At 37.3% G+C, this 54,483-nt stretch overlaps 5 protein-coding genes and 1 long non-coding RNA gene across 7 annotated transcripts in view; 2 read left to right on the top strand and 4 right to left on the bottom strand.

Annotated features, from left to right (window-relative positions):
• Positions 1 to 14,855, top strand: part of elmo3 (engulfment and cell motility 3) — a 23,007-nt gene extending 8,152 nt beyond the window's left edge. Inside the window, exons 9-21 of the mRNA XM_065291761.2 lie at positions 1,510 to 1,588; positions 1,677 to 1,727; positions 2,001 to 2,123; positions 2,236 to 2,358; positions 2,495 to 2,599; positions 3,204 to 3,312; positions 3,541 to 3,677; positions 10,421 to 10,584; positions 11,787 to 11,899; positions 12,447 to 12,551; positions 12,661 to 12,740; positions 12,883 to 12,963; positions 13,290 to 14,855. Coding sequence (XP_065147833.1) covers positions 1,510 to 1,588; positions 1,677 to 1,727; positions 2,001 to 2,123; positions 2,236 to 2,358; positions 2,495 to 2,599; positions 3,204 to 3,312; positions 3,541 to 3,677; positions 10,421 to 10,584; positions 11,787 to 11,899; positions 12,447 to 12,551; positions 12,661 to 12,740; positions 12,883 to 12,963; positions 13,290 to 13,502 — 1,483 coding nt within the window. The 3' untranslated portion in view covers positions 13,503 to 14,855. The remainder of the gene's footprint in view (positions 1 to 1,509; positions 1,589 to 1,676; positions 1,728 to 2,000; positions 2,124 to 2,235; positions 2,359 to 2,494; positions 2,600 to 3,203; positions 3,313 to 3,540; positions 3,678 to 10,420; positions 10,585 to 11,786; positions 11,900 to 12,446; positions 12,552 to 12,660; positions 12,741 to 12,882; positions 12,964 to 13,289) is intronic.
• A 2,385-nt stretch (positions 14,856 to 17,240) lies between these two features.
• Positions 17,241 to 23,431, bottom strand: fbxl9 (F-box and leucine rich repeat protein). The gene is made up of 8 exons (XM_065291762.2): positions 23,067 to 23,431; positions 22,541 to 22,642; positions 22,138 to 22,452; positions 21,401 to 22,057; positions 21,107 to 21,325; positions 20,775 to 20,987; positions 20,467 to 20,684; positions 17,241 to 17,894 (listed from the first exon to the last, which is right to left on the bottom strand). Exons 1-8 carry the CDS (start codon positions 23,091 to 23,093, stop codon positions 17,726 to 17,728), a joined length of 1,920 nt encoding a protein of 639 aa, XP_065147834.1. The 5' UTR covers positions 23,094 to 23,431; the 3' UTR covers positions 17,241 to 17,725.
• A 2,128-nt stretch (positions 23,432 to 25,559) lies between these two features.
• On the bottom strand, positions 25,560 to 28,812 carry LOC135781816 (E3 ubiquitin-protein ligase TRIM35-like). Its single transcript, XM_065292385.1, has 6 exons — positions 28,353 to 28,812; positions 28,169 to 28,258; positions 27,231 to 27,461; positions 27,098 to 27,120; positions 26,706 to 26,824; positions 25,560 to 26,574 (listed from the first exon to the last, which is right to left on the bottom strand). Exons 1-6 carry the CDS (start codon positions 28,737 to 28,739, stop codon positions 26,018 to 26,020), a joined length of 1,407 nt encoding a protein of 468 aa, XP_065148457.1. The 5' UTR covers positions 28,740 to 28,812; the 3' UTR covers positions 25,560 to 26,017.
• Positions 28,813 to 29,550: 738 nt separating this feature from the next.
• LOC135781343 (uncharacterized) lies at positions 29,551 to 32,496 on the top strand. 2 transcript variants are annotated; one of them, XR_010545139.2, is made up of 4 exons: positions 29,551 to 29,742; positions 30,556 to 30,690; positions 30,926 to 30,983; positions 31,780 to 32,496. It is a non-coding gene; the product is annotated as an uncharacterized lncRNA (long non-coding RNA). The 2 variants fall into 2 exon arrangements; XR_010545140.2 differs by having other exon boundaries at positions 30,900 to 30,983.
• A 3,564-nt stretch (positions 32,497 to 36,060) lies between these two features.
• On the bottom strand, positions 36,061 to 40,466 carry LOC135764936 (E3 ubiquitin-protein ligase TRIM35-like). Its single transcript, XM_065275607.2, has 6 exons — positions 40,080 to 40,466; positions 39,910 to 39,999; positions 37,602 to 37,832; positions 37,497 to 37,519; positions 37,135 to 37,253; positions 36,061 to 36,942 (listed from the first exon to the last, which is right to left on the bottom strand). The coding sequence occupies exons 1-6, from the start codon at positions 40,464 to 40,466 to the stop codon at positions 36,386 to 36,388; spliced, it is 1,407 nt and encodes a 468-aa protein (XP_065131679.2). The 3' UTR covers positions 36,061 to 36,385.
• Positions 40,467 to 40,940: 474 nt separating this feature from the next.
• LOC135781344 (cyclic nucleotide-gated channel beta-1-like) lies at positions 40,941 to 52,615 on the bottom strand. Its single transcript, XM_065291763.2, has 21 exons — positions 52,361 to 52,615; positions 51,991 to 52,024; positions 51,012 to 51,720; positions 50,513 to 50,678; positions 50,309 to 50,341; positions 49,937 to 50,035; positions 49,517 to 49,671; positions 49,050 to 49,253; positions 46,171 to 46,379; positions 45,944 to 45,994; positions 45,760 to 45,846; positions 45,602 to 45,666; positions 44,582 to 44,704; positions 44,282 to 44,423; positions 44,041 to 44,200; positions 43,859 to 43,956; positions 43,697 to 43,780; positions 43,076 to 43,194; positions 42,841 to 42,987; positions 42,549 to 42,738; positions 40,941 to 42,466 (listed from the first exon to the last, which is right to left on the bottom strand). Exons 3-21 carry the CDS (start codon positions 51,244 to 51,246, stop codon positions 42,251 to 42,253), a joined length of 2,583 nt encoding a protein of 860 aa, XP_065147835.1. The 5' UTR covers positions 51,247 to 51,720; positions 51,991 to 52,024; positions 52,361 to 52,615; the 3' UTR covers positions 40,941 to 42,250.
• Positions 52,616 to 54,483: the final 1,868 nt, after the last annotated feature.

The raw sequence follows: 54,483 nt of genomic DNA, 5'->3' as shown, positions 1-54,483 counted from the left end.
ATTTGGTCAGGCCAATCACATCGTGTGTAGCGTCTGTGGGGCGGGCTTAACATGATGACGACAGAGCTGCAACGGTTCCTACTTGAAAACAGAGAATGGCTGCTGCTGCTGGCGAACAGCTATCTTTTGAAGCGGCTTTGGCCGCGACTCTGGAGGACTTAGACTTATGTTTTTCTTTGAGAGAAGAGCAAATAAACCCTACTGAAGTCCTTTTTAAGCAAGAAAGATGTGTTTGGAGTTTTGCCGACTGGTTACGGTAACTACGTCACCTTCTTCGTTGCTCTGATCCGTCATAGCGCTATCCTATTGCGTGCAGAGGCATTTTGAGGGACAACCTTATATCCCGCCCCTTGCACTGAGCCGTTTGTGTGAAGAGTTGCCAGACCTTACATCTTGATGTAGGTCTGGCTAACCAGGCTAGCATTCGACAGTGTCCGGCACATAATTGCCAAGTCCGCTTTCTCACAATGCCTACACTGCACTGCAAAAAAATATTTTCAAGAAAAAAATTCTTACTTTTTTTCTTGTTTTTCAGTAAAAATATCTAAAAATTCTTGAATTAAGATGCTTTTTTTGATGAGCAAAACGACCCAAGAAAATAAGTCAAATTTCAGTGATTTTGTGCATAAAACAAGCAAAAAAATCTGCCAATGGGGTAAGCAAAAAAATCTTGAAAATTTTTCTTAAACACTAAATTCAAGAAACATTAGCTTACCCCATTGGCAGATTTTTTTTTGCTTGTTTTATGCACAAAATCACTTTAATTTGATATTTTTGGTCTAAAAACTAGACTTGTATTCTTGGGTCGTTTCGCTAATCCAGAAAAAGCATCTTAATGTAAGAATTTTTTGATATTTTTACGACAAAAATACTAAGATTTTTTTTCTTGAAAATAATTTAGTGTAGTGAACTGCGCATTTGCATTTTCACCTTACCTCCTAAACTATATAGACACACAATCTCACAATGGCTCTGAAGTGACTACTGTGTCATTGCTGTAATATCAGCTTCAGAGTGCTTTTATCTAAATAACACAAAAATAAACCTGATACTTCCCTTACTAAGCAACAGAACATGTCTGCCTCATTTAAAACATATTTTAGTGTAGATAATCGTTATATTGTAGATGTTAAAGCAACACTAGGTAGTTTCCATGTAAAAATGACTTACAGCTCCCCCATGTGGTTAAAAAGCGCAACAGTGCCTGGTATCAGACACTCTTCTGCAGGCAGGGGGAGGGTCGGGGCTGTGTGCGCTACCCTCCACCGCCACTTTCAGAGTGTGCTTTTAGCAGCTATGAGGCTGCTCAGGTTGCAGCAACAGTACAATTTGTCCAGTTAAAAGTTGTTCTATCACTGAAATAATTTAGACATTATTAATAATTACAATAATAGAGACATTATTTAAAGGTAAAAAAACTACATAGTGTTGCTTTAAATGTTCAAAGTAAACGTGTGTTTTGCTTTCAAAGCAGAAATTAAATATAAATAAATTTTCCTTTGTTTCTAGAACAAATCAACAGCTGCAAACCAAGGCCATGGCTCTGCTGATGGCCATGTTACAGGCTGCTGGAGAAGCAGACAGACAGGTGAGAGTTAAACGGGGATCTGTTTACATCTGTTTCTCTACAATATTGGTTTTGCAACTAATGTTAAAATGATGTGAATTGATTTCAGGAGCTCTTTGAATTTCTTGAGAAGAAGCTCCTGCGACAGTATATTTACAAGGTGAGTCAATACAAATTCAAACATGTTCTGTTCCATATCTGTGATGATAATTCTCATTATCATACTATATATAACTCTCTGATATAAAAAAAACGAATGTATTACTTTACAACACAATTTATGTTTAAATGCTTATGTTATGCATTTGGCATCCCAAAATGCATAAATTATATTAGTGTTCCTGCGAATTGGAACCCATGGCCTTTGTGTTGCTTAAACTAGTTGTGCTACAGAAAGACAAAATTAATCCTGACTCTCTGCTTCTGTATTCAGAACATTATTCACAGCTCAAGTTCAATGGGTGATGAGATGGCCCACTACCTTTATGTACTACAGACTGTTCGTCTTAATCACCTAGAGCACCGTATGAGGACGCCACTCGATTCCTACAGCCAGGTTTTCTTTTTTGCTTTTTTGATAATTTTTTTGTTTAATAGCTTTCTATAAGTTCTATTTTTAAATGTTTTTTTCTGATTATTCTTCTCCGTTTCTGTTTTCCCTCCATTAGGAACAGAGGGAAATGCTTCATGGGTTGCGCCAGGCAGCTTTCGAGACCGAAAGCGAGAGCAACTTGAGCAACGAGAGGCGACGCTCGCTTTGCGCTAAAGAGTTTAAGAAGCTTGGATTCTCTGTGAGTGTAGAAAACGCTTTACAAAGTTTTCTTATTAAGAAAGTAAAATAGTGTGATTTGTTTTAATCAAAAACGACTCTAAAAATAAAATAACTGTGCTCAAATCCATAATATTAGAGTTTTTTGTGTGTGTCAGAATAACAGTAATCCTGGTCAGGACCTGAGCCGCTGTCCTCCGGGTCTCCTGGCGTTGGACACAATGGCGTATTTTGCCTCTCGTTACCCGGACGCATACAGCCGGGTCAGTGATCTCGTATAACTATACAATGACTCTGAAATCCGTGTTGCACTTACATTTTTTTAAGTGAATTTACAATTTATTTAAACTTTCTTGACTATTGAGGAGTTTGTGTAAATGATACAAAAATTATGTTGAATTAGCTTAAGTTATTTTGACAATTTTTAAAATTTATAGCAACTCCTCACTAGTCAAGAACGTTGAAATTAATTGTAATTTCTAGTAAATTTAAATTAAAAATGTAAGTGCAGTATATATTATATATTATAATGTCATTGCATAAATATATTTGTATGTATAAATAGGTTTATAGGGAGTGGATTTCAGGACAGGGTTAGATTAATCCAGGACTAGTTATATTGGGACATTTAAGTAATTTTCACAAACAAACCTTACCAAAAACAAAACTGGTGTGCATCTTAAGACAAAACAATGGCACTGATATTGGTTAAGATATGTCACTACAAGGTGTTTTTATTTAATTAAGGCATTAGTCTTGGACTAGGATAAGCCCTGTCCGGAAACCCCCCCCCCCTATATTTACTTTAAGTTTTGCTTAAGTGTCCAGTATGTGTTATGTATCCTGATCTTCACCTCACCGTCTCAGTTCGTGTTGGAGAACAGCAGCAGAGAAGACAAACATGAGTGTCCGTTTGCTCGCAGCAGCATCCAGCTCACCCTGATCCTGTGTGAGATCTTGCGCATCGGTGAACCACGTAAGTGATCAAATACAGCTCTGTTAGTGTAAATCATGCATGCTTACTGTTGTTTTTATCCAACAAAGCCTTGTTTTTCTTCAGAAACCTGGCCTGGTCTTTATATAGGGTGTAATGTAAAGGACATATTAACTTATTGGCAGGGTTTCTATAGCAAATACAGCCATCTGGTGGTCTCTTGCTTCTATTGTAACCTCATATATGTTTCTGTCTTTCTGTTTGTTGTAGCTTCTGAGACTGGGTCAGACTATCATCCCATCTTCTTCGCTCAGGACCGACTGCTGGAGGAACTTTTCTGCATCTGCATGCAGCTCCTCAACAAGACGTGGAAAGAGATGAGAGCCACACAGGAGGACTTTGATAAGGTATTAAAGGTGTATTTTCCCATAAGAACAACTTTGACCTGTTTAAGGGCTTTATTATAGGGGAACGTTTTTGTTGCATCTTATTTATCCACCAAGGTACATTTGTAATGTTAGGGTATGTTTACACAACACCATTTTCAACTAAAAAGTAAAACTTTTAATGAATTTTGGCCGTGCATTTATATGACAAAAGCATTCTGGGGTCTGAAAATGTAAACTTTTAAAACGGGTTTCAAAGTGCAAGTTTTATAAAAAGATGCCATTATTGTTTTAGTGTAAACTATAAAATGCAAATTTTTAAAAAACAGTGACGTCATATGCATATGCTTAGATGGCACATGACATCGCCATCTACTGGCCTGAAATGAATGATACACGGTTTTTAGTCAAATTTGTGGATCCGTGTCAACTGGGATTGTTTTAAAAATGTTGTCTTCTGCACGCAAAAGACAAACTTTTTCGTTTTTAGTGCATGGTTGTCAGTCAAGGCTTTTTTCACCAAGAACATCATCATTTTGTTTTAGTTGAGCTGAGCATTCTTTACCTTTTATCTCATAATGTAACCCTTATGGATATAGTTTACTTATTGTATACAGTCTGGTATTCTTGCATTTGTCTGTTGATTTATTATTAAATAAAGCTGTTGTTTGTTCTTGAAAGCTTTAGAGTCGCATTAAGAAAAATGCAAGCAGCTGTAGGATTGATTTATAGTTTACAATAAAACAAATGGATATTGATGGGTTCATCTGGACGTGTCTGAGAAATGTCAAGCCGTAGGAATGACAAACACGCAGCTTCTCTTTTAAAGAGACTGATTCCTTCTGTTTAACTGCTTTTGTACATATCAACATTCCCTAAATTGCTATGTCGTCTTTTCTGATGTTAAGTTGTCCTTCTTCTAGCCCGAACTATTCAGTTGGGCAACAAAACGGATCTCAGTTTAATAAATGTTTTCGGGCCGTAAACCTCGTGACCTTGTGACCTTTGCTATTGAATCGAGGGTCCGGCCGATTGGCCCCTCTTTGTTTTCGCTGAAAACCCCCCACCACCACCACACCAACCTCGTGGGCTGGGACAATAAGGCCTATCATTATAAAGGGGGTATTAGAACAACAAAAAGAAGCCCACTCCATAGCAGAAATACAGAGAGGGTAAAATCTGTGTCCCACACGGTGGTTACACCAACATTAAAGCAACTACTGAAAATAGTTTGTGTTTTAAAAATGTATGCTGTCTTGTAAGTTCTTTTTGGAAATCTTAAATCGACAATACGCCAAAAAAAAAAAGAATATTCTGTTGCCATTTACTCACCCCAAAAAAAGCTTAAAGGGACACTCCACTTTTTTTGAAAATATGCTAATTTTCCAGCTCCCCTAGAGTTAAATGTTAGATTTTTACCGTATTGAAATCCATTCAGCTGAACTCCGGGTCTGGCGCTAGCACTTTTAGCATAGCTTAGCACAATCCATTGAATCTGATTAGACCATTAGCATCGCGCTTAAAAATGACCAAAGAGTTTTAATAAGGGGAGCTGGAAAATGAGTGTCTTTTTAAAGGTGCAGTGTGTACATTTTAGCGGCATCTAGTGGTGAGGTTGCAAATTGTAACCAACAGCTCAGTTCACAGCTTACCCCTTGCTTTTGAAACGCATAGAGAAGATACGGTAGCCAACACAGGACAAACACGTCATCATTGGAGACAACTTAATAAAAAAGTTTGTCCATTAAGAGCTTCTGTAGAAACATGGTGGCCTAAAATGGAGACTTCCATGTAAGGGGACCCTCGGTGTAGATAAAAATTTCTCATTCTAAGGTAATAATAACTGTTCATCATGAAAGGTCTTTAAACACCCCTGATAATATAGTTTTGTATATTATTTTGTATTTCTGTCAAGAGATCCTTCTAAAAATTACACACTGCACCTTTAAGAACAGGCTATTTACTTATAATCGTAGTCTTATAATTAACGCTTTTTCTGTTTACTTTTAACAAACTTTTTTTATTACATGACAGATCAGGTCTGCTTAACTTGTGCTAAACTTTTTGTTTGTGGTTCATGTTAAACACATGCAATCACTTGTTTAAGCGTTGCGGGGTTCGATCCCACACATAAAACTGATCAAATGTACAGCTTGAATGCATTTTAAGCATCTGCCAGATGCATAAATGTAAAAAATGTTTGGAGCGACAGGATGGTGAGTTAATGATGACAGAATTTTACGTTAAGAAACTGATGGCATTTGCATCAAAGATAAATTATTCACACCATGTGTATGTTTTTCTTTATTCAATCTCACTCAGTTTTTTTCTCGAAATCTCCTGACTGTGCTGTTTCTTTTTAATGACTGTTAATCGCTGTTGGCATCATGGTTTTGCCAGCTGGTTTGCGGGGGTTATGTGACGTTTCTGTGTGTAGGATTTAGGCTTCAGAGGGATGTGTCCAGTATTGGGGATGTGTATCAGTATAATGGGGGATATCTAGAGGGAGGGACCACACATGCTTTAACACATAAACACCCAAACACTCTCTCACTGTTGTGTGGTTGTGACCAGAAACTGTGCTTGCACTATTGCTGAGGTAGGGTTTGCTTTTATTTTGTCACAGTCTTAGATATTTTGGATGTAGTAAGAAAAGAATGGTAGGGGGTTCAGATATTGTTGGGGGGTCTGACAGCGTATATATGTAACCATGTGTTCAAAGTTTGATTTCAAGTTGATTTCCATTTTTGACATGATCTTTCTCAGTCAATTTAAAAGATATCCAGGTTATATTTTCACAGATTCTTTTTAAAATTACTTTAGCTGGGGTTTTACAGACTGTGTTAAGAGCTGTGTTTATATGAGTTTCATGCTGGAAAACTCTGCTGGGACATTCAACGCTTTTTGACCAAGTCTTGCTTATTAGTTTCAGCAATTATTTTATCAGTGGTCATGAACAATACTAGAGAATAAGTCTAAATACTTCATTTTTCCTTTTCTATTTTTAATAACTATATGGATCTCACGAACGCCTGGAAACATCTTTTGTGACACCATATTTATAGGTTTCAAAGGTGTGGAAATTTGGTTACTGTTGGTTACTTGTTAAAATTTAATTTGAACTATGCATCAGATTTACACGTTTATTTAGTTGTAGGAGTGGTGCCCTGACCTGTTACATTGGGTATAATGTAGGATATGGTAAAATATAAGTGTTTGGCAGATGAGGATATCTAGAGAGCAGGGTGGCAGATGGCCAACAATGCAGATGCACTTATAGTCCAATAACAAATGACACTTACACAAAATTGCTGAAATTGAAAAAACACAATATTAACAAAAACAATATGTGACCCTGTCTGTGAAATCCAGGATAAAGTCTCCTACTTCTGTGAGGAGGAGCGTCAAAGTTTGATTTCAGACATTTATTTCACATTGATTTCAATCTTAGACATAACTTTACTCAGTCAATATTAACGATATCAAGTTAAAATTTTCACAGAAAAGACTTGAGCTGGGTTTTCACAAAAGGGGGGTCACATATACACATACTTCAAAACATCACAACGCAGCTGTCATTATATATGTGTACACACACACACACACAAAATGTTTGGCAAGTTGAGAAATTCAAAAATCTTTTTAAAAACTTGTTTTAAAAGCATGCATCAGGTTTATTTCAATGCACATAGTATATTTATGTTGATTTTATGCAATCAAAAATTTAATTTGCACCATTTTTATTAGAGTTAAGACTGAATGGACCTGAACATGTCAAATGGTGTAACCGCCAATTGCTTCATAGAAAACCTTGATGCATGTAAGCATAATCATTTAAAAAATCATTTTAAATTATCATTTTATTAGTTATTTCTGAATGTAAATTTTAATGTGTTTTTTGTGCTGAAATGTGCTGAAAACAGCTCTGTTTTCTAAATAATCTTTGACAAATGAGGTAAAAATGTATGTATGTTAAATTATATTACAATAAACTAGATGATTATATTTTATTCCACAGTTTTTAAGAATATCTTTTTATTTATATTTTCATTTTAAAAATTACTAGTTACACCAAGTAACACAGACTGGTTACACCACTTTGAATATTCTTTCAAAATAAAATAAAACCAGAAATGTTAGACTTGGTCCTCAAAAAAGAGAATGTATGCAAGTAATCTGCAAATTTATTTTGACATTTTATCCCTTCTACATTTAATTGACCATACGGACACAATAATTAACGTCACGTCATTGACCCATATGTGTATATGGGTGATTCTCACGAAAACTTGGTTTTAAAAATGTCTTATCATTTAACACTTTTTGTAACATAATTTAAAAAATTAGTCCTAAAAAATCTCATTACCGCAACAGTCAAAAAACATCAACACTGACATTTTTTTCAAAATGACATGACAAAACTGAAAGAACATAATTTGGAGATTCTGCACATGCATTTAAAATCAAAGTATTATGCTTCTATTAATTAAATTAACATTTAATAAGTATTTGTTGCGGTAATGATAATCAAAATGTTGTGTAAGCATTCTGACAAGACGATATTTCAAATTAACTGTAAAAAAATGATCTTACCTGGTAGCCATCTTGAAGTAACTGGTCCATGTGCTTGGTCACTCAAAATCAAACTTTATTAAAATTCTGTATGTGTGCTTAAACTGTTCTCAAAAAGTGTTGCGGCGGATGAGAACATCAGGCATGGACACATCATTTTCCTAGTTTTTCTTCATTATTATTATACATGAATATTCAGTAAATATTTTTTCTGTCATCTAAAGTAGTCTAGCAAAACATCAATTTATTTTTTTTAAATATTTTTGTGTTAATTTGATTAAATTACAACATAACGCATGTTCAAACACAGCCGGACACATTGGGGTAACGAGAATTTCAGCAGAAAATGAGATAAAATTGACAAATTATAAATTCTTATGTTGAAATCACACATTGTGCAAGGTAGAACACAGTATTGTGTTACTTCTGATGCTTTTTAATATTACTATATTACACATTTTATAGCTAAAATCATTAGTGCCGTGGTGTTTCAATGGTTTCGTGAGAATCACCCATATACAGACACACCAATATATATATAATTTTTTTTTTTTTTTTTAAATATATTTTATTTATTTATTATTTAACAAATTTATATATTTTATTTATATATTTTTTATTATTTTTAACATTTATTATTTATTTATTTATGTGTAGCAGTGGCGGCTCGTGACTGCTCATCCGAGGGGCGCTAATTCAAAATAAGTGTTTGGAGTGTCGTGTGTTGTTCGTGTTTTTAAAATATGTGTTTTTTGTGTCATGTGAACCATATGCATCACGTGTTTTGTCAAAATAAGTGCCTGCTGCACACGTGTCAAAACCATTTATGATAAAAGAGACGCTCACGTTTACAAAATAAACGCAAGACACTCCCTTAACAGTTAACTCTGATTACACATGAGATTATGCGATTTCTGGCAAATGCGAGCGTCTCTTTTATCATAAACCCTTTAGACCCCTCTGCAGCAGGCACTTATTTTGACAAGACACGTCATGCACACATGATCTCTCGATGTGCATAACACATATTTTGAAAAAAGGAACCACATACATGACGGGCTACATACACGTTGTGATGAACTTTAGCATCGAGCACCCTCGAAAAAGAAGTTACCGGCCGTCACTGATGTGTATATGTTTACATACAGTGCATGCATACATACATAAGTATACAAATATGGGGAAAATGGTTGAATGATAATTATAGGGCAGTGCTGTTGTCACGGATTTCATTTTCTTCCAGTTGAGTGGGCGTGTCACTGTGGTTCTGTCTGTCTGTCACAGCTGGACTTTTTTCCACTGGAAGAGTGACCCATATTGTCATTGTCTGTTTCGCCTCCCCTGTTGTTTTATTCTCCACTTTTCCATTCTCCTTCATCCCTTTAACTGAACCCCAGAGAGATGCTATTCATGGAGGAGTGAGGTCAAGCAGTGTGAATGGTCATCAGGGTTTACTGGAGGAGATGGGCACTCTATGGGGGAAAGGACATGAACTCGTCCTATTTTAATATTTATAGGGACTGTAATTAAATAATGCTTTTATTTTTACATTCATGCATTATGCTTTTATCCAATCTATACATTTTACCAGTACGTGGTCCCTTCAGAACCAAACCTATGACCCATGCTAACCAGTGGCGGCTGGTGACTGCTCATCCGATGGGCGCAAATTCAAAATAAGTGTTCGGAGTGTCATGTTTGTTGCTTGCATTTTCAAAATATGTTTGTTGCGTCATGTGAACCATGTGCATCACGTGTTTTGACAAAATAAGTTTATGATAAAAGAGATGCTCGCGTTCACAAAATACATGCAAGACACTCCCTTAACAGTAAACTCTGATTACGCATGAGATTATGCGAGTATCTGGCAAATGCGAGTGTCTCTTTTATCATAAACCCTTTAGACGCGTCTGCAGCAGGCACTTATTTTGACAAGACACGTGATGCACAAAGGATCTCTTGACGCGCAGAACACATATTTTGAAATAAGGAACCACACACATGATGGGCTACATACATGTTGTGACGAACTTCGCATCGAGGGCCCTCGAAAAAAGAAGTCACCGGCCACCACTGATGCTAACTCAATCCTCTACCTATTGAGTAACAGACCTTTAAAAGCCATTCTGAAACGCATGGACATTTCTAGGCAAACGGAGTAGCTTGTGAATAATCGGATTCTCTCTCGACAGGTGATGCAGGTTGTCCGTGAGCAGATCACAAGGACGCTGTCCAGCAAGCCCACATCTCTAGAGCTTTTTAAGAACAAGGTGAATGCTCTGAACTACAGCGAGATCCTCAAACTCAGACAGACAGAGAGGCTGCACCAGGAGGAGACCCTCGCCCCACCTGTGGTGTAAGTCCAGTTGCCCACCTGCTTTTTCTTGAGCATTTAAAGGGGACATATCATGAAAATCTGACTTTTCAGTGTGTTTTAGTGCTATAATTGGGTCCATATTGCTTCTATCAACCTACTAAATGTAAAAAAAGAACAACCCAGTAGCTTCATTCTCTGCAAGCATTTGAAAAAATAAGTAATTGAAATTTGGCTCCCCTTGTGATATCAAAAGGGGATCTTATTATAATAATACTGCCCCCTAATCATAAATTTTAACAAACCACCATCATGGTGATCAGTGTTTGCATTTCATTAGCTCATTTGCATTTTAAAGGTTTCACCCAAAATTACACATTTTTGATCACACCTACAAGTGGCAATTTTAACATGTTATTATAAACCTATATGATATTTTGAGCTAAAACTCAAAAGTTAAAGGGGACATATCATGATGTTTTGTGCTATAATTGGGTCCCCGTTGCTTTTATCAACTTAGAAAATGTGAAATAGATCAACCCAGTAACTTATGGTAAACCATTCTCTGCAAGCATGTGAAAAAATAGGTAATTAAAATTTGGCTCCGCTTGTGATGTCCGAAGGGGATAATACCGCCCCTTAATCTGCACTATCCAACCACGACAGTGCAATTTAGTGCAAAGATCAGCTCATTTGCATGTAAAAGGACACATCCCAAACGGCAACTTTTTGCTCACACCTACAAAGTGGCAATTTTAACATGATATAATAAATTATCTATGTTTTAGCTTAAATTTCACATATGTACTCTGGGGAAACCAACCATTTATTTGACATCTTAAAAAAGTCTTGTGAAATGACTCCATTTTAAAACTTGTTAGACCCTGGCACTTGTATCCCATTTCAGAAGACTTTGAATTGACAAACTAGTCTAAATTTAATACAGTGTAAATTTAACTCTAATCCAAGACTCTTAACTTGAGTTTTTGCTTGGTTCAGTGTTTGCGTAGTTAAATAATTTCTTGTCAAATGCATAGTAGATGCTCTTAATTTTACATTTACGCAATTGGCAAATGCTTTTATTTAAAGCGACTTTTAGTGCATTTTATCATTTTGTGTGTTCCTTGGGATTCAAACCCATGACCTTTGCACTGCTAACAAAATGCTCTACAAATTTTTTGTACAAAAGATGAGGATCCTCAAGAACAGTATTAAAGTAATGTGTGTGTTGTGTCTGTGTGTAGTGAGCTAAAGGAGCGTTTAAAGCCAGAACTCCTAGAGCTCATCAGACAGCAGAGACTGAACCGACTGTGTCATGGGACCCTCTTTCGGAAGATCAGCAGCCGAAGGAGGCAAGGTAAGAGATCACATTAAAGAAAAACACCACCGTTTTTTAATATTTTACTATGTTCTTAATGAATACATACCTATCTTTTTTCAACGCATGCACTTTTAATCTTTGTACAGCGCTTCTTGGATGTGTTAACATTTAGCCTAGCCCCATTCATTACTAATGGCTCCGAACCAAAGTTTTATTTTGTGCCACCATACTTACTCGTGTAACTACTCATGTAACAGTCTTTAAATAGGGAAAACATGGAAGTGTTTGGTGGCTTCTAAATTCATCCCTGTTTGGAGCCATAGGAATGAATGGAGCTAGGCTAAATGCTAACACATTCACAAGGCGCTGTACCAAGATTAAAAGTGCATGCATTGAATAAAGGTATGTATTAATTCATCTAAGTTGAGGTAAGAGCATAGTAAAATATTGAAAAACGGTGGTGTTTTCCTTTAGAGGTCAAAAACAGGCACCATAAATAGTATGACTATCATCAATTTTCCATATAGGATGTAAAGTTTTGCAGAAATATACTATCTGGAAAAAACTGTTGTTGGTCTTTCAGACAAGCTGTGGTATTGTCGATTATCCCCCAATCACAAAGTCCTGCATTATGGAGATGTGGAAGAGAATGCCGAGATGCCCTCCATCGAAGCCCTTCAGGAAAAGAGTGAGTAAACTAGTCTGGCTTATCTAAAATAAGCTTTTTCTCAGATTTGGCCTCTATGTGTGAGCCTTTTTGACAAAAACAAAATGTAATATCAGTGTCTTTCTCTCAGTTCCTGTCGCTGACATCAAAAATGTTCTGACTGGGAAAGACTGTCCTCACATGAAGGAAAACAAAGGAAAACAAACCAAGGTACGCTACTGATCTACTTCTAACTTTCCTAGTTTTGCATGCACATGGTCTCTGTAGTCTAGGTTTAAGTTTCAAATACATTGGTACCTAAAATGACCTGCAATTTGGTATCGGGTGGTGGTTGATTTTTTTTTTTTTGCAGGAGGTGTTGGACTTGGCCTTCAGCATTACATATGATGTTGAGGAGTATAGCTTAAACTTCATTGCCTCTTCCAGAACAGATGTAAGTACATGTTTTTTAGTCTCTGTCCTGCTTATTTGCATTCTTACCTTAATATTTTATGCATTTGATGAAACTGTACCCCCTAACATGGATGCCACTGTATCTGCAACGTAACAACAGACACTTGGGAACCTTTGTGTCCAAGTCTGGGTAACACACAGTGGGAAAATAATTTTGTGTTGGTTTTGATTTAAAAATCACGTTTCTCCCTTAATCAGCAATAATTCATATCTTATTGGCCAAAAAAAAAGAAAAAAAAAAATATATATATATATATACCTTGACATATAGTAGTGTTCATCTGCTGCTGTCCTTTGCTCTCTTAGTTCTGTCTGTGGACGGACGGACTCAATGTGCTGCTTGGTAAAGAGATGAGCAGCGAGAGCATGCGCAGCGAACTGGACATTCTCCTTTCAATGGAAATCAAGCTCCGCCTCCTGGATCTGGAAAACGTGCCTATACCGGACACCGCCCCACCCATTCCCAAACCGCCCAGCAACTTTAACTTCTGCTACGACTTCAGCCAGACCGAACAGTAATACGTAGGTGGATCGTAAATGTGAGATCTTGACTGTTTCCAAGATGGGAAACAACTTGATGCTGACAGTGGCCACTTGGTGGCGTCAAAGATGGGATGTTTGAAGATTGGGAGCGAAAATACATTGTTATTGTTTCAGATAGAGCACCTTGAACAATCATAGTGAGATGGCAGAACGTTTGATGGTGTCTGCGGTGAATACGACTGATTTGCATTAAATGTGCCTTTTCTGTCAACACATTTTTTTAAATGACTCATTTAGCTTCTACCAAACGTTTTGAAATCGTACTAAAACATGCTAAATGACACTGAGCAGCTTGTTGCATCTGTACTACAAGAATTGGTGATTATGTGACTGATTTGCTTCGTAAAGACCGATGATTCAGAATGATTCATTCTCAAAAGGTACAATGGCAGAATTAATATCACGGTTGATGCATCCGTTTTTTGTTTAATTATATATGTCATTTCACAGTGTGCAAGGTACATCTATACTTCTGCAGTTACGCACAAAATTAACGATTTTTGTTTGTAAGATTTGAAGCATGCGCTGTATATTTATCTAATATTTTTTCATAGGCAATCGTCTATTTGAATCACTCGATTGGTACACACAAGGTAAAAGTGTGATGAGATGTTCAGAGAGTTGCTTTTGATAAAGTTTGTACTAAAACTGAGTTTTGTTTGGATCTCTAATATCTTGCATGTTGTTATAGAGGAGTAGTTTGATCAAGTGTGGTTTGAAGACACAGCATGAATATATTGGTTTGTTACTTATACTTAAAACTGAATGCATTGAGATGTAAACTGAGAAAATCATTTATTTGATTTTTGGTCAAACTACTCGTCTTTTTTTTTATTATTGTAGAATTTGGCGTATTTTGTAGAGATGGTGTGCAATGATTTCTCAATTTTAAAAGATTGAATGCCATTTCATCAAGATTTCATCCACTGACTATTTTGGTAACATTTTGAACTGATGGTAGTGGCTTTAATACCACTTAACAAGCACTTCTTATTATGTCGACACATAATGCCTCGTTTCAAACTCAATTATGATTTAAAGGTGTTGTGGTTGCTCATAAACATTTGCATAACACAATAATGGAGATGATAAACTTTTTTGTGTTTTTGAAAAACCTGTGCCATAATCCAGTTGTGGTAGTCACAAATGCATTTCATCTAATAAAAATAAGATCCATGTACTGTATTTGTTATACTGTATATAGCTTTATATGTTTAACATCTATTCTGTAACAATATCAATGCAACCACTTTACCACCTGACATGGTACGTGATATTAGTGAGATTTTGTTTTCCTTTGTATGGAATTAAAAATATATTATTGTTATATTACCGTCTTGTTTCTTATGGTGACAAAAATTTATTTTTCAAATTGTTTTTCCAGTTATTAAGCTTTATGGGTCATGGATTCAATTCTTATGGCATATATAGTGGTGTGAAAAAGTGTTTTTTTATTTAAAGGTATTGCGGAGGATTTTCTTTTTCCGGGTGGATCATCAAGACTATTGGTCCTCCTAGTTGTCAATCAGTAGTGTTGCTCAATTGCATTTTTTTTAAAGTGGAGAAGGCAGTTCTTTTCTAAAATTCAAGAAAATCCTCCGCTACACCTTTAAGTAAACACATGCAGATTTTAAATGAAGGTTTTTATTATGAAAGAAAAAAAATCTAAACCTACATGGCCCTATGTGAAAAAGTGCTTGCTCCTCTCTTAAAATATAACTGTGGTTCATCACACCCGAGTTCAGTTTCAGCAACGACGCATCCAAGAGGTCACACAAGCCCCACAACATTCAAAGAACTGCAGGCCTCACTTGCCTCAGTTAAGGTCTGTGTTCATGACTCCACCATAAGGAAGAGATTGGGCATAAATGGTCCACTGCTGAGCAAAAACAACATAAAGACTGGTCTCAGTTTGAAAAAAACTGAAGGACCATCTGTTTGTGACCTTAAACTGAAACGAACTTGGTTTTTGCAGAAGAACAATGATCCAAAACACACCAGCAAGTCCACCTCTGAATGGCTAAAGAAAAACAAAATGAAGACTTTGAAGTGTCCAAGTCAAAGTCCTGACTTCAATTTTATTGAGATGACCTTAAAAAGATGGTTCATGCTCAAAAACCCTTCACTGTGGGTGAATTACAACAATTCTGCAAAGATGAGTGGGCCAATATTCCTTCACAGCGCTGTAACGGACTCATTGCAAGTTATCGCAAACGCTTGATTGCAGTTGTTGCTGCAAATGTGTTGCCCAACCAGTTATTTTTATTATTTATTAAGGGCATGTGTGTTTGGATTTTGTTTGTCCTTCATTTTTAAAAACTGCATGTTGTGTTATCTTTGATTAATAATTAAGTTTGTTTCATGATCTGAAATGTTAAAGTGTGACAAACATGCAAAAAAAAAGGAAGTGAACCTTGCAATAATGTTGAATATATTGTATTTCTACAACTGCAGGAAAAATTAAGAGATCACTCCAGTTTTGCCTTTAATATCGTCATCAACAAAAGCAAACCTCAGGCGTGACAAAGTCACCCTACAGGAATGTAAAAGACTGATAGCCTGCCAAGCCACATGAAATGTGTGATTAAAAATCAGGTTATCCCATCAAATATAAATTTTTGAACTATTCCTAAAAGACATGTAAAACAATAGTATTGTTGAAAAATGTCAACTTTTTGCCGTATTCAAGATCTGAAAACCCTTTTTTAAAGGTCCAGTGTGTAATTTTAAGAAGGATCTCTTGACAGAAATTCAAAATTCTATACAAAACTATATCATCATCAGGGGTGTGTAAAGACCTTTCATAATGAACCGTTATGTTTTTATTACCTTAGAATGAGACGTTTTCATCCACAGGGTCACCTTACATGGAAGTCGCAATTATGTGCCGCCATGTTTCTACAGAAGCCCTTAACGGATAAACTTTTTACTAAGTTGTCCCCGATGATGACATGTTTTCCCGGCAGACACTAACGTAGCTTCTCTATACGTTTTAAAAACGAGGGGTGAGCAGTGGACTGAGCGGTTGGTTGCAATTTGCAACCTCACCACTAGATGCCGCTAAAATTAACACACTCCACCTTTAACCATTTCCCCTATTTCAATTTCCAGTAAATAAATTTGCAGTAAAATAAATTTTTATTAGGAGTTTGGCAAAAATGCTGTTGTTTTGTACAAGGTAATCTTCAAAAATGAATGCAACTTTTATGAATATATTTGTGAAGATTACCTTGTTGGACAAAACTTGTAAGTGTCTTTACGTTTTGCTGAACACAAAGCTTATTTTTTGCAATCATGCAAAAGTCTATAGGAAAAATGAATGGGCTTTTTGCGAGAGACCCAGTGCCTCACCAACCTCTGGGTTGGTCTACAAAAATACGTCATCCCTGTGGCACTCTATATAGTAAATTGCTTTTATAAACTGTTTACGCAATGACAGAAAATGATTAGACCTTTAAGATATTTAATTTCTATTAAATATATAATTTTAAGGTTTTATGATGTCATTTTGAATACTTCTGTTGTAATTACAAAGGGTTGCATAGCAACTAATGATAGTATGAATCTGCATGCAGACCTTTGAACAGATAACTTATCACAAACAGCTCCTGACTTTTTACTAAGGCACTGGTGAAATGCTTACATTCATGTGCGTGTAACTCTATTAAAGACTTTGGACATTTAGATCCCGTAAAACAAAGACAAATACAAGGTATAAGATTTACAAGGACAATGTCAAATATGACATTTAATAAATTATATAAGAACTAGACTGATATAATACAGTCTGGAGGAAGTGCATTTTACATCAGTAATAAATCTACTAATCAATAGTAGATAATGTATATTGTACAGTACTAATGATCAGAAATATCTGAAAACGTTACATTCAGAAGCAGTGAATAAAATACTGTGGCTGTTCAGTTCTATGCAAAAAAATACAATATTTTCAAACTATTTTCTCTTTTATAACTGAACTCAAAGTACTTAAAATTTATATGAAAGCTATACATCATATTATCATATCATATATGTAAGGAATAACTGATGATAGGCTGTTGAATTATTTGAAAATAATGCACATTGGTATTCCATCAGTTTGCGTTATTTTCAAATAATTTCTCAACCAATCAAATAAAGCATTCAATAGCCCCCTTGTATAACTTTATATAATGGCTTTCAGTCCAGGACAGATATAATCAAAGTGCCATGGTGAAATCTGTCCCGTTGACAAAGCGACACTGAACTTTTTCAAGGAAGGGCAGGTAAGACTGAAGGTGGTCCACTTGGTGCACTGTTATATCCTTACACATGGAGACATCGAGGGTCCTCAGTCGATCACAGTGCAGGGCGATAATAGATATAGTTCTGCTGAAACATATTGATCATGTTAAGTAATGATCAAAAAGCACAACTCACTGGTTTCACAGACGAGGCTAAGGCTAGTTCTCAACGAAAACACATTTTTGAGCTCTCAATTGAAAATAAGATACAAACCAGTAGCATCTTTTTCTAAAGCATGTCTATTAAAAAAATGCTTAAACATCTAAACTCTTTCCACGCCATTGAGTTATCTCGTCAATTAAAGTGACACCATGTAATTTTTCAACCTTCATAATACATTTTCAAGACCCTTGTGATAGTACATCGACTTTAAATAGGTTGAATGACATGTCTACCATAGCCTGCCGGGGTCTGTATCACTTTTACTCGTATTTTAAAACTTAGGGTTTGTGGTAGTAACCAGAGCACAAAAAAAAACTACAAAATTCGACTGCTTTACGGCATACGTCACTTCCTCCACACAATTTGTTTTTAACGTGAATTTTGCTGGAGGCTACTTAAGGAGTGTAGAGAGCAGTTTCTAATATGTGACTCTGTGGCACAGTCTTTAGTGTCACGGACCTATGACACGGGCGACCCGGGTTCGATTCCCCTTTAAGGCAATTTTTTATATAAACTGTTGATTCATACATAAATGCGATGTTCTTTATAAATTACGGCGATTATATTGCATATAGTTCCCTGTATTCAGATGCTGTGTTCACGTATTTACCTTTCTTTTTACTGTGTCTATGATATTTACATTACAATCCAGGATGCTATAGCACTCAAACTTGCTCACAGTGTAAAACCAAACCCTATTCATTCACCAATCAGATCCGAGCGTTTCTCTCTTCTCTCTTCCTCATTTGCTGCGTTCCGCTGTCACTCGCGTGACGTATTACAAAGCGGCAGACCTAAACGCATCGGTTTACTTGGATTTGGAGCGATTTTCACACAAAAAAGAGGAATAACGAGCGCCATTGCGGAAAATCCTGGTGGCGAGGGAGAGAGAGAGGATGCAACAATATTTGTTTGGAAAAAGGCAAGGAAATACGTCTGGTCGTTTCTGAATTGGAAGGCTGCAGCCTCCGGAGGTCAAATATGCAGGCTGCACACGTCATCAAGCCTGGGTTATTAAGGTAAACTGAGCATTACATTCGCAAGTCATAAGCATACTGCAACAATTTACGATTAATTAAGTATAATAGTCAACTTTGTAATTGTTAATATTGTGAAATAAGACAGTCTTGATGACGTATTAGAAATACGACATCCGGAGGCTGCAACCTTCAGATTGAGAAATGGCTTCTGCCACGACGAGTTCCTCATCAGAAAGTTGTAACATGACTGCGTTTCTCCCTGTTGTCTCAAAATGTTGATCGTTTAGCATTTTAAATGTTTAGTTTTTAGTTTAGTTTTAAGGTTGGCCAGTTCCTTTCCTTTGCGACAGTGCTGCGGCGCTTGTGGGCTCTAGGGGCGCTAGAAGTGAAAAATACGTGTCTAGCACCCCCTAGTGGCCAAAAGTTTCATGGTGTCCCTTTAAGAGAAAACAGTTGCATAAAAAAGTGTTCCTGATGAAATGTTATGTTAATCTGCAATACTGCGATTATCCACTAGATTACCCAATTTATGAAAAAACTGAAGCCAAAAACTTTATTTACTAATTTTAAACTCTGTGTATGTATCTCTGTTTTGATAATCATTCTGATCCATAACAAAATTCCTTCACAAAAATGCAATTATTTCAGCTTTTTAAAAGAAAAATACCCATATTTAAGAGTTTATAAGCAGAGAAAAAATATAGATAGGATGAAAGTTTTTTCCCATGTTGTTTGTTTGTTTGAAAGCAGAGGGTCTGTTCTTTCATTTGTACTGAGCCCCTAAGGTACGGAGCCCCTAAGGGGACATTGGAGTAAAAAAAATCTAAAGTTTATTTTCGTGCGCACGCGAAACTAAACTTTATTTAATTTTTGCTCCATGTCCCCTTAGGGGCTCCGTACTAAGGTGACATTGGAGTAATAAAATCTAAAATTAAGTTTCATGTGCTCACGCGAAACCACCGCTTGCGCATGTGAAACGGAAAGTTTCACGTGCGCACGCAAAACTAAACACGATAGTTTTACATGCCACACGCGAAACTAAACTTTAAAAAAAAATTCTGCACAAGATGGACAATTTTTGCTCCATGTCCCCTTAGGGGCTCTGTACATTTTATATATTTGTATGTTTATATATTTTAGAAGAAAATTTTCCTGGAAGGCATTTTGTGAAAATCACAAAAAATGCTGGCGGGCAACTCTTCAAAAAAAAAAATGGCTGGTGGGGAATGAGTTATTTTAACAAAGGCCTAGTCCTGGCTTTAGCTAAGCCTTGTTTGCAAAACTGGCCCTAAAACTGGGAAGATTAAACTAAGATTTAAAGATTGTATGGATGATTTTGACCAAAGCACAAAAAGTGGCTTCGGCAACAAAGTGATGGGATAATGCAAATTTTCGTTGCTTTTTTCGTTGACATGGATACTTATTCCGGGACAAGTTTAGGTAGAGACTTAACAAATATAACAAACAATTTATTATATAGAGTATAATTATTAAAGTTGGTTGAAGTTACTAACTCATTTGTAATGGCATCGCAGCAGGCCAGGTCCAGATGCTGCAGTCTTTGAAGAAGTGGTAGGGCCCGTGCCATGCCCTGGTCACTGATCTGAGGACAGTGATTGAGGGACAGGCTGGTGAGGCTGCGACAGTGATAAGCTACAGACACCAAGCTTTCATCACTGATCTCTGGCAGCATGGAAAGCGAGAGACGGTGGAGGTCTGGGAAACGGAGTACCTGACATATCCAAAAATAAATAATTGTCATACTGCTAGAGTAATTTAAACGTTTATGAAAAACACACATACAAGTCTATTCCATACCGACCTGTGTAATGCTGATGTCAGTCAATTTAGAGCAGGCCGACAGGTCGAGTTCCTGAAGGCCCTTGAGGGTCAACAACGATGCCCTTTCCTGTTCATTAAACGCCCCCAGGTCCTCATCCGTCACCAGCTGTGGTTTATCCTGAAAAGGCAGACTGGGAGGCTGGAAAAATCCCATGTTTCCAAACGTCCTAGTAAAGCTTGGGCCTTTATACTCCTTAACGTTTGGGACATTTATAAGTAAGAGGTGTTAAAACTTACATTTCTGTTTAAGAAGCAGCATTGTATAACAATGTTAGTTAATGTACTTTTATTTCCCAGCACTGGGAATCTCACCAGTTTGTCTTCTTCCTCACAATCCTTGGTGGGCTCCACCATTCCCAGCAGCCCCCAGTCTGAGATCTCTTTACACCAGGCGAGTCGCAGCACTAACAGGGAGGGCAGGTAGTTTGCGATGGCTCGAATGCTCAAATCAGTGATGTTGACGCAGGATGAGAGGTCCAGGACTCTCAGGTTACTGCCTAGCATGCGACTCAGAGAGTATATGACTGCATCCTGAATAAGAAAAGAGGTGAATGATATAAAGAGGAATGGGAAATTAAGTTAAGTATTGCATTCGTACAAATTCACCTTTATATACGTGCAATTGCTAAGGCTAAGAGTCTCCAGTTGAGCTCTGGGCGGTTGAGAAGAAAGACCCTTCCTTACATGTGGACACTCGGACAGATCCAAAGTCCTCAAGCGAGGCAGCGCCATCAGCTCTGCCAGGCTTTTATCGGTTATCTTCCAGTCCTGAGACACAGAGAGTGACTGCAGTTCATTCAGCTTCGTCGCTACAGCCTGCACCGTCCTGCTTGTTAGCTCGGTACATGCGCTGAGGTCCAGCACCTTCAGATTATTTTGCCACTTGCAAAGGATTTCCACGGAGTAATCCGTCAGCTCTTTACAACCACGGAGGCTCAGCTCCTCCATATGGAGACCTGGCACCTGAGCTATGGCGCATAGGGAATTGGGAGTGATGCTTGTGCGACTCAGGTCCAAGCTGCGGAGCGTGCCGGCCTGCTTTGTTAAAAGACTCAACAGGTTACGGAGGGAGAGAAGAGCGGAGGAGCCAGAGCCAACCGGACAGCCTCGATACGGGTCGAATTCGAACGCAATGTGGCACCCGGCCAGTGCCAGTCTGCGTAACCTGGGCGTGCAGCAGGTCAGCCGGTTAAACGATAGATCTGAAAGGTAGCGGAGGCTGGACAGGTCCAGTTCCTGCAGGTTCCTCAATGCATGTTGGACCTAAAAATGTATAATACAATTATAGGATTAAACTTAAGCATTATAACAGATGTACTATAAAGCTAAACCGAAGGTGTAACCTGCTGCCGGTGCTCCTCTCTAGACAGAAAGGCTCCAGACATGAAGAGACTATCCAGGCCCTGAAGATCCAGCTTGTGAAGATTGGTCAGATGTGGTAGGAGACCCAGCAGCGAGGACTCTGTGATGCTGCTGCCCGGTAGTGCCAAACTGTTCAAACGGGGGCCGAGGTGAACCCCAACCTCCACAAGAACCTGCCGTGAGAGGCTGGATCCATCAAGGTGGCTGATGACTAAACCACAGCGAGGATATCGACCGAGAGCACGGATGAAGTCCAGTGAAGATGTGGAAACAGGGAATTTGAAGTTGACAATTTTCTGCGATAAATCAATCAGGGATTTGTGTCAATTATATGGAAACAGATAAAAAAACATAATGTTTTATATGGTTTTATATAAGAAAAACCTGAAACTGAAGGTCTTGGCTTGCTGCGTACCAACTCTTACACACCAGTGATGCCTCTTTTCGGTCTGATACATGAAGGAAACTTAAAATATACGAGATTACCTGGAGCAAATGAGAAGAATGGCAGGTTTACAGGGTAAAATACACACAATACAATACAAATGGTTTCTATTACAAATACCATTATAAACCATCAGCCATTAGAGAATTACTTTATGTTGTGTTTTGGTTCTTGTTCCAGTTCGATTTAATGGTTATTATTGGTTACCACCAGATATCATCCCACCCACAAAAGACCCAAACACATTACAAGTAAGACCCCAACAGACACCACTGCAGTTTAGTTTCCATTAAAACCAGTATAATTCCCAATATAACCATTAAACAATTTGAATTTCTATTATTTGTCAGCAGGGTGGTCTTTTTAACCTAAGATTACAGTGTCATCATTACTAAGGACTCTTGTAAATTAAGTTACCTTTGAAACAACTAACCACTCCAGCCTGTTGTTTTAGTGTAGACTCACCTCTATAGGTAGGTGCAGATCATCCATAGCTATGTGGTTTTATATATGATCATTCGTGGATGTCAGTATTAAATGTTTAACGCAGATGAAATCCCAGTCGCTTCAGAGACTCGCAGGTCTTGTGATTTTGGCGAACTTCTTGTGGAGTCATGACCAGAGGATCATCTGATAACAGCCTCTTGTTCTTCTTCTTTAAATCGCATTAAGCGATTGCATCACAACCAAAGCATTATTTAACTCACGCGTGTCTATTGTGTATATTTAAGCCTTAAGAGATGTTCGTTCACCCCCAACCTGAAAATCTAGATAAAGAGAAAAAATAACTAGACTGACACGGAATATCGGATTTCATTACGTCACGTGGACAAGCGCGCAAAGCTTGACGGGAAATGCAGTTTACTGAAAGAACGCTGGAGTTTAGGAACGGCAGATGGCGCACTAGTTAAACTAGTGATGATGAATAAAAATATACATTTATCATTGTAATAAATTGTAGTATACTTTAATTATATATACATACATTATATATATATAGTACAACGTAGTAAAACTATATTAAAATTATAAACTGTAAGTTATCATTGTAGTATAATCGTTGCGCGTGGTTCATTATGCTATTTTAAGGGCGCATGCTTGACCATAATGTATATGTATAAATTTTTACAATAATAAGATTTAAAACATTATTGGGCAGTTTCCCTGACAGGGATAGTCTAGTCCTAGACTAAAATAAATGAAAGAGCTGTCTGAAACGGAAAACTTGCACTGACATATCTTAAAATACATCAGTGCCCTTTGTTTTGCCCCAAAATGCACACAAGTAATGTTTTTAGTACGACATGTTTGTTAAAACTAGTTATATTTTATAATCAAACTAAGGCCTATTCCCGTCTTAAAATCTGACTTTTTCCATGTTTAAGTGCTATAATTGGGCCCCCAGTGCTTTTATCAACCTAGAAACTGTGAAAAAGATCAACCCAGTAACTTAGTTTTGGTAAACCATTCTCTGCAAGCAATGTGGGGAAAAAATAGGTAATTTAAATTTGGCTCCCCTTGTGATGTCATAAGGGGATAATATGACCCCTTAATCTGCACTATCCAACCACGGCACTGCCATTTAGTGCAAAGATCAGCTCATTTGCATTTAACAGGAGTCAGGACACACCCAAAACAGCAAATTTTGCTCACACCTACAAAGTGGCAATTTTTATATGATATTATAAATTATCTATATGGTATTTTGAGATAGAACTTCACATGCGTACTCTGGGGACACCAAAGATTTATTTGACTTTTTTTTAAAGTCTGGTGAAATTTTCCTTTTAAGATAATCCCTATCCAAGAAACCACCCCTATAGTACTTAGGAATTTTACTACAGTAAAGTTTTCTACAATATTTTTATGTAGGATGAAATAAAAAAAACAATGGTTAGTAGCATTAACTATATATAGGCTAAACATAAAAAAGTAATGTAGGTTTTTAAATGCACATAGGCATTTTAACCATTTGATTATTTTTAATAAAGCTCAGTCATATACAGGTAGATGTTTCCATTTTGGTACAGGAAAGCTTGTGCCACATAATACACAAGTCAGTGAACTTCCTGTAGATAAAAAAAAAAGATAAGAATAGCAGATGTGGTAACCCATTAACCTATAAGAGGACATACAGAAATGCAGAGCTCACATTAAAGGGGAAATAACTTTTTTGTCATTGTAAAATAATGCAAGGATTAAGTGATAGAGTTAGGTTGATACATTATTTGGTTGAACATTAGTAGAGCAACACAAAGGTCATGGGCTCGATTATTTAACATTATTTAATTATACATTAATGTACATTAAGGGTAACTTGCTGCCTAAAATGACATGTATATTAAAATGTCATAACAAAACCTTTGTTTGTTTTATTAGGAAGATCATTTTTATTTTTAATATTTTCATCACACCTCTCTATTTTTCTTATTTGTAGACATGCAATTGGGTGATTTGGCCACAGAGTTCGCCGATTCCTCTTGCATTCTATTTACTGTAGGTTAAAAAAATCCATAAACACAAAATATTCCAGGCAACACACATAGGGTAGGCACTAAGTCGCTTTGAATAGTTTCTGCCAAAATGCATACATTTAAGAAAGCAAATGTTTTGGTTGGCTTTCTGCATTAAGAAGATGGCTGCAGGGGTTGGGGCAAGGCAGCCTTATTTGTCACAGCTACATTTTTGATAATCAGAAACCAACAACCTCTCATTCCACTAGTTTATTATGCCAATCAACTTGAAATAGATATGACGTGAAATGACCACTAGATTGGAGACAAAATCAAAGCTTTTGACCCACTGCAAGGAAAAACTGTCGTATTATATTTGCTAAAGCAATCCTCTGAAATCTAAAGCAAATGATTCATAGAGACTATATTTTTGCATAAAATAAAAAGTGATATAATACATAATTTATATATACACACACACACACACACACACACACACAAAGTAGTTTTTACACAACACTATGCTTTATTTATTTAACATCTCATCTATGTATCAGTTGTGCACAATGAAAGTAGTGGCACATATATAGATTTAACCGAACATTTCCTGTAAACTTTGACTGTAAAAAAAAACAAAAACAAATTTGAAAACATTGCACATGTGAGGTAGTACACAGACCTTCCTAGCACAAGGAAAATAATGTATTAAACAATTGTGTTTTTATCAAACTTAATACTTGTTTTAGACATACTCACATATATTTAAAAGGATCAGGTAATTACTTAAACTTTCCAATATCCCAAAGCTATTACGGATAAAAATAAAGTTAAATAAATATAAAAAGATAATAAAACAGCAAATGGTTGCAAGGACCATGCCATCACAAGTGAATGTAGCACTATGGGACTGTATTTAAATTTAGACCCATTTTGTTAATGACTAAAGGAGGAAAACCCAAGTACTCATTTAATAAAAGGATTAACCCCAGGCAAAATTCGGAGAGGAGGCTTACAGCATTCAGTGTGGAAGTAAGGAAACACCTTCTCTGTGAAAATGGGGGTAAATGTGTGATAGTCTGCATCGCTTTGAGGGTCTAAGAATGACACCTGTCCTTCAATCAAATCAAGTTTCACCCGCACCTGCTTTGGTCTCTCATATTCACCCAAAATACGCTGTCCCAGCGGATCCTTCACCCTGAAGTATTCACCGTCAAATCCAATACACCAGACATCACTCGGCTCCCCGTACTTGCCTTTCCTCTGCACAGATTCTATGGCCACACCCACACTCCACAATGTATTGTCTTTCACCTCAACATCCCAGCTGTGTACGCCTGTAGAGAAGCCCACCGAGCCAAGCACACAGGGCCAATTTTGGAATCGTTCCAGGTTTGCAGGAACAGGAACGCAAATTGGGTATTCATCATCATCTAGGGCCTCATTAGGGTTCCACACCTCCGTCAGATCATCAGACAGTTGAAGTAAACTGTTTGCTGTATTAGGGTCCAACACAACAGGAGCTAGAAAAAAAGGGAGGGGTGAGCGTTGGACTGAGCCGTTACCTGCAATACGCAACTTTACCACTAGATGCCGCTAAAATCTACACAGTGCGCCTTTAAAATGTGGTTGCATATTATAAGGATTGACTCACTGTAGCTTATTGCTGCTCCAATTGTCTTCCAAACATTGAACTTGAGGTTGCCCAAGTATTTGGCACAATCTATAAGCTCCCCTGGAGTCACCACAGGATCTTTGGGTGTGTACTTGAGGCTGGAAAACATTGAGGGGTGATAACAGATCAAAGACTGCAGATAGTAAGTCAGGTTACTATGAATGAGAAACGGGCAACACTTAATAAGCTCGCTCTAGCAAATTTATGGCACAGTTGTGTAGGTTTGTTAGTCTGAAAATGTTGTTTTATTGCGAGCTTAGCAAGCAATTTAAAAATATCAGTCTCTCTATTTAAGGAGATATGACTTGGACTTGCATTGATGCTTGATTTCAAAACGTCATATGCAAAATGAGAAAAGAAATCCTGCTTACATCATTGCAGTCTCCTTGAGTGTCTATTGAAAATACAAGAATATGAAAAAGTCAATATAAAGCATTAAATCACATTAATAAATCCTTTAAAAAATGTATTTGAAACCGTAAACAAGACATTAAATAAACTAACCTGAAGTAATGTGATGTCCACACTATTTATTGTCTCTTCCAGGTCCTTAATAGTGCTAGAAAGAGAAATTGTGTCTTGATTTGTCTTTTTGACTTTGTCTTTCATAATCTGTAGTTTTTCTTTTTTCTCTTGAAGTAATTCTTCAATCAACAGACTTTCCTCATTATCCAAAAGTTGGCGAAGTTGCCTGAATTCATTCCGGATTAGATTCTCTCTAAAGTTGGCTGAGCGCTAAAATGTGTTAAATAAGAACAAAAATGTATGGCATCTAATAATCTTTAACATTATTTAATTATACATTAATTTAACATTAATGTACATTAAGGGTAACTTGCTGGCTAAAATGAAATGTATATTAAAATGGCATAACAAAATCTTTGTTTGTTATATTAGTAAGATAATCTTTATTTTTAATATTTTTCATCACACCTCTCCGATTCCTCTTACATTCTATTTACTATAGGTTAAAAACATGAAATCTCTTAAAGGGATAGTTCACTTAAAAATGAAAATTCTGTCCATCATTTACTCCTTCTCATGTTGTTCTAAACCTGTATGAATTTCTTTTTTCTGATGAACACAAAAGAAGATATTTTGAGAAATGATGGTAAACACACAGCAGATAGTGACCATTGACTTTAATAGTAGGAATAAAAAAATATGATGGAATTTAATGTGTACCTTTTACGTCATTTATCAACATATTTTCTTCATCATTTATCACAATACTTCTAAAATATTTGGAAATATCCTACTATGGAAGTCAATGGACACTATATTCTGTGTGTTTACCATCATTTCTCAAAACATCTTTTGTGTTCATCAGAAAAAAAGAAATTCATACAGATTTAAAACAACATGAGGATGAGAAAATTATGACACAATTTTCATTTTAAAGTGAACTATCCCTTTAACTGTGGAAAAAGATTCTCACTCACCTCTATGTCTTCAGCCTTTCCATAACAGTGACGTCTTTTTAAAAGTATTAATTTGGCCTTCAGAAGATTAAGCTGGCTCCGATAAACTCCCTAAAATTGGGAGACACTGAGTTTAATGAAATAAAAGTTATGATGACATATACAAAAGTTATGATGATGTACACGAATAGGGTGGCCCACTTACCCTGTGTTCCTCGGCGACCTCGCAGATCGGACGGCACGTGTGATTTTTGTACTCATCTGAATCTTTACACTTGTCGCAAACGAGCGTTTTATCGTCACAACAAAACCCACTAAATTTCTGCTGGTGAGCTTCACACATCTCCTCCAAATCGCGCTTGTAGTCCAAGAAAGATTGGCACAGGTTTCTGAGAGCCAGGTTTAGAGGAGGGTTGTTGACAGACACTTTTCTGCATATTGGACAGTGTCTGGACGCTCGAGTCGCCCAGTACTTTCTGATACACTCTTTACAGCCACTGTGACCGCAGGGAAGCAACACAGGATCACTGTAAACACTGCGGCACACGGAACAACAAAAATCTTCCTCGACAAAATGACGTTTGGTTGCCATTTCTCGCAACAACTTCTTTAGTGGGTTTACTGTTGGGTTGCAGACCGTAGTGATGTTACCAGTGACTGATCAAACTGACAGGTGTCATGAGCAATCCAGTCCCCCCGAGCAATTCTGCCCCCCTAGGACCCCGCGTAATTCCATTGGCTGAAAAAACTCCTCATGGGTAGCCTTTGTAGCGCCTTATTACAATTCCTTCAAAATTTCGTGATGATTTATATCGTTAGAATGTTGTTAAAATTACAATTGGTCTATTTTAAATTATCCGTTTAATATAGTAGTATATAACTGATGCTCTAGGTGGTGAGATCTACCAAATCTCGTTCTTAGATTTTTTTTAATTAGCTTAACGTGACGTACCAGCTTAGCATACAGCTATCAGGTAAAATAGCTTAACACAAACACCAGTTGCACTCACCGTAATAACGTAATGTCATTTTTTTTAATCCTGAGGTTTAAAAAATATGTTTCACGTTCAGATAACTTAGTAATCAATAACATAAAATTGAAATGTGTTTTTGTTGTGTAAGGCAATTAATTGGGTTTTTAGGCGATTACGTGTGTCATTACGTGCTGCTCACGTGTTTGCAACATGAATATTAGTTCATTAATTATATTATTTTTGTAAGCTTTTATTTTAAAAATATTTTGTATGCTTCTATTTTGTAAAAAGTACCTAGCTTGCTACACCACTAACGCAGCTTCGATTAGCCATTAGCATCAAGATATCGCGATGACAAGTTTTTGACCAGGCATTACTGCTAGGTACCAATTGGGGTCCTAGGGGGGCAGAATTGCTCGGGGGGTGTCAGTACCCGATCCGTGCCGCCTGCCCGAACTGTTTTGAGCATGCGCATAATTATGCGCATGCGCAGAAGCTCTACGTGTTTTACGACAGTTTACGACCCTACCTGATCTGTTCTACGCATGCGCGACAACCGGAGTTTAAAAATAGTGAAGAAATGCGTCATATAACAACACCGGCGAACATATGGAGGCTAAGGTAAGTGACGGAAATGTTCGTTCAAAAGTTTTTAATGCAGATATACAGGCTTCTTTATGCATAAACAAGAAGGTCACTAAGACATAATATTATATATACAGTATTTCATATCAGCATGTAGTTAGCTAAGCTAGCCTAGGTGGCTGGTTAGGCTTACAATGAAATGCAGTGTGTCCGGTTACCTGAAAACTTCGAGTGTTTAAACTTACATTTATTTGATGGTGTATTGGCCCTGACTAGATTCATGTGACATGTAAACCACAATCCTTGTTGATACCAGAGGTGGACACTACTTAAGTATTTTACTTTCTACATAAAAGTATTCCTTTTTTAATAAGTGTTTTACTTTGGAAAACATACATTCCAAAGCATATTATCATATTTTTACTCCACTACATTTCATAATTTCAAGTTTTTGGTTTCCCTACTGAAAATCCAGCTAAAACCAGCATAAGCTGGTAGCTGTTTTTGCTGGTTTAAGCTGGTCAGGCTGTTAGACAGCTGACCCACCAGCTTTGCCAGGCTGGGAGGACCAGCTTAAACCAGCTACTGCCACCTTAAAGCTTATGCTGGTTTTAGCTGGATTTTCCAGTAGGGTTGTGTTTTAATCTCTATCTTTTTATGTTTATCTAATTTATTTTTATTGTTTCGTCATGTCATCTTTGTTTTAATACCTTTCATTGTCTGTGCATGTCACATTAAAAATGTACAATGTAAATAAAGTTGATTTAATTTGATTTAGTCTTTCATCATTATATCTATGTGTTAACATTGTAGCAGCATATGGTGAGTCAAGATATCTTTTTTTTTTAGTAATTTGTATAAAGGACCAACATGGACCAGTATTTATTTCATGCTGCCCTTCGGCAGTACCTACTAAGTGGGATGTCGATGTCGCGGTTGACTGGAAGAGAGTCATGCAGGTGGCCAACCACTTCGTTGTAGATGGTAAGTTAGTTGAGATAACATTGGACAGACAGACAAACAGACCAGTAAATCAATAAATTAATCAATCATCTCTTTTTCAGACAATCATCTTTTGTATACTATTATTTTCTTTTCAGTGTTTTACATCTGCTCTTGGTTGTTTCCATTTAATGAATCTCGCACTGCATACTACTGTTTGCTTTGTGACAAATTAAATGTTGTGTTTGTAGATTTGTCCATACTGATGGCCATGCAGCATAGTTGAAGCAGACCTGTCAGAAAACATCTCTAAGGTGCTATGAATCCAATGACTAGTAAGTAGAACCTCAAACTAATACATTGCTATTCAAAGGTTTATGGTTGTGGTTTTATTTATTTAAAATGCACCCATTTCATTGCTGAAAACAACGTTATCTTGTGTATATGGTATAATATAATGTGTTTGCGTGGTTTCTGGTAAAAAAAAAACATTATTTTCCACATTCCGTACATTTTTGTAGGTTTAGATTTACCTCCTTCCTCAAACGCATTGATTTTGTACAGAACTCAGTGATTTAAAAAGCTCTGTGTCCCTAATTGACCAGCTAATCTGTACATTGTGACGCTCCTTACCATGTTTAAAAGATTCGCTCACAATGCAATGCTAACAGGAGTAAACTTACAGGCCAAAGTGGGAGGAATTATGATATTGTCAGTCTTGTCTACATCACCAATCCCAGGAAGTAAACTGTTGCCTACAATCCGTGTGTTTGTTGTTGTCCAAGAAAAGAGATTTACATTGGAGACGATAACTTGTGTCATCTTTTACTTTGGGGTTTGTACCTTTCGCATATCGTTAACACTTACTAATACACACTTACACACCAGGAAATGCAAAAAAGTGAATCAGACCATAGTTGTACTTTACATAAACAGTTAAACTCTACCTTAACCTTACTGTCTTAATCAAGAAAAACACCTCTTCTAAGCCAAGCATTCGCATACACATCTTATGACCTTGTTCTCCAGTGATGAAATGATAAGAAGTGCACATAAACTTTTGCTTGAAATAATATGAACCGCAGCAATCCTAATCCTTCTAATTTTGCTTTCCTGTTTTTTTCCCATCAGGATACGCATCCTTAAATTACTAGAGGTTACGGAAGCTCCTTTTTGGATCCAGCTTCATTTGTGAAGACTTCAGATGATGCCAACACTCACAGAGACTTAAGACGATGGCAACAATAGATGAAGCAACACTCACAAAGACTTTAGATGATGGCAACTATAGATGGACATACAAAATTGCCAAATATAATATTGTAATTACTGCCCCAAAGCGCAAGTTTGCAGATTTTTAACCCACTTTATATTGTTACAAATACAATAGATGCTAACATTTGAACAGAAAATGTTTCCTCTTTATTCTTGAGTTAATTGTGCTGATTTATTCCCTTTTTTTTTAATCCACAGTACTTTGCCAAAATTATGTTTTGCATCATCCAAATGGTTCATTTACAAATTACAGACATTGTAACAACACAAAGTGGGTTGAAATTCTGCCAACTTACCCTATAATAATAATAATTGTCTTTTAACTGAACATGACTTTAAACACATGACTTGTATTATCTTAGAGCTATTGTGATATTAATATTGTTTTGTTTCCAGAATATTCTCCTCAGTGAGTCACTGTTACCTCGGACTGATTAAGGGATTTTTTGTAACCTTGAAACATGCATTGGTTTTACAATGGTCAAACTGCAGATCTTATTTCAAGGTTTTGTTACCATGGTTCTACTACAGTAACAATATTGAAATGCTGGAATGAAACTGTGGTAACCATATTATTTTTACTGCAAATTATGGTAAAAAATTATAGAAAACTTTTGCATGGAGACAGAAAAAAAGTGTAAACTGAATGTTTCTATTCGTAAGTCACGTTGGTTAAATGCATCTGATAAATGTAAATGGATTTGTATATTTATTCTGTTTACTGAAACTAATAAATTTGCAGTTGCTATTGTTTATTATTGTGTTGAAAGACATTTAGGTTAGAGTGATTAAACGATTATGAACCATGAGCCGCTGTGTATTAGCTGGGACGCGGTTTTGGATAATTGCCAATAAGTCTTCATTTAAATATGTTTAAAAAGAGTCTTTATTAACTACACAAAAGTGTAGCCTACAAAAATACGCTGCCAGTTGTTATGCTTAGCCGTAAAGTGTTTCACACATGCGTGGTACCAATCGCACAGTGAAATGGTGACGTTCTCTACTACGCAATTATGCGCATGCGCAATACAGATCGGGCAGGCGGCACGCATCGGGTACTGACAGGGGGACTGGATTGCTCACGACACCGCCAAGGAAGGAAGGTGACGTCTTCTTCTTTTGGTTTTATGGCGCGTCGCTGTATACGGTCAGATGGTGCGACACCTATCGGCCAGGAGTCTATATCGCAAACCATAATATTAGTATATACAAAATTTACAAATAATTATTACTCGCTTCAGGACAAACGCGGAAGTGAGGGACAGCTGCAAAAACATAACAGCATGGCGTTCTTTTTGTGGTGCAGAAATATTTACTTATTTAATGTGTAGTTGAAATTCTAAAAAAAATAAAGTGTATAAAAATTATGCTCTGAATCAATGTTAATTTTGTAACAAATACTTAAAGTAGATAATGATGGTAAATTTAATTTCTTTATATCAAATGAAAAAGTATTTGGTGACATGACTTAATATCTACATTAAAATTTATGTTAATAAGAAATATTTATATTTGGCAATATATTTTAGTGAATTTTCATGTATTGTTTTTAAGTATCATACATATGATTCAAATGTTCAGTATTTATATCAAAATCCATGAGAAAATTAATAATTACGCAAAGAAATGTTGGTTTTCGTGACTTTAGTAAGACCGGTTCCGCCAAACCATATATGGTCGACTTCCGCCCTGAAACGGAGCGCCCTAGATCGTGTGCCCTGAATCGTTGCACTGCGGGACTGCAGCTAAATATTGCACATAGAAGATTTTCCTGCATACAGCTATAAAATTTAAGTGTTTGCTGTACACTTTGATTTAGAGTTTTAGGTTTAGTTTCAGGCTAAACTTAAGTGTAAGATAAGGACGTAGTAAATCTTGATGAAGTGTATTGTGGTGCCAGTGACAAAGCACATGAAGTAAGCTACTCTGGGTTCAGGGGAGAAAGATTGAACACAGAAGTATCCCCATTGACAATTTAAACAGTCCCTTAAAACCAGTTTCCCCACCCTAAATGTCAATGAGGTATCCCTTTAAATATAAATCAAGTACCCGACCAGGCAACCTGTGTGTTGGATGATGTTATAAAGCATATTCGTTATCACAGACCCCTTTGATCTGTGTTGGTTCTCGAGGTCTGCTGCTCCCATACTATAATTAAGATAAGATCACTTTAGGTGATATCGATGTATTGCCTGAACTAACAACTAATCTCTAATCAAGCCTTTTATGGGGGTAAGCTTGTTTTTAACACCTTAGTTGGAGTTGAGACTGTCAAGACCAGTGGTCTGCATTATGTCACCAGGTTGCCAGCCAAAGCACATTCTGTTAATAACCTCAATTTTAAGATTTATTTATTACATATCATTTCTATATTAGCTTGGCTTCGTTTATGCATGGTAACATTTTAAACAATGATAAAACATATTAACAAATTAAATAAAATCAAGTAAAACAAAAAGTTTTGAGTAGACCATTTAACAGCCCAAATCATTACTCTGGCATCTCTACCTAATGTTACAGTCTTGTTTGAATATAGTGGCTATTCACCAACAATCCAGAATTGCATTAATCTACATTATTCATTGTATTATGGCATGTCAATAAATAAAACTGTGTAAAAATAGTCTTCTTGTATTCTGAGCTCACAGCAAATGTTTCATTTTTGCAAGTTTTGGTTTGGGGAGGAGTAGAAATACAGCTTTTTGCACTAAAGGATCCTGTATTGAGGGGTTCTTGGGATTCCAGAGACACCAGCAGGTTTAAATACATGTTTGCTTCTTTTTATTGCTGCCTTTTCCTAATATTTTACTAAAAAAATATATAGTCAAATCTTTCTCTGCTGTGAGTCACTCATAAATCTTATAACAGTTCAATAATTTCTGTAATTTAAACATTTAAGTAATTTGCTTTTTAAAATAATGCACACTTTTTGTCTTTAAAAAGATCCATTCATGTCCATATTGTAGGAGAACTACAACTTTCTTAATAATTTGGAACAGCATATTTTCAAAGTATTAAAGTATCTTTTAACATTTTAAAAATAAAATTTGTAAACGTACTGGCTGTATTGGAAAAATAAACAAAAATGGCATGTGCATAATAATTTGAAACGTGGTATATTAAGGTATTTGTCTCTTGGTAGACAGTAAATAAATAAACCTGAAAATTTCTGCTCTACGCTAACAGTACACAGCAGCCCTTTTGAGTACATTATTTTCAGTGTTGGGGGTAACGCATTACAAGTAATGTGCATTACGTAATAATATAATTTTTTTGAAGTAACGAGTAAAGTAAGGCATGACTTTATAAATGTACACATTAATATTTGAGTTACTTTTTTAAAAAGTAACACAAGTTACTTTTCAGTTTAATTCATTTGATGTAAAGAAAACAATGTACTGCATTAAACTGAACGTATTAACGTCAATTTACGAATTCTATGCATGCGTGCCTGAGCGCCGGGAACAGTTTTAGTAATTTTTGCAATGGAAATATGCAATTTTTGAATGCAGAACTTCTCAGTCATAAAAAGAGATCAAGCCTCAGTAAGAAAAAGTAACGCAAAAGTAACGTAAGCATTACTTTCCATGAAAAGTAACCAAGTAACGCAATTAGTTACTTTTTTGGGGAGAAACTTAATATTGTAATGCATTACTTTTAAAAGACACTGATAATTTTTTTTTACAGTAGAGAATTACTACTACAGTGAACTATGATTTTTATTGCAGTATATTCATTTTTAAACTAACCATCAATCAACAACTAACAAAAACAAAGTGATACTATCACACTTATTCCAATGAAAGCTTGGCGACTTCCGGCGATTACCTCAAGGGCGGTTTCTCAGACAAGGTTAAGATTAATCCAAGACTAGGCTTTATTTAGGAATATAAAAACATTTTTTATTGGTTTGCTGTGAAACCATTTATTATGACTTAAATTGTGGAATTATGCTATAATAAAGAATGTTGTTGTGTGTTAGGCTCGATTGTGTGTAACAAAACTTCCTTTTCACTGCTTGTGGACAAATGCAACAAAAAAAAAACGCACACATTCAGCACATAGCTTGCAACTCAACCCTATGCTTTATTTTTTTAGCATCCATGTATCAGTTTTGCCTATTAAAGTAATGGCAGATATACATATAGACTTAACATGACATTTCCATCCTGTATACTTGTATTGTAAACAAACAAAAAAAAACAGAACTGAAAACATTGCACACGTGAGATACTACACACACATCTTCCTAGCAAAGGGAAAAGAATGTAACTAAACAAATGTGATTTTGTTTATCAAAACAAAAACTTGTTCTAGATGTATGTGGTACTCACATTTTAAATAACCAAGAACCATGTTATTCCTTAAACTTTCTAAAGTGCCAAAGCTATTACAGATCAAAAAATTAAGTAAAAATAACAAAACTGCAAATGGTCACAAGAACCGTGACTAAAGTACTTGTTTAATAAAAGGATTGGTCCGCAGGCAGAATTCGGAGAGGAAAATTGCCCTCAGTGTGGAAGTACGGAAACATCTTCTCTGTGAAATTCTGTGTAAATGTGTGATAGACTGCATCACTCTGAGGGTCTGAGAACGACACCTGTCCTTCAATCAAATCTAGTTTCACCCGCACCTGCTTAGGTCTCTCATATCCACTCAAATCGATGCATGACCCCAATGGTTCCTTCACACTGAGCATTTTTCTATCAAATCCAATACGCCAAACATCACTAGGCTCGCAGTATTTATTCCCATTTCTCTGCACAGATTCTGTGGCCACACCCACTGCCCAAACATTATTGCCTTTCACCTCAACATCCCAGGTGTGTATGCCCGTGGAGAAGCCCACCGAGCCAAGCACACAGGCACAATTTTGGAATCGTTCCAGGTTTGCAGGAACAGGAGCATAAAATGGATATTCACCCTCTGGTAGGAACTCATTGGGGTTCCACACCTCTGTCAGATCATCAGACAGTTCAAGTAAACCGCTAGCTGTATTGTGGTCCAACACTACAGGAACTAATAAGAAAAAAGTTTGTAATGAATTAAATCCAATCTCACCCCGCTTTTCTCCTGACAAATATGTTGCATGCAGATATGAGACTAGAGTTTTTTTTATTTAGGTTAAAATAATCAGGAATAAAAAATTGTCATTTATATTATCCATCTAGCAACTTAAAATGTGGTTGCATATTGTAAGGATTGACTCACAGTAGCTTACTGATTCTCCGATTTTCTTCCAGACATTGAACTTGAGGTTGCCCATGTATTTGGCACAATCTATAAGCTCTCCTGTAGCCACCTCAGGATCTTGGGGTGTGAACTTGAGGCTGGAAAACATTGAGGGGTGATAACAGATTAAAAGAAGTTAACCAAAACAGTACTGTGAAACTCTCAATAAGGTTGCTCTAGCGAATTTATTGGACATTTAATGTCAGGTTTGTTAGTCGGAAAATGTTGTTTTATGTGACCTTTAAAATTTTGTATATACTGTAGTATGGCAGATCAGATCAGTGCAATGGCTTTCTTTAAGTACTGATGCTTGATTTCAAAAGAAAGGAAATCCTGCTTACCTCATTGAAGTCTCCTTGAGTGTCTATTGAAAATACAAGAAAAATTATTTAAAAATTGTGTGATAGAAGGGCACAAACATTAAATAAGGTATTAAATAAGCCAACCTGAAGCAAAGTGATGTCCCCACTCTCCAGAGTCTCTTCCAGAACTTTAACAGTGTTGGAGAGAGACATTATGTCTTGATTCATCTTTCTGATTTTCTCTTTCATAATCTGTAGTTTTAGTTCTTTCTCTTGATCTAATTCTTCGATCAACCGATTTTCCTCGCCATCCAAAAGCTGGTGAAGTTGCTTGAATTCATTTCGGATTAGATTCTTTCTAAAGTTGGCTGTGTTCTAAAAATACCCCCAAAGCACACAAATTAGACAATGTATAACATCAAATAATCACCAACAATAATCCATTTCCCGGACAGGATTTAGATTAATCCAGGACTAAGCCTTCATTATATAAGAACATTAAAGTAGTTTTACAAACATAACTTAAAAAAAAATATTAGTGATGTGCATATTGAGACAAACAATGGCAATAATATAATTTAAGATATGTCAGTGCAGGCGGATTTCGGTTAAGACATTCATTTTAGACTTAAGCCCGGTGTAGCAGCCGATCCTGTTCCCCTCGGAATGTCTGTTCCCCTTCTCGCTTTCTGTACACCCAGCTGTTTTTTTCTTAATATTTATTTTACAGGTTTAATTGTTGTGAGCTCTATGAATTTGTACAAACTCTGTGCATATGCTATACCATACAAAAAAATTGAAAATAAATAAATAACACCCAGCTAATCTGCGATGCCTGCGCATGCGCTGTCAGCAGAAACGCTTCGAGGGGAACAGGATCGGCTGCTACACCCATAGACATTATATACGTAGACACCTCATGACGTGCTAAAACGCATCAAGCGTCGGCGCCATATTGGATGGGTCTCCTCACTGTACGCTAGCACCAGAGTCAATGGGAGTTAACGGAAAGATGGCCGTATTTTGTGCAGCTTACGGTTGCAATAACCGGCGCAGTATTGATTCCAGATCACATGAGATTACATTTCACAAGTAAGATTGAACAATCATTTTGGTTATTTTACGTTATTATTTATAATATTATGTCAATGTTCAGCAGGAACTGGTACTCTCTCTCTCATGATCTCTCGCTGTTTTTTCTTCACATTTGAAGGTTTCCCAGTGATACAGGCATGAGGAGGCAATGGGAAGTTGCTATAAAACGGGAGGGTTTTGTTGTGACAGAGTCGTCAAAGCTCTGTAGCAAAGAGTACAGAAGAACAATAGGGGAAACTCTGATTCGTTTTTAGCAACAGCCACTAGATGGCGCTTCAGAAGCGCGGCCGCTATTTGGAATGAAAATTCTCACAGCCAATTCATTCTCAATTCGTTCATATTAAAATTAATTTAATACCTAATTACATAAAATACCTAATTACGTAAAAATTACATAAAAATTGTATACTAAAGTACTTTTTAAGTAAAAGTAAAAAAGTAGACGTTTAATGTACTTAAATATAAACCAAAAACTTGAAATTATGAAATGTAGTGGAGTAAAAATGATGACAATATGCTTTGGAATAGAAGTTTTCCAAAGAAAAACACTGATAAAATACAGATACTTGAAAATTTACTTTTATGTAGAAAGTAAAATACTTAAGTAGTGTCTGCCTCTGTCAATATGCCATACTTAAAGAGCATAATACAAAGTATTTTAGCATGAAAGCAGTATTTTTTAATGTGTGACAGCGTCCTGTATCATAACTAAATCTCTGCCGCTTATAACAACTCAAACCGTGTGAAAAAAAATCCGGTAAAAAGAAGAGGAGTTATGATTATTCCTCATTAGAAATTAATGCAAGGGAGCGCACTGGAGACCCATCCAAGATGGCGGCCGCGCGATACGTCAGCTCCAATAGGCAGCTCAGTCTACGAGGTGTCTACGTATATAATGTCTATGGCTACACCGGTCCAGCAAACCACCCCCCAAGAGATTTGACTTGCTGGCTAAAATGACAGGAGACGAATTACAGCATTGCTATTTTTAATGTTAAAATACAGCAAGGATGTCACCATACATCCATCTTATATTTTTGAGATAATCTTCATTTTGAATATTTTAGGTCACATCTCTCTGCTTTCCTATCTTTTTTAGAAATGCATTTAAGTGATTTGGCCACCAGATGTCTCCTTTATATTAACTGTTTGGAGTTAAACGAAATCTTGAAGTTTTACCGATCCAAAAAGTCGTTTCATTAGTTTTCTGAAAAAATTTAAAATAGCATTAAAAAAAAAAGTCAGGTCTTGACTTTGTCTTTAAACCATCCCAATGAGAAAAAAAATAATATGCATGTTAATCACACAGCTGTCTTTGTTTTCCCACTGTGGCCTGTGGAAAAATATGCTCTCTCACCTTTATGTTTTTAGCCTTGAAGTAACCGTCAAATCTGTCTGTAACCTTCAGTTTGGCCTTAAGAAGATCAAGCTGATTACGATAAACTCCCTAAAATTGGGATACATCAGGTTTTAATAAATGAAGTTGATGTGTGATTTATAAAATATGATGTAACGTTACATGGGTACCCTGTATTCCTCAGCGACCTCGCGGATGGGACGGCACGTGTGATTTCTGTGCTCCTCTGAATCTCTGCAAAACTCGCAAATGAGCTTTTCATCGTCACAACAAAACACACTAAATTTCTGCTGGTGAACTTCACACAGCTCCTCCAAACCACGCTTGTATACCAAGAAAGATTGGCACAGGTTTTTGAGAGCCAGGTTTGGTGGTGGGTCAGTAGCAGACGCTTTTCTGCATATTGGACAGTCTCTGGACTCTCGAATCGCCCAGTAGTTTTGGATACACTCTTTACAGCCGCTGTGGCCGCAAGGAAGCAACACGGGATCGCCGTAAATACAGCGACAAACGGGACAACAAAAATCTTCATCGACGAAAGGACGTTTGGTTGCCATTACTTACAAATAAATTCAAAAAAACGTCTTCTAGCTTTACCTCGCGTCGCTATAGAAGATCAGATGGCGCGACACCTACTGGCCTGGAGTCCACAGCGGACAGAGATAGATAGATAGATAGATAGATAGATAGATAGATAGATAGATAGATAGATAGATAGATAGATAGATAGATAGATAGATAGATAGATAGATAGATAGATAGATACTATTAAATTAGCTTGCAGTGCAGTCACAGAATTAAAGCACGTCATGCCAAGTCCATGAACATCAGTTTATTTACATTACATCAGTTTACGCTCTACAGGCCATGAACATTTTAGCTGCTCACTTAATAAAAATGCAATTCGTAAAGCTATGGAGAAGCAAACCATAATATAAATATTAGTGCTGGGCAAGATGAATTGCGAATAATCACATACAAATTAAAAGTGATTTTTTTTGTGCATAATATATATGTGTGTGTGTGTGTGTGTGTAATTATTATGTATATTTAACACATACATATATTAATTTCAGAATTGTTTTATTTGTATATTTATTTATTTATTTATATATCATAGAATATATACAAATATAAATATATATATACACATGTAAATGCTTCTTAAATACATACATGAATGTATGTGTATTTATATCAACATAATAATTACAGACAGCACACACTCATAAATTGTGCAAAAAATTATTTGTATTTTGTATGCGATTAATCTTTGCCCAGCACTAAACAAAATGTACAAATATATTAATATTACTCCAAAATGTTTTACATAATATCTTGTTGTAGCTTCACATATATTATACATATATTATTGTCTATCATGAAAAAAGAAAAGAGCTATACATTGCTCTGCACTATATGTTTCTACAATTTAGGTCTAGATTCAGGCCTAAAACAAGAACGCAAAATAAAAACAGAAAATGTTTAAATAAAAAGGCCTTATTTATTTTCAAACCTGCTATCCATATGTTCTTTCTTTGAAAAAGTAACCACCTTATAAATTGGTTACAAAAATTGGGAGTATTACAGAATTATTCATATCCTTTAAAGAAACAAAGAAACAACTTAAAATATTCAGCACAGCAGTTTCCAGGACAAAATAAACTACATACTGCCAAAGTTATGTCTCAGTTAGACTAAAGTCAAAAAATGCTACAAAACTGCTTTAATGTTGGCAGTGAACCATAATGATGTGCGGTGAACCTATCAAGCGATAAGCTTGCACAGTTTTAAGGGTGTGTATGATGCATGACAGTGTTTAGGGTTTATTAAGGCACTTGTCTTTTGGTAGACAGTTAGATAAACCTGAAGATATCTGCTCTATGCTAACAGTACACAACAGCCCTTTTGAGTGCATTATTTTTATCAGAAGAAGAATTACAGTATCAGTGAACTATGTTTTTATTGCAGTATGGTTTTTTTTTAACTAAAGCTGCGTGCACACCGCCAGCGACTGGCAACGGCCCCATCTAATTTATTCCAGTGAGCTAAGATGTGAGAAAAGGAAATGAGGATGCACCATTAAAAAAGGAGATGCACCCAAATTTAAGAAAAGTTGAACATTATGCAAATGATGAGCGACTTTCGGGAGTGACTGACCAGCAACAAAGTCGCTGGCAACTGGCATTCAGATACCTTGGATGGACCTCTTATGTTAACAGAAAATGATATGCTTTCTTTATATTTACATTACATTACATATAACGTTCATTTTTGTACATTACTGTTAGTGTAGAAGCTATTTAAGCAGGCTTTTTAAATGTGACAACATCTAAGACTCTTATTTGATCACTGTTTCTTTTTCTATCGGAGGACATTTTGTTTCCACCTCTGTTGGGCCGTCGTCTTCGGCAAATACGTTCCCATCTCCGGAGCCGGTGGGGGTCATGGGGATTTGCATTGAGCTGTCTGACATTTGAGACATGGCGTCAGGCTCCTGCTCTGAGTTCGGCTCATGGACGGGCGAGTTGGGCATCACAGATGAAGAGATCGAGTGCTACGTGTAAAAGAAGTATATTTGGACATTTAAGCCACACTTAATGTATGATTTTTTTATTTCAAACAAGTTGTTTATGTACCTGCAAGGAGACACTTGATCTATTGGTCTTTTCCTTCAATTTGGACCATGTTCCTTTCATCCCTGATTTTTCAGTCATCTCCAATGCTGCTTTTAACAGTTTGGGTGTCTCGGCACGATGAGGAATAATTGGGATGGGCTCCTTCTCTTCTTTCTTCTCAGCTGGCTTCTTATCTTTAGTCACCATTTTCCTTTAGGATAAAGAGCAAGTTACAAAAGTTATGAACAAAGCAGGGTTGGAAATAAACAAGTGAAATCCTTAAAGATATCAAAAATGTGTCTCTATATCCTACCTTGCTTTCTTGCGGAGCAGTTTCTGGGACTCTGGATAGTGCACCATGATCTCATTCAGGTCCTTCTTGGTCAAGATGAAGAGGTTAGCAAAACCACGTGCTACCACATTAGCTGTACGTCGGTTTCCTCCTCCAATGGCAAGCAAGCTTAGTTTGGAAATAAACAGGAATTAATATTGAAGTTTTTAGATAAAGCAAACTCACTATGGAGTTCAAACCAAGCTAAACCTCTCACCTGACCTCTCCAAACACAGCTCCGGCTTTCAGGGTCACAAACACCGTCTTACCATCTGGACCGCCAACTACCTGGACTTCCCCGGCTTTAATGATGTACATTTCACGGCCCACTTCATCCTGCAAGATCACGAGTGGTTAACACAAAAGCACTTCGACCTTGGGCGCAGTAATATTGACGGAAGTTTGAGCGAGAGGGGGAGACGTAAGAGTGATGATGTTACTGCGCGCCGAGGTCAAAGTGCTGAAAACTAAGTGCCCTTCCGCCAAACAATATAGTTCTCATTTTTAATTATGTTTTATTCTGTGCCACCATACTTACTAGTGTAACTACTTATGTAACAGTCTTTTAATAGGGAAAACATGGAAGTGTTTGGTGGCTTCTAAATTCATCCCTGTTTGGATCCTAAGGAATGAATGGGGCTAGGCTAAATGCTAACACATTCACGACGCACTGTACAAAGATTAAGTGTACGCATTAAAAAAAAGATAGGTGTGTATTAATTCATCTAAGTTGAGGTAAGAACATAGTAAAATATTGAAAAGCAGTGGTGTTTTCCTTTAACATAGCAGTATGTATGAAGATCTGTTATGTTGGCTAAACGTTCTTAAAGCTCCTTGCCTTTTTGCAGATGTAGTCTCCTGGAAGGTACACCACAGATCTGAGCCTTTTCAGCATATCAAAGATCATCTGTCTATCGCAACCCTGAGAAAAAAAGATGGAGAGGAACATAGAAACAAAGGCAAGTCATTTCAAAGCAACATTTTGAGCCCACGCACTTACCTGGAAGAGTGGCACTTTACTGATAATGGAATAGTTCACATCCACAGCAATGTCCAATCTCATTTTATCAGGTAACTGAACTAGTAACTCTTGTTCATCTGCATGAGACCAACAAATCTCCATTTAATAACAGAACAATGTCTCTAGTGCCTCATTATTATTAGTGTGGCTTGTAATCTCACCCAGCATGCCTTGGGACTGCCACGTGTAGCTATACCATGTTTTTACTCTGTTCTGAACATCTTTAGGAATGCGATAGGAGGCCATGTACTTAACCGTGTTATCCACACACGCACGATAGTTTGTCTGAGCGGCCGTGGCTGCACCCACAACATCTCTCATCTGAGCAACACAAGATCATAATCTGTGGTAATCAATCAAAATTGAAACCCCGCCCACTGTTCAGCATCCCAATGACTTTACCTGACCAATCATGATGGAGAACACAAACACTCCAGTGAAGTAATTGATGAGCTGAAATACAATCTCGAAAAGTGTGGTGGGTCCTGGCAGGTTTCCGATGGTGAGCAAAGTCTTCACAGCAAAGTAGTAACAGCGGATATAGCTGAAAACATGGAGAATAAGCAGGTACAAGGCTAAAAAAAGTCTTTGTTTCTTAAAATATTGAAGGTTAGAAAGTTAAAGTTGAATAATGTAAATGTAAGGTAAATCATTGTGAAAAATCAATATAATTTGATAACTGCTAATATCGGTTTCACATACCTATTGCCATTCCCATCATAAGTCCATTCAGAAACACCCAGACCTTCATAAGATGAGCCCCAGTAGTATAGACAAGCATTACAGTGGACGGCATAAAGTAGATAAGTGGTGGTTCGAACGACTCTAATAAATAAGGAAGAATAATAAGAAACACTCAACATCAAATCTTAAAGGGACATTCCACTTTTTTAGAAAATATGCTCAAATTTTCCCCTTGAGAGTTAAATTTAGATTTTTATCGTTATGGAATCCATTCAGCTGATCTCCGGGTCTGGCTGTACCACTTTTAGCATAGCTTAGCATAATTCATTGAATCTGATAAGAACATTAGCATCGCGAAAAAAATATCCAAAGAGTTTCAATATTTTTCCTATTTTAAACTTGATTCTTCTGTAGTTACATCGTGTACTAAGACCGACGAAAAATTAAAAGTTGCGATTTTCTAGGCCGATATGTCTAGGAACTATACTCTCATTCTGCCGTTATAATCAAGAACTTTGCTGCTGTAACATGGCTGCAGGAGGTGCAATGACATTACGCAGCGCTGGAAAGTAGTCCCCTTGGTAACTTTCAATAACAGGGGACTATTTTCTGGCACTGCGTAATATCATTGCACCTCCTGCAGCCATGTTACGGCAGCAAAGTCCTTGATTATTACGCCAGAATGAGAGTATAGTTCCTAGCCATATCTAACTAGAAAATCACAACCTTTAATTTTCCGTCGGTCTTAGTACACGATGTAACTACAGAAGAGTCAAGTTTAAAAATAGAAAAAATATCGAAAGTCTTTGGTTATTTTTGAGCGCGATGCTAATGGTCTAATCAGATTCAATGTATTATGCTAAGCTATGCTAAAAGTGGTACCGCCAGACCCGGAGATCAGCTGAATGGATTCCAAAACTGTAAAAATCAAATGTTTAACTCTAGGTGAGCTGGAAAATTATAATATTTTTTAAAAAGTGGAGTTTCTCTTTAAGCAAACATCGAGGCCAAATATAAAGGCTTATAGAAAAAGCTAACCTGTAAACGTAAGCGTTGGTCAGGATAGCTTCCAGACGTTTATTGAACTCAAAGAAAGACATAAACTGCACAAAGGAAGGAGACATCACAGAATTAACCAGGTTCATTCTAGTCTGATCCATCTAAAGCCTAGTTAGACAACCAGAGCATGAGCTTGCCTTCATAATCCTTGGTAAGCGGAGGAGTGGATTAATTCCCGTTTTGAAGTAGAAAAGCTCCAGAGGAAGGAGACTGAGCAAGTCCAGCTATATAACACAGAAGATAAGACTTGTAAGCCTACACAATACGTGTAATAAATAATCAATTTAATAATAAATGATAATAAATGATCAATTTTGTTACCTTGAACCGAACGGCTTTGATGTAATTATCTCTCATCTCCTTCTTATCGCTCTATAGACACACATTGCACAAAACGAAAATAAGATATTCAATAGCATTTTTAATTATCTGATCAACATTACACATCCTTTGTAGATAATGACACTACCTCATTAGTCTGGGAGGGAGCAGGTCATTAATAACTCATATTTTGATCAATTCTAATAATTTTACCTGGTTTTACTTACCACAATGTCCCCATGTTGCACAAACTGCAATCGAGGTTGAAAGGCCAGAATGTCCAGAATGTAGATGGTGTCACATAGGTAGTCAATCAACAGCCACACATGGATGTTATCCGGTGTTTGATAAGGGAACGCCGAACGCACAGGAATCATCCACGCGTTCCAGTTAAATGCCAAAGACACGCAAAACAGCCAAAGCACGTAGATCAGATCTACAGAGATCAAAAGACCGCTGTAAGACTTTCTTTTTGGGCAACGGCTATTTACACTAAGTGCAAATAGTGATAGAGGAAAATTGTTTTTATACCTAAAGTGAAAAAAACTGTATAAAAAGTGACAATATCAGCATTTTTAGCGATATGCTATTTACAGTAGGTGAATTTTTTTACGTAATAAATGAAATGATTAAAGGTGCAGTGTGTAGATTTTAGCGGCATCTAGCAGTGAAATTGTGAATTGCAACCAACGGCTCAGTCTACCCTTCACCGTAACGCATAGAGAAGCTATGGTAGTCACCACAGGACAAACATGCTGTCGTCTAAGATAAAATACAGTAGTGACAAAATGCGCTCTGTAGAGCAGTTTGTCCGTTTAGGGCTACTGTAGAAACATGGCGGCACAAAATGGCGACTTCCATGTAGAGGGACCCATAGACATTATATACGTAGACACCTCTTACTGTGGGTTCACACCGCCAGTTTGCCGCTTGAACATTTTGAGTTTACTCGCTTAATCCGCGCGTGAACGCCACGCGTGAAATTCTAGTCATTCGAGAAATTCACGCGGAAATCCGCGTCATGGGAGGGGCTTCTGCGACTCCGCAGAGACTACACCACTCAGCTCGCTTCCTCTAATCACGTCACTACTACAGCAAGCTCCTGATTGGTTAACGCGGCGTGGAATTCTGCCAAAGTTCAGATTTTTGAACTCGCGCGTTTCCCGCGGCAACGCTCAATTCGCGCGGACCGCGCGGAACGCCCCGCGGCTTCCGCGCGTTCCGCGCCATGGCTACCGTGTGCACCGCGCCGCAGGATTCTAGTCATTCGAGAAATTCACACGGAAATCCGCGTCATGGGAGGGGCTTCTGCGACTCCGCAGAGACTACACCACTCCGCTCGCTTCCTGTAATCACGTCACTACTACAGCAAGCTCCTGATTGGTTAACGCGGCGCGGAATTCCGCCAAAGTTCAGATTTTTGAACTTGCGCGTTTCCCGCGGCAACGCTCAATTCGCGCGGACCGCGCGGAACGCCCCGCGGCTTCCGCGCGTTCCGCGCCATGGCTACCGTGTGCACCGCGCCGCAGGATGCCTAATCGCGTGTTTGCATTGACTTAACATGTAAATCATCCGCGCTTGCCGCCTCTTCCGCGGCTGGTGTGAATGCACAGTTAGACTGAGCTGCCTATTGGAGCTGACGTATCGCGCGGCCGCCATCTTGGATGGGTCTCCAGTGCGCTCCCTTGCATTCATTTCTAATGAGGAATAATCATAACTCCCCTAATTTTTACCGGATTTTCACACGGTTTGAGTTGTTATAAGCGGCAGAGATTTAGTTATGATCCAGGACGCTGTCACACATTGAAAAATACTGCTTTCATGCTAAAATACTTTGTATTATGCTCTTTAAGTATGGCATATTGACAGAGGCAGACACTACTTAAGTATTTTACTTTCTACATAAAAGTAAATTTTCAAGTATCTGTATTTTATCAGTGTTTTTCTTTGGAAATTTAGTACACAATTTTTATGTAATTTTGACGTAATTAGGTATTTTATGTAATTAGGTATTAAATTAATTTTAATATGAATGAATTGGCTGTGAGAATTTTCATTCCAAATAGCGGCCGCGCTACTGAAGCGCCATCTAGTGGCTGTTGCTAAAAACGAATCAGAGTTTCCCCTCTTGTTCTTCTATACTCTTTGCTACAGAGCTTTGACGACTCTGTCACAACAAAACCCTCCCGTTTTATAGCAACTTCCCATTGCCTCCTCATGCCTGTATCACTGTGAAGAAAAAACAGCGAGAGATCATGAGAGAGTGTACCAGTTCCTGCTGAACATTGACATAATATTATAAATAATAACGTAAAATAACCAAAGTGATTGTTCAATCTTACTTGTGAAATGTAATCCCATGTGATCTGGAATCAATACTGCGCCGGTTATTGCAACCGTAAGCTGCACAAAATACGGCCATAGTATGGCTTTCTTTCCGTTAACTCCCATTGACTCTGGTGCTAGCGTACAGTGAGGAGACCCATCCAATATGGCGCCGACGCTTGATGCGTTCCAGCACGTCATGAGGTGTCTACGTATATAATGTCTATGGAGGGACCCCGCGGTGTATCGAGATAAAAACGGGTCATTCTTAGGTAATAAACACATAACAGTTCATTAAGTCAGGTCTTTATAAACCACTGAAAATATAGTTATGTATATAATATTGCTTTTCTGTCATTAGAGCCTTCTAAATGTTACACACTGCACCTTTAAATGTGTAAATTATTTATTTAAATTTGTCATTTATTAATCATTCTTGAAATGCATACACACCAAATGCGAAATCAGTGATTTGCACGAGCAGATTACATACAAAGTCATTGCAAAAACGTGAATAGACGAGTCGGATGATGCCAATTGGGGGGCGTGATTTTCGCCTCAAATTCATCTTCCGCGCATGTTAAAAAATTCAACTCGAGTGAAAAAGTTGCCTGACGCAGCGTTAAATCCAGTCAGTAATATTAAGCGAGGGACACGGTGCGAATACAAGCTTCGCGTTTGGTGTGTACGCCCCATTAAGGAAAACATGGCACTAAGCAAAGCAAAACAAAAAGCTGTTATGTCTATTCCACATGATTAACACGAGGAGGTAAGATCTTACTAGTGAAGGGGTCGATGCTGGCTGGGAAACGGTACCGCAGAAGTCGACCAAGCCTGGACTGAGGTTTGAGTTTACAGCACAGTGCTTCAGTTTTTTCCTCTTCTTTCTCAGCAGGTGCTTCAGTCACCTCCTGTTCTGTTTTCGGCTCCGCTGGAGGCTCAGGAGCAGGAGGAGCAGGGGGAGCTGGAGCTTGCTTAGCTGGAGCTGTTAAAAAACATTGTTGTCACATGCTCTTTGATGCTGTAATTAACGCCATGTGTACTGAAAATTCAGCATGTGTCCAATTTTCTGTGTGTGTGGTCTAAAACAAATAAAAACCATTTGGATATTCATTGCTAAGGAATTTATGTTTACGTTTATAAAGTTTTTACGGCCTACTTTACATTTGTAATTCTTCTATTCTTAGTCCTATTGAGTGTTTATGTATATCTGTCCTTATCAAAGTGTAAAAAATGGGTTTAGCTCACAAGCAGGTGGTGTCTCATCATCTGAGTCATCTGGATCAATTAGTTTCTCCTTGACACGTTCTGTTCTTTCTTTAAACAACTTCACCAGCTCCTGCAACCTCTCATTCACTACAGTACTAGTCTGGCTGGCTGAAGAGCTGGGCCGCTGATTAAGCCTTTAAACCAAAAGATAATTTTTGGTTAAGTAGATCCATTAAAAAAATCATACAAATTATTTTACTTTTGTTTACTGCAATTTGTTTTACTAAAACTGGTTCAAACAACCATTGGCACACCCCCTATTGAAGACCCATGGCTAAAACAATGTTTAGAAAATCCATTTTGGGCCAAATTCATGCTATTCAACTCAAATTATACAAAATATCTATTTTTCATGTGTTCATGTGATTTTTGCATTTATGAGAATCTTTATTATGGTACCCATCATCTGCGCTGGAGATGCTGCTCTGGCTTGGCCAGGCCTTGACTGCAGTTTCGATTTCCTCTTCATCTTCATCATCTTGAGAGTAAAGTCTTTTGCTGTAGGAAAAACACAAGACCAAATTATGGTGCGACTCACAAAAAAAATGCATATTAATAAAAATTTTTTGGAAAATCTAACTTTAGCTGGTAGCTATGTTTAGCGGATGGTTGGCATACGATGGACTAAGTTGGGCATAATATGGTCCAAGCTGGTAAATGTACATACTGCACAAACTGATATGCACACAAATATAGGACATGAAGGTGATGGAGTGGATAAAGGTGACAGACAGCATGTGTTTTGACATGAGCTTATTCAAAGCATCTTACATCTTGGTCCAAATAGTCTGTGATTTTCTGTCTCTGGGTTCATGTTGTATTAAAAGTGTGTGTGTACAGACAACACAAGTAAATAAACAAAACATAAAGGTTATTATTTGTAATCTATTATTAGACACATTTGCAAATATAATCATCATTTATTCTTTCTCTGTGATTTTCCATGTCCAAATTATTTTAAAAAGCATGGTTTACCTGGTGCGGTTGGCTTTACGAACACCAGGTACAGTGAGCGTTTTGAGGTTGGGGTCCTGTGGGTTTATGATTGGAGGTATGGGCCGAGATCTCCTCCCGACTTTTCCTCCATCGGAATCAACATCTTCTACGTTCACAGCCGGGTGCACGCTAAGTCTGGAACTCACTGCAGATTAGACAATCCTCAATATATAATTATCAACATACAGTAATGATGATAACATACAAGGATGTCCCTACAAAGATCTGTTAAGGATAATTAGATTATGAGACTTTGGCTTGGCTTGTGTTAAAAATATGGGGATAGGCAGGCAAAAGTTTTCTTTTTAACACTTACCATGAGGTAAAGTGAGCTTTTATAGAGTTTGAGGTCAGTGGTTGGTATATAAACAGGGCACTTTGGTCACTACAGGCACTAATATATTTGCCTACAACCTAAAGTCACAGTTGGCAGCAAGGACAAGTATGATTTAACAGATAATGGGACAGTGTGGATCACCTGAGGGTCTAGCAGAGGTAGGGTCATCTTCAATGTGGACAGCAGGGTTGGAGATACCTGACAACTGCCTGGAAGGGGTAATGGGTGGCAGACGAGGGTAAGAGGGCACATTGGGGAGGTCAAGGACAGAGCTTGGGGAGGAAGGCGAAGGGGTTGGGGGGGAACGGAGCGGAGACTGGCGGACGAGATGGTCCAACTCGAGATCTTTACTCTGTTGAGGTTGTTGCTTGGGCATCGTGATCTGGTTTAAGTTTATTTAGACTGCTCCGAATGCTGGATATCTTTTGGGGAATCGAGGAGAGCTGTTGAGGAATATTAGATACCTGTTGCGGAAGGACGGAAAAGTGTTGGGGAATGCTGCTAAGCCTTTGTGGAATGCTGGACAACGTTTGTGGAATGTTGGACAGCTTTTGTGGGAAGCTAGGGAGCTGCGGGGTCAAGTTGGGAAGCCGCTGAGAAATGTTTGAAGACAGGTTTGGGATTTTGGAAATTTGCTGGGAGACTTGCTGGGGTAAGTGAGACAGCTGAAAGGAAAATGATGGCAGGTGTTGGGTAATCTGAGTCAAAGAGGAGGGCAAGTTGGGCATCTGAGGCACTCCAGGCAGGGTGATGTTGTTCTCTTTTCGGAACTGGCGGAAGCGTTCGACGGCCTGAGGGGCATAGGGCACGTGCATGAGGCAGCTCTTCAGAGCATCACATCTGGATGGGACTGGAAGAAGAGCAGCATAGACATACTGTGATTAATCTAATGCTCAGTCAAACAGAATGTGAAGAGGTGTCAGCTTTATAAAAAATAATATGAATATTAAAAATGTAAACAATATTATATTTTAAAAATGTCTATTTTGTCTACACTATTGGAAATTATTTTTTATACAAAGTTAAATTTGCTTCTATTTATTTTTATTATAAATGACATTATCAGCATATGAGAACATACATTTTTACTTTTATCATCTAAGTTACATAAAACACTCACCACTAGTTTCCACTTCAGCTGGTAAACTCTCCCCCTACATAAAGAGTAAATACAATGTAAAAAAGATATTTACAAACAAGTAAAAGCAGCATTAGTAAACAGAAAAAGCAATGCACTCTGTATCAAAATATCAGCACTGTTTCTGAGCACGGTGTACTATAACCAAAGTTACTCAAGAGGGAGTTTATGCACTTGGTATGATGCGAAGACACTTTAGATAGTAAGTGTCAGCTGAAAGGCAAATAATAAAAGGGTATTCATGAAAAATGACATTGGGATATAGCTACAGGAGAAACATGATAACTAAGAAAATAGAATAAGAAAATTATTAAATTAGGTGATTAGGTAAAAAGCTCATTCACAGAATTACCGGTGTATCAGTTTGAGAAACTGAGCTACTGGAAAAGGACTGAGGCTGATAAGTGATCGGGTCTGGTTCTTCTTCAGATTCAGCTTCTTCTTCGTCTTCTTCAGATGCAGGGCTCTTAGATCTGGGTATGGATTCAGTCTCAGGTTTAATTTGCACCTCAGGCTCTGATTCAGGCTCCTGTAGAGGTGAACCGGGCTTAAAGTCTTCCACAGGGGTTTCGGCTACCTCCTGTCCTTCTTGAACAAACTCCTTAACTGAGGGGCTGTCCACACGGAGACGCGAATCACTGTATACGCATACATTTGTTATCGTATTGGCGTTTCATCCACACGGATCCGGCGATTTCAGAGAGTGAAACCGCTATTTTTTGAAACCTGGTCCTAAAGTGGATAAATCTGAAACCGACACCCTTGCGGTTTCGTCTGTACAGCCAATCCGTATATTTTGTGAAGCGAAAACGTCATCACATCACGTGTCGGAAGCGTCACACGTATCAGCAACAACAATAACGGCGGATTACGTGATTGTGTTCGTGCTACAGAAGCTAGTAAAGCCTACTAGCTTTATTACAGCAAAATCTATTGCGTCTTTGCAATTGTGGTGACCAACAAGCGATAATGGACAACACCATACGTTGGCTATGCGCATGCTCAAAGTCTTCTTCTCCGTGTATAGTGTATATCTGTGGCAGAATTACAGCGCCCCATACTGGTCCGGCATATATACTACACCGCTTTCAGTCGGTTTCAGTGGTTCCGTGTTTACGGATTATTTTTTTAGAGCAAGGAAAAAAAATGATCGGATAGGGAATGCACCGGCTTCGTGTGGATATAGCCTGAAGGTACTTGACACCTGTGGATGCACACACAATATATTTAAAATATATACATCAGCTATCAACAATCATCACATTTATAAACAAGCACAGTGCTTATTTGTGGCAGCATGACTGGAAAATTACACGACTCACACAAACACATTAATCACATGACGATCCAGATATCTCCTTTAAATGTTATAAACAATGCCATAAAAACTTAAAACAAACGGGTAAATAACTCGTTATTGTAGTAACTTACTTTTTTTTAATTAAACGCAATCTCTCGGCGCATCAGGTGATGTAACGTCAATCTCTGTTCATGTTTGTGGAGTTGTTTATAAATCAACGTGATACACAACATCATAACATCATATTTTAACGCGATTTATTAACAAGTAATAAATGTCGTTGTCAAGAAAGATATCGGAAAAATCTGGAAGTGAAGCACCTGCGCCATATTTCAATGCGACGAGATAAGCATCAGAGGCTCGATTAGTAACCATAGCAACATAGAGAAGGCACTGCGCGTGTCTGGGATCGCGATGAGGTTGCTAAGGAAATGTTGCTGTAGCCCTGAGGAATAGCTCGCCCGGAAATGCGCAAGCCTTTATTGTAATGATGTATGGTTATACTGTTATGCAACATAGACCAATAAATGTACAACTTACATTCTGTTTGCGTTTTTTATATCGTCAACACAAACCAAAGTAAATACGAATTTGTTTTGTTCACTTATTTACCCATATAAAAAGTATTATTGTACTTCAGTATTTACTATATAAACCGTAGTATATAATTACTACACTTTGTTAATGTATAGGCTATTATTCTGTATCAACTATATTGAATTGACACTAAACTTTATACTTTAACGGTAAAAGTAAAAATACTTCAAAAGAACTGTAGTGTCTAGTTAAGAGTAGGCTACATACTAAAGTTTTATATTGTTTTAAATTTTGTGAATATTATCGATTTATTTTACAACTCACATGCAATATCCTAATTTCAGACAAATTTAAAACTTACTGTTAGTTAAAAAAATTAAGTGCTTATGCAATCAATTAAGGTGAATATGTTATACTTAAGGTAATCTTCAAACTAGTATGCAACAAAACAGAAGATTTAAATATTCAAAACTTCTTTCCTTCACAAAACAGTCTCTCACTTCCACCCGTACGGATTAACAATTTTTATGACATCATTCTGAACTTCTGCTTTTATTAGATGCCTGACTGTGAGGTAAAAATATGCCCGCCCCCTCTTCCTGTGGATTTATGTCAAAAACGCATTAAAGGAAAACACC

The sequence above is a fragment of the Paramisgurnus dabryanus genome, chromosome 23 (assembly GCF_030506205.2).
Source record: "Paramisgurnus dabryanus chromosome 23, PD_genome_1.1, whole genome shotgun sequence".
NCBI lineage: Eukaryota > Metazoa > Chordata > Actinopteri > Cypriniformes > Cobitidae > Paramisgurnus > Paramisgurnus dabryanus.
Note: the sequence above shows the minus strand (reverse complement) of the source record. Positions and strands in the feature narration are given on the sequence as shown.

Coding starts and splice junctions, on each gene's coding strand:
- fbxl9 (XM_065291762.2), bottom strand. CDS start 23,093: ATGGATGATCTGCACCTACCTATAGAG. Junction 22,453..22,540: donor GCCAAGACCTTCAGTTTCAG/GTTTTTCTTATA, acceptor GATTTATCGCAG/AAAATTGTCAACTTCAAATT. Junction 17,895..20,466: donor TGCGATGCCATTACAAATGA/GTTAGTAACTTC, acceptor ATGTTTCAGCAG/AACTATATCTATTATCGCCC.
- LOC135764936 (XM_065275607.2), bottom strand. CDS start 40,466: ATGGCAACCAAACGTCCTTTCGTCGATGAAGATTTTTGTTGTCCCGTT. Junction 37,833..39,909: donor TCAAGGCTAAAAACATAAAG/GTGAGAGAGCAT, acceptor GGGTATTTTTAG/AACACAGCCAACTTTAGAAA. Junction 36,943..37,134: donor CGGAGAATCAGTAAGCTACT/GTGAGTCAATCC, acceptor TTTTCTTATTAG/TTCCTGTAGTGTTGGACCAC.
- LOC135781816 (XM_065292385.1), bottom strand. CDS start 28,739: ATGGCAACCAAACGTCATTTTGTCGAGGAAGATTTTTGTTGTTCCGTG. Junction 28,259..28,352: donor AGGTCGCCGAGGAACACAGG/GTAAGTGGGCCA, acceptor TCCCAATTTTAG/GGAGTTTATCGGAGCCAGCT. Junction 26,825..27,097: donor CTCAAGGAGACTGCAATGAT/GTAAGCAGGATT, acceptor AATGTTTTCCAG/CCTCAAGTACACACCCAAAG.
- LOC135781344 (XM_065291763.2), bottom strand. CDS start 51,246: ATGCCCAAGCAACAACCTCAACAGAGTAAAGATCTCGAGTTGGACCAT. Junction 43,957..44,040: donor GCAGTCCCAAGGCATGCTGG/GTGAGATTACAA, acceptor GGTCTCATGCAG/ATGAACAAGAGTTACTAGTT. Junction 43,781..43,858: donor GTAAAGTGCCACTCTTCCAG/GTAAGTGCGTGG, acceptor TTTTTTTCTCAG/GGTTGCGATAGACAGATGAT.